General features: G+C 42.2%; 2 protein-coding genes across 13 annotated transcripts; both read right to left on the bottom strand.

Annotated features, from left to right (window-relative positions):
• Positions 1-6,338: 6,338 nt before the first annotated feature.
• On the bottom strand, positions 6,339-33,327 carry LOC140254393 (protein FAM13A-like). 8 transcript variants are annotated; one of them, XM_072340852.1, is made up of 9 exons: positions 33,248-33,327; positions 23,670-23,844; positions 23,258-23,467; positions 21,591-21,774; positions 16,118-16,253; positions 14,708-15,299; positions 10,824-10,992; positions 8,715-9,341; positions 6,339-7,920 (listed from the first exon to the last, which is right to left on the bottom strand). In XM_072340852.1, the coding sequence occupies exons 1-6, from the start codon at positions 33,284-33,286 to the stop codon at positions 15,264-15,266; spliced, it is 780 nt and encodes a 259-aa protein (XP_072196953.1). In that variant the 5' UTR covers positions 33,287-33,327; the 3' UTR covers positions 6,339-7,920; positions 8,715-9,341; positions 10,824-10,992; positions 14,708-15,263. The 8 variants fall into 8 exon arrangements, with proteins under 8 accessions (XP_072196953.1, XP_072196954.1, XP_072196952.1 ...); XM_072340853.1 differs by having other exon boundaries at positions 8,697-9,341; XM_072340851.1 differs by adding an exon at positions 11,638-11,781 and having other exon boundaries at positions 6,339-9,341.
• A 6,196-nt stretch (positions 33,328-39,523) lies between these two features.
• SLC16A9 (solute carrier family 16 member 9) lies at positions 39,524-57,087 on the bottom strand. 5 transcript variants are annotated; one of them, XM_072340109.1, is made up of 8 exons: positions 56,968-57,087; positions 53,415-53,474; positions 52,819-52,936; positions 51,926-52,154; positions 44,319-44,462; positions 43,372-43,467; positions 40,756-41,664; positions 39,524-40,452 (listed from the first exon to the last, which is right to left on the bottom strand). In XM_072340109.1, exons 4-8 carry the CDS (start codon positions 52,119-52,121, stop codon positions 40,274-40,276), a joined length of 1,524 nt encoding a protein of 507 aa, XP_072196210.1. In that variant the 5' UTR covers positions 52,122-52,154; positions 52,819-52,936; positions 53,415-53,474; positions 56,968-57,087; the 3' UTR covers positions 39,524-40,273. The 5 variants fall into 5 exon arrangements, with proteins under 5 accessions (XP_072196210.1, XP_072196209.1, XP_072196208.1 ...); XM_072340108.1 differs by having other exon boundaries at positions 56,898-57,030; XM_072340107.1 differs by lacking the exon at positions 52,819-52,936.
• Positions 57,088-72,089: the final 15,002 nt, after the last annotated feature.

A 72,089-nucleotide genomic window follows, 5' to 3' on the forward strand; every position in this document is an offset into this window, starting at 1 on the left:
AGAGGGGGAAAGATAAGCAGGGCGGGGGGGAAAATGTGTCTGGGGGCTGCCACACTGACCAAATGCCACAGTTCTGGGGGTAGGTTCTGTTTACCTCTCTGCCATGATCCCTTGTTGCAGTCTATCCATGTGGGTATGTAAGGTCCTCACTAATACAGCCATTACCTTGCTGTTACTTTTGGGGCAACCCTCAAAGTTTCACAGTTCATGTGTAGATTGCCAGACAGAAGCAACACATCTTAGAAAAAAGCTATGAAAAAGAAAGGCACAAGGAGATGGAAACACTTACATAAACAATAGCTGCTGTTCATCTCCTTCCAGTATTTACAGACTGCAATAAACTCTAAACAATTACTATTTGCTTTTATTATTATTATTTTGGAGCCTTTTGTGTTGTTTTTGTTCCAGACAAATGGTCAGTTGCTTTGTTTCCCCCCATTAAACCACAACCTACAGACTCTAGAAACACTGTATTCTAACAGTCACAGGACTTCAGCTTGGGCCCTTAAACCAGACTAAAAAAAAGCAAGTTCGTATATGTTGTCCTGCAAATTATAGGTGGGTAGATGTCCAGGAGAAAGTTACCAGGGTTACAGGGATAAGGAAGAGAAATAAGTCAAGAAGTGCTTGTAGACTGAGAATGGGAGTTCTATAATACAGAACACTGCACTGTCTTTAAAAAAAATCAATACATTCAAAGATTTGTTACTTTCTACAGTGCAATTGTATTAAGGATTACTCCTTTTTAACCAGATTTTATTATATGGAGTAAAGAAGCATTTGCTGCTCTATACAAACAAGTAGTTCAAAACAGCTATACTCATATCCAAACCACAACACCACACACCAACTCAAACATACACCCACACAATATACACCTTCTATTGCCCCCTCAAACAGAACCACACTAACACCAGCACAACAAAACACCACATGAAACAAACCTACCTGGATACTCTGCAGCTCCTGACCCAGGGAGGAGACTTCACTCTACAGTGCTGCACCACACCAGATGAAACATGCTCCACTCCTGCAGGCATCACCTCTCCCAACTCCATTCCTCCTGCACACCCTCAGCCTGAACAAGAAAACCCACATACCATCACCCTCAAACAAAAAGGAATGGGCCTCTGACACCAAGGGACAGCATGCACCAGCCAAGAACACAACAACACAACTCACCTCCCTCCACAGAGGCTCTGCAGTCACACCAGATGCCTGCTCTGTCCTTAAAACTGCTGGAAGAGCTCCTCAAATCGCTTCTAAAGGGCCACCAGGGTGCACAGGCTGACCTTCTCACCCTTTCTGAACACTGCAGGGACTCGGGCTGTCCTTTGGTCCTCAGACACCCTTCCTGTAGAAAAGAACAGAAAGAACAGGATAGGGAGCTCTTCAGTACTCACTTCTGCCAGTTCCTTCAGCACACACAGGCATGTCCAATTAGGGTCTGGGAATATGCAGGCCTCCTTTTTGCCTAAATCACCTTTGACCAGCTCCACCACGCTTGAGACAAACTCCTCCTTCCTCAAAGCCTCTCTCGTCTCACGCCCCCAAGGAGCAGTCACAGCAGCCACCGGAGGGCGTTGGGCACCTCCGCCTGCTTACATCCCGTTTCACCAGCTGGTCCCCATCGCAGCAGGCCCACGCATTCCCTCATCTCTACTTTGCCTTTGGCAAACTTGACAACTTCTGTTAAGTTTCCATTAACTTCTGTAACCAAAACCCCCGGTGATGTTACCCACCATTACTGCCTCTTGAGCCTCACCCGCCGGCTCTCCTAGGTCTTCCTTCATCCGGAGGCACGGCACGGGGAGTTCTGGTTCTCTCCACGGTCCCTTACCCTGAAAACAACACAGCCATCCCAAACGCGTTCCGGTCGGGCAAGCTGTCCCGACGCGTCTCCGGGATGGGAACGACATCGCGCTCCTGAACTTACAAATAAGGGGCGGCGAGTGGAATAGGTGGTCCCACCCTGCTCGCTCCCACCGCTGGAAAGCGGAAGGGGCCGAAGAACCCGAAAAACCCTTCTCCGGTGGTTCGGCCGCGGCCCCCAGCTTACCTAGCTGCTCTCAGATGCTCACCGCTCCCACCGTCTCGCCGGTTCGGGCTGACGACGGGCTCCGCTGCAGCCTTCGCTCAGCCTGAAGCAGAACAAAGCTTGCTTCAGCAGCCCCTTGCGTTGCTTCCTATTCCCAGCAGCACCGAGAACGGAGGAATACGGCCCCACTCCGTTCGCTCCTACCGGAGAGATCGGGAGGACCTGACGGCGCCGCTAAAAAGCCCTGAGGGGCTGAGAGCGCCCCGAGGCTGCGCTAGGACTCGGGGAACAGAGCGGCAGCCCCCTCCGAAAACGCGACGGCAGCGGGACGGCGATGATACCCCGCCTCCGAGAAGCCGGGGGAGCCCGGCGAGAGCCCCGCGTCGGCCCCGAACGGAGCGCGGCGGAAGCCCGGCGTCCTCCCGCTGCGGGCGGACGGCACCGAACGGCTCCCGGAGCTCGCCGCCTCCACGGTCCCAGTACTACCTGATCGGCTCACCGGTCCGGGCTGATCTTCATCGGGAGACGACTCACTGCAACCTGAAACAAAACAGCACAACACGCAGAGAACGTGGCATAGAATCCCAAGGTCCCGTATTAAAAGCAGCCCCCCGCGGTACTTACCAGCCCCAACTGCACTACGACCGGACACAGCAGCAGAACCCGCTCCAGCTCCCTCAACTGATGAATCCCAGAAGCTCCTCTCGTGGCTCCCGACGGCTTCTGGAGGAGCTCAAGAGGCGTAGGGGGCGGAACATCCCCGGGCTGCCGACGAGCAGCAGCTGCGCCCGGGTGGCCGCGGCCCCGCGGCACCTGACAATCGTGGCCTCGTTAGCGCCGGCCGGGGGCCCTGACAGCTGAATCATCCTTCCAAAGCCTTAACGGTTTCGAGCGGCCCCTGCTGTGTGCTGTTTCTGCTTCCACTTCCCTCTCCCTTTGTTCAAAAACAAAACAAAACAAAACAAACAAACAAACAAACAAAAAAAAACAAACCAAAAACAAACAAACAACAACAATAACAAAAGTTTGTTACACATGTACAATAATTGTACCTGATGGAGAAAACATGACTGAAGGCAGCAGTGAAAACATGGGAGCAATGATGTGACTGATTCCCCAGTGGGTTAATGATGCACTCGAGAAAATTGCTGACGTGAAATCTGAAGCATAGCTATACAAATGGTTCTGTATGGTGTTGCTTGGGATTGTGCTCACATGTCACTTAAGGTAGAAATGCTTTTGGTGAGATTTCAGTTATCTCCAGATATGGACACGGGTACTCTGTAAAGACTTCAGTGATGAAAATTCCCTTTACATAGCAGTTTTGTTCTTAATTTTAAATCCTGACAGTTGTACTACATTCATTTACATTTCTTATGATGGTAGAACTGTGAATGTTTGTATCACATGCTGTTATGGATATATCGGTCACAGCCATCAGTGGCATCAGACAGGAAAAGAAGAGAGATCTGAAAATGCAGAGTGAGGTGAGAGGTCCTTCTGAGGGTGTGCAATAAGTTGCAGCGTTCTCCGGGAGAAGAAGCGGTTTGGTGATGGCTCCTCTCACAGCCAAGCAAAATCCTTACATTTACTTAAATGCTGTAAGGGAAGTGTTCTGGGAGACAAGGAGAGTCATAGCGCACAGCTTATAACTATTAGTGTGAGCTGTTGCTACATTCTGTTTCTTTGAGTGAGCACTTCGCCGGACTCTCTGAAAATGCCTGACGTCTCTTATCTGATCACCTGATGAGTTCAAGATAGGAGGAACTGAGCTTTGAGTTACTATCAGCTTTATGCAAAGGATGAGCTGAAGAATCTCTCTGACTCTGAAGGTGGAATGAGAATGCCTTGCAGGATATGTGGCTGTTAAATACTCTTAAGAGCTATAGCCCAAAACCTCCTTTAAACTTGGCCCAGGTGGCCAAGAAGGCCAATGGAATCCTGGCTTGGATCAGGAACGGTGTGGTGAGCAGGACTAGGAAAGTAATCCCACCCTTGTACTCAGAATTGGTGAGACCTCACCTAGATTAATGTGTTCGGTTTTGACACCTCAAAGGACGGGCATTTTAAACCTAAATTTGATCGTGCTAGCGGTCGTTCTGTGTTTCATTCATTTGAAGAGGTAATATTTCTACAGTACAGAGCTGCTTTAAGTGAGCTCTGTGGACTGGATCCCTGGTTGTCGCATGTCACTGACATTTTGCAGGTTGAAATGTTCCAACCTAAGGGTGGTATTTGGTGAAAAAATGAGTTACATCTCAAGTGATCAGCCCCACAGTTAGGTTGGATGGGAATGTGAAGTGTTTAAATCTGCTTTGAAGAGCAGTTCATTGGGCTGTGTAAATATTTGGTCTTTTCAAAGGCTGGAGACTAAGTCACAGGGGACTCAAATTTCTTGTTTCTGTGCATTAAGCCAGTAGTTGACCTGCTTCAAAATTCAAACCTCTTCATCCCAAATGTATATACTGCTGACTATTCTGCTCTTTCATAATGCAATGCAAGGCAGAAGAGTCGTATTGTAGATTTCTGTCTGGAACATAAGTTGCCTAAAATAGCGATCATAAATTTTAGAAAAACCTTGTCCTTCAATTCTCTCAGAACTTGACTAGTGGGATCATTGCAAAACAGTGATAGAGAGGCAATAAATATCGATACCTACTTGGCTTCTCATACTTGAGACATTCAGATGCATCTTAGCAAGGCAGATGCTGGAAGCCCATTTGAAATTAATATTTCTCTAAACAAAAGACTTCAAATGCGTTGTTTATTCCTCACCAGTTTTGTGCATGGTCCCAAAGAGGGTGTACTTTAATGAGTGTCTGTCAATTTTTTGCTTTTACAAACGAAGTAATACTGATGGACTGCATCTGCTCTGTTACTTTCATTCTACCCGACCGACTGAATATTTGGCATTGCTTTCATGCCTCACAGCTGTTTGCTCAGGATAGAGAAGTCTTTTGGCATTTGGCAGAGTGGCATTTGAGAGTAAGGAACTAGGCCTTTTGAGAAAGATCCAGTTTTGTCTTTACCAGGGACACATCAGTTTCTCTTGTCACTGTGAGGCACTAATATTTCAGGTTCTGGGGGGCTGTGAGTTTGTTTGCATGCAGCTTAATGTTGGTATTTACTCCAGAGTTCATGAAAGCATTTATTGTACCCACTGTAGATGGTTTATGGGCTCCTCTGGCTCAGTTCCGTGACTAATGAGGCAGGGGTCCCACGGATCCACACCCCGGGAGAAGGGAAAAAAGAGAAAGGGTAGGGAGATGGGTCTAAAAACAAAACAGCAGCAACAGCCTGAGGAGCATAACTTATTTAGTAAATACAAAATATCACAATGCAAGATAACACAATACAGAGTCACAATGCAGAGAATTGTAGAGGCCAGAAGGGACCACTAGAGATCATCAAGTTCAGCCCCCCTGCAGAGCAGATCTGATACAGAAGGCGATACAATACAACATAATTGGAATTGAAGCTAATAAATCAAATAAAATGAGAGTGTCCAAAACCAAAGGCCTTACATGGCTAGGAAGCACGCTCTGCAGAGATGAGCGGAAGGGGAAAAGGGGATGTCTGTGCACAATTTTATCTTTAACCTCTCGATGGAAAACAGAAACAGAACAGTGAACAATCCTCTGGGATGTGTAGTCCTCCTATTCTTCTGAGACAGGTGTGCCAGGAAGTATTAATGATCCATGGATCTGGAGAATTTAACACCTTAACTCCCAGAATGTTGTCCATCACATTTAAATTCACACGTGTTAGACATGCTATCACAACGAGTTTAGAAATGCACATAACATAAAATTACTGAAACAAGCTGAAGTTCACTTAACTGGTACATTTTTTATTCATCAAGCTCAGGACTTATGTTTGCCAGGTTGTTGTGCCTGATCAGTTCCCAGATAAGATGTTTTAACTGTTCAACTCTGCACTGGACTCACTTGCTCAAGTATTTACTAAGATGTAGGGAAAAAAAATGAGAAGCTTTGCAGCGAGACAGCTTAGCATTTCATTAAGATCTGCAGATCTAATACCACAGATAGTATAAACCATATAAAACAGCTTATTTCTACTGCCCCATAGACAACAGCAGTGTTAGAGCAAAATATAAGAGCTAATTAAAAGTTTTTGCTGAATTATCTTACTGTAGCAGGTAGGAAAAAAGAAAGAAAGAAAAAGTAAAGAACAAACCAAGCCTATTAGCTTTGAACACTGTATCTGCAACAGAAATATATCCACTATCTCAACCTTAACTTTAAATTACAGTACTTTCAAGCTCATAATTTGCTTTAGGATCAGCATTGTCACAACAGAACACATTGAATTAGATAACAGAGTAAATCAGAAGCACAGCGTCAGAAACAATGATTGACCTGCGTCTCTGGGGTTTGGGTTCATTAAACCTGGGCAAACTCAATCTGCTATCCCACGTGCAAGAGTTCCTGTGCAGAAGATCAGGAGCAGGGAAATTATTTCCTCAGGTTTTGAGAACATGAACCTGTGAAAACATGCCTTGAAGTTCCTTTTAACTGTATCTGCTAGTAAAGTTTAATAGGTTATCAAAACCAAACTAATTGAAGGTGTAATACAAAACTACTATGTGTGTAAGTAGCAAAGCAATTGCTTTCTCTGCTGTGATTATGAAAAGTGGAAAAGCATCCAGCCTGATCCTGCTCAGCAGGATGCAGACATTATTTGCTGTCTCAAAATTCCTATACTTCTGCTACCTTTATGCTGTGCTTAGATTACCACAGCCATCAGCATTCTTGCCAATATTTAAGTGACTGAGTTATTGTCACAGATCAGTGCTGCATGCTAGTATGCCGCAAGCAGCAATCCTACCTTCAGCTCCTCAGTATTCCTAGGGGCAGTTTCCTTCCCTATGATTACAAAATGCTCTCCTTGGACTCTTTTAACTCCATCACACGTATTATATAGCCCATTTCTTAGACATTAGCAGCTGCCAGCAGTTTTCCCCACATGGTTTTCCAATAGGTCTCCCATGACAATGACTTTCAGAAGCTGGCCTACTCATTCAGAACCTTCAGACTGCTTAACATGTCCCAATAGTTCTGAACTATGTGATTTCACTGGCCTTAGGGGAACTATACTGTAAAAGAAATAGCATAATTAGCATATAATGAAATCATAGTATACATTGTGTATAACAACAGCATTATAGCATGTAGCATTTTCATTGGTACTTTGTTCTCCAGAACTATTCAAGGAATAGCGTTCTCAAGCAATACGTTATTAATACAAACATAAAACACAAACCTTCTATGCTACCAAGGGAATTAAAACAGAATGAAACTAAACACAGCACTTACAGCTTCTAAGAACAAACAAAAAAACCTCAATGCAAATAGTTTGGCAATTCCCAGAAATATAATCCACCAAAAACTAGAAACCAGGAAACAGATTTGTGGTCTTGTGATTTCAAAGAAACAGAAATGTTACAGTACAAGAGGCTTTGAAAAGATTCTAGGGAGCATCACTTATGTCCAGCTCCTTTTCAAGCTTGCAGTCGGTACTCGATGTTTTCAGAACTGAAGCAAGATAGGCCTGTAGTAAAGAAGGAGCTTAAGTATTAGTGTTTTTCAGCAACAGCATTTCTGAAGACCAAGCAGTGGATGTGAGCACAGAGAGGCTGTGGGTGCTGCATTTCAGCAGTGGTGACAGCGGGTCACATCTACTGGTGCAGATTTGTAGGCGTATGGCATGCAGGCTCTTGTTCGTAGCTGGTGAAAATTCATAGCTTCTGGTGGTGATTGCGCTGAAAAAGAGTGCTTTGCAGCTGACAATTTTCTGTTTCAAACAATGTTATTGTGTTCTTTGTATCCGTTGTAATTTCCACTGAGATAAATGGGAGTGACCTGTGTATATATAAGGATCATGTAGCAGTGTCTAGAACTATTATTTTGCTATGAATGGAAAAGCTGCAGAAGGGTGAGCTGAGGACACAACTCCCAACTTCAATTAAATTATTAATGAGTTGATACCAAAGAAGGAAGTAATTCTTCTCTTTTCCACTACAGCTTTTTTTTCTTCCTCTCAGTTAATATGAGAACCATACTGAGGAGCACACAGGGACAGCAGCAGCCCTTCAACTGCAAATTACCATATCCTATTTTGAAGAGTTTCTTTCCTTTTCCAGAGTGCCTGCAGAAATGCCAAGCTTCCCAAAAGAGACAGCTTTGTAACAATACCAAAAAAAAAACCTGCTGTGCTCTTCTGCACGTAAAGATTTGATATTTTTTTCTTTTATCTTAACTTCATAAAGAGGGACAATTTCATAGGCCTGGTTTTGCTACATATATTAGAAGCAAATTTTTACAAGACTGACACTGACATGGATCTAGACTTAGATTTCATCTGCCTGTGCTCTCTCTGGTTAGAAGCCACAGCAACATTGCTACCAAATCCGTATAAGGAATAAGCAACAAGGGAAAAAAGAAGTCAGCAGTGCTGCTGCCTGTTACTCACTGCACACATATCCAGACAGAAATTTTCTTTTAGCCTACAAACCCTCCTGCAACTGCAAATTTGCTAGAGGTATTTTTATTCTACAGCTTACAAGAATAGAAGAATGTTTTCTCTATAACACACAAATGACTCAGGGCAGACAAAAAGAAAGGAACACAGAGCTCACTGATTATCTAGAACATACCAGCTTGCTGTTCCGTCAGCAGCAGCTTTCATGAGTTGCTCAACTTCTTACACGGTCTGTGACTATTGATTGCAAAAGATAATGATGCACATACAGCTTGTGTGCATTGTTCTATAGTCCATTTAATATTAATCTCAAACACAGTTTTATCTTTCTCTTCCCCCTACAACCCAGCCACCATTCTGTTTAAGCATAGAAAGAGTTATGGAATATAATTACAAAATATAATTACAAAATTGCAAAACCATGACATATGATTAGCAAAATAGCTAAGAATTTGCTTAGATGAAACTTCAAAGACATGAAAGGAAGAGCTGAAAGAAAAGTAAAGCAGCCAAGGAAATACTTTGTTCATCTATCCATAATTCCTTGCAATTAAGTGGCAGTTTGCTTGCTATACTTTCCTCGTGAAAATATGCAAAAGGCAAACATTTTTAGAAGCATTCTATAGCTTTGAGTTACAGTGTGCTGCATATAACCAAACTCAGCTGACTGTTTAGTATTGCGGCATAGCCCTCTTGTATAGAATGGTCAAAAAGATCAGGTAGCTCCTAGCATCACGAGTTGGATTTGATCTCCTTCCAACTTAGGATATTCTGCGACTCTGTGAAAGCCATCCGCATAATCCTGTGATTTGAAAAAATAAACATAAAAAAGCATTTAAAAGCTAACAACTTAAATCATATAAAAGAAAGTTCTAAAATCATAGTTTCTTCCCTTGTTCCTCTGATCTTTGGCACAACTTTTTGAAGATCCTAAAACTATCACTGCGGGTTCCTTTTTCTTTTATTCCCCATTTTTATTTTAGTTATCTGTTTATTTTCGTAATAGTACTAGATCTCTTAATTCCAGCGTATAACGATGGGAAAAAAATAATACACAAAAATCCTAAAGAATCTAGGATATCATTCGTTCTCCTCTACTTGTACCCCCAATACTTAACTTCCGTAGCTCAGCTCTGTCACAGTTCATCCTGGCTTGGCCTGGTTCCATGACGAAGAGGCAAATCCATGAGCTCCCAAAACAAGGATGCTGGCAGAGGGCTCTCCGAAAGCAATTGAAACCTGAGCTCCTAACTCTGCTTTTGTGTGCAGCCAGCCACACCAACAACTCCCAGACGAAGCTCCAGTCACGTACTGGAAGCAATGCTGCCTCGTGCTGCAGCAGCCTCTCATCAAGTATTTCCCTGGTCTCCTACAGTTTACAAAAAACATGCATTACTGAGCAGCACCCTTTAACACAGTCATCCCACAGCACAGTCTTGCCACTTGTGAGAACAGTGTAAGGCATACAGTATTAAGGACTCTATCCAGTAAGGAAAGGTATGCTCATCTGAGGCCCCATGGGAACAGAGCTACACCAAATTTAAGGGGCTGGAAGGTGAAAATTCAAAGGTCAGAAAAAAGGTTGTTGACAGAACCTTGGCTTCAAGTGTCTAAATTGTCATAGCCGTGCAAGTCAACTCACACGGGCAAAGCCAAACTGCAGTAATGTTTGTTTAAATTAAAAGAAGGCCTCAGAAATGACTAGAAATGCATCTAGCAAAAAAGCACATAAGGAGATGATGTGTTTGTTCTTACCATAACTTTCTGAAACGTCCAGTTTTCTCTAACATTCCTACAGCTAGTCACTACTTTTTTCCTTTTTCTCTCACCTTTTTCCATACATCTTTTCCATTTTTTTCTCCAAGAAAATGAAGATCTATCAGTGAATCCGGTCAACTCAAACTGAATTTTTCTAGCCTTGACCCCTGGGAAACGGGAGCAGCACGTATCTGAGCCAAACACTTCATCTGTTTTTTTTTTTATATTTTAAGCTCAGCTGCATTTGTGTCTGTCATGGTTTTGTGATCATCAGTATTCCACATCATCACATCCTTGTAAGCACATTTCACCCCTTTTCTTTTTCATAGCAAAATAAAAAGGTCCCCAGTATTTAGTTTGATAGCTCTGGAAACTATTTAACAGCAATGCTGACTCATGAATACACATTCCTATTTTCACTTGATGCAAAGAAATTAAATACCACAGAGACTGCTCTACAACAAAAATCCAAATAAGCTGGGAGAGAGTGAAACTGCACTAGGCCATAACACACTGATACACTTACAAGATTCAGCCAAGCTTTTCTTCTTTCAACCGTGATAAGTGCTGGCATATTCTTCTGGCAAACTGATGTTAAGTACTTCAGCATGTCTGCATACTTGCTAGGGTAGACGAAAAACTCATTACAGAAGAAAACAGAGGTCTAAGAATTCAGGGCGGATGGGAGGGAGCCACTGCAATCAGAAAACAGTTATTAAATTGAATGCTGCATAGCAGAAAGCCCAACTTCCCTATGAAAACTACAGAAAAATGAGAAACAGGACCTTTTTTCTTCTTTCCTAACAGCAGATATTTTAATGTTTTTATTTTACATTTCTTGCCTGCTTCTCTGAAAACATCTCCCTTTCCCAACCCTAACATAATATAAACTGAAAAGCCACAAAGAGTTTTAAAGAAATGTCAGTGGCTATAATAATAGCATATAATAATAGCAAGACAAGTAAAAGAGCGAAATGTTTTGATGCTTGCATATCACAAGTCTTTCAATAGGAATACTTCTAATGTCCCAAGGCAGGAGTTTCCTATCAAAGACTTCACTCCGGATGTTTTCTCAGAGCATCCCGATCATCAGCCTATATGGAACAAATCAAGTTGCTCATGTTCACCAAAGAAAATGATCACAAAAGCAATAACAGACTTTATCAATGGTCTTGCTGAGTTTAAGAAGGCTTCGTGAACATAAAATCAAAAAGGGTTGCGTTTCACAGCGGTTTGGAGGTGAGTTCGTACCCTTCCTTCATGCTTCTCTGACATTGGTAATTATCTGAGGAAGGAACAGGATGGTCTGCTGACATGTTATAAAAATAGAAATTTAATACTTTTAAGATAGATGCTCAGGACACGTTAGAGGGTCATGTTCAAATCAAATACAGCTCAGGAGCCAAGGGAGAACAATGCTGACACCAAGTGGAAGAGAACGTTGCTGCAAACTTGAGATGGATCTCAGAGCCACAAGTCTTCCACTGAGGTGTAAAAAACGTCAGATGAAGGCCACATAGATCCTCTGAAGGTAGAACTTAGTGTTATCCTAACATGTACACTAGATTAATTATGACTCTCTCCCCTCTGTTGTAGCTGGCCTTAATAAGCAACACAACCACCTGCCACTCTAAACACATCAGACACTTCTCCCCTTTGTGAACTGCAAATAACACTCCTCAATCTGTAATCAACATACGACCTGCGAGTCTGGCTGTGGTAGGAGCTTTCAAGCTGCTCTGCTCACAGCAAAACTGAAAACAGGCATTCACAGACTGAGAAGTAACAAAAGTGAGTCTCCACTACTGCTTAGTTTGTTTCTGTACAGCGTATCGCCTCACAGTGTTTTTCCAATCTGGTAAAGGCATCTGTCATCAATCAATTTTAGAAAGATCTTTCCCACTCACATTTTTTATGCCATCACTGAATGGCTGATGGTGATCAGCGTCATCAGCTTGTGCAATCACTTGAGCACTATTTCTGAATTACTCATTTCATTAAAGAATCGTAGGACATCAATTTAACCAGGTTCCCTCTTCATGTTCAAGTCACTTCGTGAAGTAAAACACAGCTGAGAGTGTGCTTCAAAGCTTACAGAGCACGCCTCCTGCCTCCCCTATTCTTTCCAAGCACAACTTTCATCAGCCAAAGGAAAATACAAGTAACATTGTCTAGATGTCACAGGGAGCAGGGAGGTAGTGGCAAAATCCACAGATTCATAGGAAGGATTTAAGTGTGACAGCATTCATACAGTAAGGCAGGAGAAAGTCCCAACAATGCTGGAGCAAACATTAAATGTGTCACATTGACTGGATCAGTGGATCTCATCATTTGCTAAAAACAGATCAGGCATATTTGTCATTTCAGAGTTACAGACCTCCAGCATAAAGGCAGGCCTGCTGAAGACCTCAGACACAGCTCAGAAATAACATCACACATCACCAGACCACATCCCTTGTGCTCTTCACCCATCAATGGAAAGGCTTTGCTGTTGAAAACCTAGAATGAGTAATGAATATTCCAGCCACCTCCAGTTTGTTAGGCTTTTAAAGTCACAACTGCCTAATATGGTGCTCTTTATCAAATCCTTATGTCTGCAGTCAGTAAATTATTCTTCTCTGTTTATCCAGAAGAAGAAGAAAAAAATACATTTTCACAATATATTACCCATAATCTTTGTGGAGATCCAAGTCCAGCTCTGATTCTCAATGTGCGGCATTTTTAATCCAGTCTTCTGGTTTGGATGGCTCCCAAACACAAACTTAAAACTTAATGTTTAACGAGCCCATGCTTTTAAAGAATTTACAAAGGTCAGGAAAAATACTTTTTTGTGTGTGTGTGGAATGGGAAGTAATACAAAGAAACCTTTCCATAACATAACAGCAAAGCCTACAGAAGCACTGACAAATCTCTTGGCAGTTCAAGTGCTACACGCAGGACTCGTTATGCTCATGTCTAAACTCAACTAAAAGTTATCTTTGCAAAGCAAAGATATGTGAAAGAAAACAATCCGGATCTGTACCAGTTTAAAGTTAGGAAATAATGCTAAACCCACAAATATGAATCAGGACTATGAGAGTCTACCCATGAAAAATTACACTGACTGGACCCTTTAGTCTAACCTGGAAGCCTGAGTTTCATATATCATAAGATCACATTTGCTTCATTTTTGAAAGGTTTCAACTAATTTCAAAAGCATTATCATGAGATTAGCAAAGGAAAACATCATTTAAATTGCTGCTTAAATTGAGGACAGTCCATTCATCAGACTGCAAATCCTTTTTTACGGCAACTTCAAATGAAAGTGAAGCACCAATTTTTTCTTTCTTTCTTTTTTAAACAAATCGGTTGATGTGGAAACACTCCCCTCTTTGAAGAATGCTGAAAACCTGACACTAACAAAACTCCCTAAGCCACAAAGAGCCATCTCAATAAAACCATAATTCAAATAGATGAAGTCTCCATAAAATATTTAGGTGCAGTAGGCCGACCAACTCAAACCACACTGTACAGTTTCAGAAATCCATTCTGAGGTGTCTGCGGTCTTTCTGAAGGGATGCAATAGTGTTTAGCTCCCCTCTCCCAGCCACTGGCTCTGCAATCCCTTTTCAGTAGGGCTCCACTATTGCAGAGAATAACTACAGAGTCTCTGCAGCCTTGCTGATAAAAAGAGAAGCATACATAAAGGACATGGGAAGAAGAGAAAACAAGAAATGACAGTTATTTCCTCAGGGCGTTAGCTTTTCTTCTGACTGAAGGACGGGATGCAGTGGTATGCACACACCCCAAAAGTTGTGCTTCTGTTTGCTTAATTCAGGAAGGATTTATCTATCATGCTTCAGTACAGAGATAGGAAAAAGCACTCTAGAACTTGATAAAAAATAAAATAAAAGTCCAGTCATTTCTTAATACAGAACATAAGATTTGAAAACGATGATGACAAAGAGCATGACAAATCACTACTGGAAAAGTTTGATTTATAATTCAATTAGCTTCTATGGTGTAATCTTCTACAAAAAGCACATCCCAACAACAATAAAAAGATCCCTCATATTAAATAGCTGAAAATGCAAACACCAGTGTAATTGCTTCAAGTTGCTTCAAGAGAAACAGCCAATAAAAGCAAGTTTCATTTCCAGGAAGCAACAAGGGATCTGAGCCACATTTGCCATTTCACTTTTTGCTTGCTTTGCTGGAACTGGTTCATGCACATTGAATATGTTTACTTTGTAAACCTAACTTTGATGTTTCTCGTTTAGTGGACTTTCAGCAATTCAGCAATATATTATGAAAGATGGAGGGTACCTATCCAATATGCTGGATTTCCTGCCAGAAATTACAAAAAGAAGATCAACCACAGAATTCTGAATTCCCTCCTCACCACAGATGGGATTTCTTTCATAAGCTTACCTCAGAGCAGGAGTGTGCCTCACGGCTATGCTTCGTCTGGGCTTTTATTAAGGAACTTGAAAGGATTTTTCCAGAAAAATTCTTTCCCACATCACCACAAGCCCAGACAGACTGTGACATTTTGCAGAAATACAGGGAGTGAAGCTCCTTCTAAAACAAAGTCATTGAAATAGAATGCCAAGTCTCTTGGCTTTTCCAATACCTTTCCAATTTCCTCTTGCTACTGTAAGAACACATAGTTACTGTGAGCAGAAGCAGATACAGTTGGATGATCTTGCACACTCATTTGAGTACGTGTTCCAGGGATTCTCAAAGGAGAGTTGACATAGGAGAGTATAGTGGAAGGTAGAAGTGTGTGCTTCGATGCTGTCTGCATGAATTGACTAGGGTTTTAGATCTGGAATCATTTCATAAACATCCTTGCACTTGTGTCTTCTGTTCTCTGTACTTACGATTATACAGAATTTTTCAGGATTTTTTTGTTTTTAAATATGGAGAGGTTTTCCAAGAACGACAGTCTCAGTATTCTCCTTGCAGAACATGCTCTGCATATGAATCATGACTTAGCATTATAGAAGTCTGCCGATTTTTCCTTAACACAGACAATTAAGAAAGAAGCCAGAAAGAAAGGAGTCAAAAACATGAGAGTCACGAGCTTCAATTACATACAAGTTAAATCTATTCAATAATACTCTACATGATCTGTTACCCTTCCAATCATCTAGGAGTGACCTGCAAGGATGCGTGGTAACTTCAGGATGTAGTCTGAGACCGCGGGCCTTACTACTACATGCCCCTCAAGTCATTTCCTAATAAAAACCAATTTCTAATTAAGCGGTAATGACACATAACATCACAAACTGAAAACAAAACTTACATTGACCCTCTCCCTAGAGCAACATTAGTCTATCAAGGTTCTTCCACCAGGAGATTTTTGATCAATGAGGCTAACAAGAAATTCAAGCGCTAGCATTCTTTCAAAGAAGAACATGTCACCCAAAGAGAATCTGAGACAAATTCAGCAACATATGGAAAGATGAAATGGCTTTCACCCTTCCGTATTTGCTCCCCTGAATCACCAACATACAGCAACACAATATAAAGAGTTTCAGTAGAGAAAAAAATCAGTGGCTTTAATCTAATGAAGTTCTGCATTGAGATATTTAACATGGAAGAAGTTGGAACTCTATTCTTGTCTCTGTTCTTATACAATTACATCAGTATTTTTTTTCAAAAATCAGAATTTTAACTTCTGGTTCCCCTCTAGCTTATGCTGAATACTTATAGTACCGGCAAGTAGCTGTGGTCAGTACTTAAACTACATATAAAGTAATTTCTTTCCACTCGTAGCTTACAACTCAGTGAAGCACTTCTGATTCCTTGCTGAATCAGTTCATGTAACTTTCTTACCTGGAGGCCGTCTGCTTGTCTTGCTGAGAAACAAGGGTTCACATCGACAAAAAGCATCTCATAGTGCTGAAGCAAATACAGCAGGAGGCCATTGTAAAGTCTTTGTTCTTCACAAGCCAATGGACTGACAGGAATCCTAAGGGCAGAACAGATAGATAAAGTTTCAGAGCTCTGAGATCAGGGTCTAATGATAAGTCATGAACGGAGCACCCCTAATGCCCCGAACAATTCAGAGTGCAGCCTGTTAGACAGTTGGATAAAACAAGTGTTCCAGCCCCCTTCCTAATACATGATTGCTGGGACAGGAGTCATCTTCATCTGGTGGGGGTCACGATACCGCAAAGCTCACAGTGACGGAGTCTCAGTGTGCTACAACTACTCACATCACATCAAATCTTTGACGCAGCAGAACAAGATAGCTAGAGCCTGACAGTTTCTCAGCTGTGAAGTTCATAATATCAAGGATGAAGAGGACAAAAAAAGAAGCCACAAAAATCTGCCACTACTCAAAGGTACAAGGGCTGAAAGAGCTGTTTTGCTGTTTCAGCTTCTGAAGGTGAATTTTGATGACTTAAATATTAAAAGAACAGCCTGTGTGTGTGTGTGTGGGGGGGGGGGGGGGGGGGAAATAATAATTCTAATATAGTGTTTCAATAGAATAATAGAATAATTTGTGATTTCATAGACTTTGGTCACATGAAGCAGAATTTCCAGGTGCTCCCAATAACAGATTGTCCATAATGGATTTTTTTGTTATTATTAAACAAGCAGTAGTTAAACTTGTTCTATCCATGCAAGTAAACTAAATTGGAATCATTTAATTTAAATCTGGGGATTCATTATGTGACATTGTAATCTCATTCCCTTAAGGGACTGCGTATTCCCATAGTGAGCTATCTGGAGGCTTGGGGAACATTACATATAAATTTGTTGCCCGATCCAACTTCCCTGTTTATGCTGCAACAACTCAATTCTACACAGCATGATATTAATATTTAAACAAGAAATTCATAAACTAAGGAGACTAAGGAAGAGAAATACACACACCAGTCTTCCGCTTGCCAAATTAGTACCTTTGCTATTCATTTGCAATTTTGAAGTACAAATATATGCACAGGGTCCAGTTCAAGCAGTTTCATTCACATATAATTTTTGTAAATCTACAGTTGTTTCTGTAAGAGTTTGGGCTCCTTTTAAAGGAGAATGTATTAAGCAGAGTTATAGGCAGATATAACTTAGATGTACTGGACAAACCACCTCGATCATCACTTCTTCCTTCAGGACTGGCTAACAATTCTCCCTCTTGGATTCCTCTTTTTCTCAAAACTTGTCCATTTCTCACATGACAAAGCAAAGCAAAAAGAAAAATCTTTTTAAGGCTGGTTAGCAGAGCACACAGGAACCCCAACCAAACTCTTTTCTCCATTAGCATGGAATACTCCACAAGCCGTCCAAAGACAAACAGCTCTCTCCATATTTAGTGGGGCTCACGTTCACATAGTACTTCTGAGTGCTCCATTCTCAAGTCAGCATCAGACAAACCAAAGCTATACTCAGAATGTGATGCTACAGCTGACTCCAAATATCAGACATCTGCAGATATTCACAGGTGGCAACACATGAGGATTCCAAATATAGAAAGAACATTTTTAGCTTTCTCTGCAGCCACATTCCACATTCAGTTTCAATTAGTTCTGCAAAACAAGCACTTCCTGCCACTTCAGACACTTCTGCTTCTAGCAGAAACCAATCATCAGGCTGACAATAGAGAAGCTGCGTTCACACCACACTGGCCAGGAATACGTTCTTAGGAAGGGCATAGCTACTGAAGTACATTCTGCACTTCACCTCAAAAACTCTTTTGTAGTACAAATCCAACAACAAAAAAACCCAAAACACTAAAAATAAGAAATAGAACTTGATCATCAGGAATCAACTAGTGTTTTCCTTGAGAAAACCTAAGCCTTTTAAAGTTGCTTTGCCACAAAGCACAAGCTAGAAAATTCATACACGCTTTGCCTTGGTTTTGTTCAGGAGACCTGCCAAGGTTCCTTGCTGGCAGAAGCTTATTTGTAAGACTTGCTGTAAATTTACAGAAAGAATGAGTCAAAGTGAGTAGATGCAAACAGATAGTTGGCTAGCACCCTTATGCACGCATCCAAGAACTGCTAACTGCAGTTAGCAGAAATCTCTTTACCAAGACAAGGCATAGCAAAGTGCACACAAAAAATCTATGTAACATAGGTCAAATCTCTGATAAAAGAAAAGGAGTATTCTCTCAGCACTTGTGCAGGCAAACAGGGCGTGAAGCAGCTCACAAGAAGCATGAATAGCAATAGAAGTGAATAGTTCAGAGGATGAGCAATAAGAATTCTCCAGTGGGTCCCAGCAAAGAAAATCTAGGGAGTAACCAGCATAACTCTTGACCTATGAGCTATGTTTTTGGCTCCCTCACCTACAAGGAGGTGAGGACATGACAGCAGCATCATGCAGATGTTAACACTGAAATTTCAAAAAGCAAGAAACACGTGCCAGGGTAAAAATCTAAGAGAACAGTGCCACAGGAAAAGGAGATCAAAGCTGGTTTATGAAGACTAAAGTAAAATTAGAGCATTTTACTCCGTTATAGTTTTTTTCTGATATATACCTACTTTTTTATTGACACTTTTGGTCCTATCACACAGAACAGGCACAAGAAGTGTATGTGCCACTAATATAGTAGCAGAACAATTCCAGTATGAAGATATTTTCAGTCAAATATTCAAAATATGCAGGGTTAAGGTAAAGGGTTGCAACAGATTAAAAACAGAGAAGTGACATTTAATACCCAGTTTTCATATGGTGACTTTTTTTAGCCTTTAAAATTAAAGGTAATAAGTTCTCTGTGATCCTGTAACTAGACTTCCAAAGTAACACTTGTGCTAAAGCATATAATTTCTATGTCGAGATTAACGTACTTAATAACTGTTCAGTATACGCAGTTTAGTTTAGTAAGGAATAATTAGCAACAAGTTTTATGTTCCAATTTTGTGTCCCAACGTCCACAGCTACTCCACGGTCCAACTGTGGAAATACCAAACTCTGACACCTTAGCAAAGCATATGGGATCTGCTGAGTCCTGACCTGAAACACTGATTGAGTACTTGGGCAAAGGACTCAGGCCACCCTGAGAGCACAGGTGAAAATAATTCAGCTGTATGGCTGGAATGGGTGGATCCTGACTGCACCTCTCTTAGACTTCATATAAGGTCTGACTGCCAGTGGGAAAGGGTTTGTTCCTGGAGATCCCTCCTTGGTGGAGCTTTCCCCCTGCAGATCTGGAATCTTCTGATATGGGTAAGCAATTGTTTTCCCCTGCCTTATAGCACTTTTCTATCTTATCCGTCCCCCCATCATACCGATCTGCCCAATTGCTACAGTGATCTATGAATGTGAGAGGTCTCAACAATAAAATTGTCAATATATTGAGACAGATAATAATCAGAGATTGAATTTATGCTTGAACATCAACAGAATAAAAATTAAAGCAGAATGGTTTAATAAACAACCCAAAGTAAAAGCAGGAAGACATAACTGTACCAGAAATGCAGAGTACCAGTATGCGTGAAGAACAGTGAACACATGAAATGAATTAACGTTACAACTGTAGTTAGCGTTACATGCAGAAAGTTATTTCCAACAATAGCATGGGGTATACGTTTCTGTAGATTAGATTTAAAATCATATTTTCTACTACTATCTGAAGCAGAACTCTACTCAAACTATGGCAAGGAGTACTCAATGTGTCTTACTTTCCTGTTAATCTTGGGTGCCAAATGTTTAACAATGTTGCAGCTAATTGTGTAAAGTCTTGCTCTGAGAGACATAATGGAAATGCATGGCTTTATTCCCCGTACCATGCTTGACTACCTAGAAATTCATCTTGTACAGGGAAACGCAGCAGTTTATTCTGAATCTTGGAGGCCTCGGGCCACTCAGTGGGAAGCAGTCCAGCAATCTTACTGAAAGAAAACTCCAGCTGCAAGGCTCTACTCCCCACCCAATTACCAGAAAGGTGATTTTTTCATAATTCTAGAAGGTTGTTCTCAAGGACAGCAGCAGTTACACACTTCACAAAAAAGAAAATGACCTACTGGTTTCCCTCTCCCAGAGCTGGCGAGATCAGAATGACTATAAAAACATTCACATTCACATTCATTGGGCAGATATACTTCTATTTACGGTAGCTGTGCTGTCTTGACAAATCACTCTGGCAGGGAAGCTCGAAGCTGATCATTTCTAAGGCTTCTCACACAGATCACTGCCACAAACATTTAGTTTAGCACTAAGTGAACTCTAAAAAAAACCAAAAACCCAAACAAATGGGCATGCTTGGAACTGGCTTGAGAAACTCCCAGAATAGACTAGGATGCTTAAAAACTGGAGGGGCTCATCACTTAAAAAGGGAACCTGCTTAGTTCTTCTGCAGAGATACAGAAATCAGTGGGCATACATTCAAAGAATTTGGGAAGAGAGTAATAAGGCATTATTACATGTACGTGCACATAAGCTCAGTGGGATGGTAAAGGTGCCTTAAGACACAAGTGTGACAGTCAGTGCAATCCTTGTTGAGTTAGCGTGGGGGTGAGGTCTGGATTTTTGATGAAGGTTTTTTAGCATCAACCTTTTTTTACCTACTGTAAGTATCGTGCAACTAACCCAGACACTGGGAGCAAAACTCATTTGCCTACACTTATTAACTACTTTCAGTACACAGGTCTTAAGGGGTTTTGCTGTACAACTGCTTTGTTCCACAGTTGAATATCCTCCATGGTGAAGCCTGCTTTCATAAGAGTGAATGCTATAAGCCTTGTCACAGTACACTCTCCTAGATAAGTCTATCCAGCTGTTTTTTTAAAGTTCCTTTTATTAACGTCACCTGCAAGGGCTATGAACTGTTACACAGTTTATAAACTCACAGAGCAGAGAAACAGACATTGACCCACTGAAACAAAGGTGTACAAACTTTGAGACAAGTATAAACACTTCATCACTTTCCTGCATCAATGTGAAGGATAGGATGATGTGCTGATATTTCTGTTTCTCTGGAAAACCCAGTACTGTCAGACCATTCCAGGCCGCTGCTTCTCACCACCTTGACTGGCCTGACATATGCTCTCCTACCTTTCTTTTTTAGCATCCAGTTAAGTGTCTGGCCTCTACTATTCCAAATGCAGCTTCAGCACCTACTGCTTGCATTTTAGTGGCACCGATATATCCAAAACTCTCTCTGCAAAGGATACAATGAATTACTTTTGCATCTTGGAGAGGCTCCCTTTGCTGATGTTACACTAGCCCATAATATTCTGCATAGACATTTAACTTTCAAAATGCTGCACTTCCTATTGGAGATACTGTTACTACAAAAAGCTTCATTTTCTAGTGTGATCACGTAGCACTGTTTAAAATGGGTGAATAGACACAGAGTACTTACTTGAAAAGAGCAGGTCCAAACACAATGGCCAAATTTTCCAGAGTCATGCAATTCACTGCACTGTATGTTGCTACCTTTAACAGGAAGGCAGACAGGAACTGGAGAAGGTTTTGATGTGCTTTGGGAAGGCAGCTAATTAACTGTCTCAGATTCTTTATGCATTCTGTTGTGTCAATTCTGTGCTCTGTATTTAAAAATAAAGAGGTTATTACACAGATATTCCTGGTAACAAACAATCTCACCAGAGACACTGAAATATATTCTTTACTCTTAGTATGTATTCCAAATGACACATTTCTACACTAAGTTTTGATAACTATTTTCATAGATTTTCCAGATTACAAGTTTTATAAGCGCTCTTCATGCTATTTTTCCTGCTAGGGCAGAAGAAGCCAGTACTTGCTGCTTTTTTTTGGTAGAGCTGGTAACAGGCAGTAATAATGTATATGAACACTTAAGGCTACCTTTAAGGACATTATAAGATTATTGGCCTTGATTTTCCCCAGAGATCTTGCACATTTGCCTCTCATTAAGAGGTGTAAGAAACTGTACCCCTTCAGCCCCAAATCACCTCAGTTTCCTGACTAATTCATAGCTCTCCATCTCAAAATATTTTTGCTCTATAAAAACACAACTGCAGTTACACAAGAGACGCTCAGAAAAACTAAGTTGTGGATGCTTAGCGTTTCATTGATTCTCATTCTTCAAAGGAGTGTTACAAGGCAAAAATCATCTCTGTTTGATCAGCAATTCAGAATTAGTGTGATAAAGTCTCCTGGTATTAGAACTGAAATGGCGATGCTGCTCAGCAACTGGCAGCTGATGCTCAAATTTGCCACAGATCTCCAGGATGCATCTGTGTAGCTTCAATATTGTGAACAGCAAATCACATCCTTTAGGGCAATTCTAACCCTAGAAAATACATTCCATAAAGATTAAGACCAATGTTGCTCAACACATTAATGAAAAGGGGTTGGAATGGAGGAGGAGAAAAGAAAGAACAGCAAGATTATTCAGGCTAGTCAAAGCAAGGTGACTGCAAGAATCTGCAGAAACCAAAAGGTCTTTCAGCACAGTCTTTTGGAGTTGATGAAAGTGATTTTGTGTACTTCTTTTTGTCATCATTTTTAGTTGGATTCTTGTTTGTTTTCTTTTTTATAAGCATTTACATAACTTGGAATTCAGCAGATGAAGTTTGAACAAGAGCAACGTGCAGTAAAACACACTTATTTGTACAGAAATGCTTGAATTAGTTATCACTGGGAAGCACTTGTTGTAATTGCCTGAAAGCATTTGCTATCATCCATGGTAGAGTTGTATTTGATTGTACACTATTAAGAACTATCAATGTGAAAAGGGAACTAGACAGCACTGCTGTAAGCAACTCCTTCTGGCTTTGCAATTGAAATACTTCACACCATTCCATGCCACTTGGTGCTGCTAGACAGTAAGAAAACTGGTAAAAAGTACTAAATCAGAACATGGAATAAAACGGCTGCTGCGCGAGGAAACGTGAAATAAAGAAGATTTAGCTTTGGAAAGAGAGATGCGAGGCAGTAGAAATATAAATGTAATACTATGGTGATTAGATTCAAAAATGGCATCTCAGCAAGTAGTAATGCACTGAGCATTTCAGAGAAGGAAGTTTAGAAGTGACCACTCTGTACCTTGGAAAGTTTTTAGCATGCCAGTACAGATGTTGTCTGGAAGAACAGCCACTGGCAGCTCATTTAGAAACAGTTTCAGAAGGCTGGCCACAGAATCAACGTCTCCATGATTAATGAGGTCTACATTTTCTCCCTGATTGTACTTCTGCTTCAGCTCCTTGATTTTATTCACTGAGCCACTGATTCGAAATATACCAACACGCTGCAGACCTGCTCAAGAAGAAATATGAAGCAGTATACAATAGTTGTATATCATACCTGTGTGGTGTGAACTGCACCTTAAAAAGTTCTTCTAAAAAACAGAATAATAAAAATAGATGACAAAAGCGCTGAGTATTTACAGCTTAAATGTACAGTTTACAGAAAAAAATAGCAGTTTTCAGAGAGCAGAGAAAGCAAAATGTGGACTTACCAAATACTTCTAGATACTCCACCATCTGTGTGACAAGAAAGGGGACTCCACACTGTGTTGCATTCTTTGTGAGAACTTCTAGAGGAACACCGAATGTTCTACTTTCCCTGCTGAACTGTGGATCTGGTGAGACTTTACTTGTCATGTGCCTGACTTGAATAGAAGATAATGATCTCTGGGGAATAAAAACAGGCAAGATAGAAGGAGTAGTTAATTTTCACCAATTTAAGGTTGAAGAGTCTAACATTTTAGTTACAATTATTGTGCTCATTAGAATGAGAATAGAATATACAGAGCTGGAAGGGACCCACAAAAGACCATCTGAAATCATGCTCCATTTCTGAGGGTGTCATCCAAAAGCCCCTTGATCTCTGATGATCACTGGCAGCCTGGGGCCCTGATCATGTCTGGAATCCTTTTCCATGCTCATCAGCCTCTTGTGTAAAACTTCTCCCTGATATTCAACCTTTTTCTCTTCTGTCACAGCTTCATGCCATTCCCTCACCTCAGGTCCTGTTTCTGTCACAAGGGAGCAGCACTACCCCTCTGCTCCCTTTGAGGAACAGCAGCTGTCATGATTTCTTCCCTCAGCTCTTATACCCTGGGCTGAGCAAACAGACAGACTCAGTCGCTCTTCATGCATCTTGCCTTACAGATCCTTAATCTTCACAGCCCTCCTTTGGAAGCTTTCTAATAGTCTCATATCCCTCTGACACTGCAGCACATAGTGCTCAAGATGAAACTGCACCAACTCGCACTAGAGGCTCTTTGCACAAGTTTTACCTCCACTGCACCTTCCTAACATTCTAGATTGTTAATATCTTCCTTCTTTAGAGCTGAGATGGGTCCTGTCCAGATCATGACCAAAAGTCAGACATTAACAGCCTCCCAAACCTTCAGAACACAAGGTGTGTGATCACGGAGCCTGGCCTTTCACTTGGCACAGTCTCAGCCTGTCACCTTGAACTTGTTTTTTTTTTCCCCTTTCTCTCTATCTAGGACAGGGAGGTGCTGCTGAACCAGTTCCTTGCAGCAAGGAAGAAGGCTGACTGGTGCAGGGCACAGCTTTATCAGTTCACCCAGACTGTTCACCAAGATGGAGGTGGGGAGGGAATAAAAAAATAAATCATGGGAATTAAAGCAGCAGCCACAGCACCACCCAGGCAAAGGGTTCCCACTGCTGCTTGCCAGTTTGTTCACTTTTCTTTTTGCACACTGCTAGCTGCAATATAAAAAACCTTTGGGAGGTTCCAGTGGCCCTGCCCACAGGGCACAGCTGAGCCACTCAGCAGCACTGTTGGAACCACAGGGTAACAGACCCCAGGTGTTTGAAAACAGTTTTATCTACCAAAAGGCCTATTTTATAATGCACAAAAGTCATGAAAGTAGCCTGCTCTGACAGCAGCTCACAGCTTAAAGACTTTTTGTTAATTTGATGGGGGTTTTTTACTAGCTCTCATGTTTTCAAATGCAGGTAACAGATCTACTGTTTCCAAAACTGGACCATCTGACCTCGGACAGAGATTCCCGTAAACACATTAACCATAAAAATCCAGATACAGGTGGTGTTTGAGGAGCCCTAGAGAGCAGCAGCATGGAGCTGCTCAGCCCCATGGAGCCAGATACTCAGCTAATGCTTGCTGTGGTTTTCACACCAAGACATGCCTATAACTGCACATAGACACAAACTAATGCTACAGCCCAGCAAGAGGTCCAGCCAAGGAGGCTTAAAACCCAGAGGGCTATGAGCAGTGGCTGTAGGTCTCCTGGAGGTCCTAGCAGCAGGGCCTTCACCACAACCGGCTGATGAGAAGCACAGCATGGCACAACAGCAGCCATTCTGAGCTCCATGAGCCTCCCATTGCTTCTGTATTCAAATCCAGGTGGCCACAAGTCACAAGCTTAACCTGAAGCCCTGAAAGCGACACATGTTGTTTATGTCAGAACACTCCTGAGCATTGCCATGACCACACCAGCTTCCCTGACAATCAAACCTTCTGCTTTGGAAACTGGGTTTCTGTGTAATGCAGACGCAGCATTACCTCAGCTACCAAAACACACAAAGCCAGGAGCCTCCAGCACCAGCTGTTCCACTCCCTCCTGTTCTCTTGCTCCTAAGCAATGCAAACTTAACCCCTACATTCAGTATATCAAATCCAAACATGCAACTTTGAAGAAACTCTAGCTAATGGAAACCCATATTCTCAGAACACACACTGACACTCTCTCAGCCACACACACCTGAGGAGAAAGCACATGGTGTTTGTCGCAGTACCCAACCAAACCCACAGTTCACCACAGACACCTGCTGTCAGCACACTTCTCTGTCTGCAGACTGATCTCTGAATTTCACAGAAAAAATACAAGCAGGAATCAACCAGTATCAGCCCTAGCAAAGAGGAAAATTCCCCCACTCCCTTACTCTCCTTCCCTCCTCATTTCCATCCCCCTGAGTTTTGCCTTATGAAGTCCACAGAGGTGTTCAAGGCCAGGTTGTATGGGGATCTGGGCAGCCTGGTCTAGAATTAAATGTGGAGGTCAGTGGTCCTGTCTGTGACGGAGGGGTTGGAACTTGATGATCCTTGTCAGGATGTGACATTATCCACTAAGCTGCATCTTGTTCTCATTTTTCTGTCATGCAGGCTATGCTTAATCACACAGGAAAGGACTCATTTATTAAATGTTTTACATAGCACAGCGAAAGCAGAATTCTAAACCCAGAACATCCAGACTTACATGCTGGTATCAGTTCTGCATCAGGAAGATTCAAACAAGCACCCACATTTCATTTTAAAGGGGGAGTCTACTTATTTTTAATGGTGCCATCGCAACACCTTCTTAAATGTTGTTATTACTGTGTTGACAGAAGGAAAAAGGAAAGACTTTCATGCAGATTTGTGGCTGAACTGCTACAGAAAAAGCAGCTTATAAAATGCACACCTTCAAGTTCTGGCTTGTGGCACTGTTGACTTGGCTCTGTTCAGCTCTGTTGCCATGGCAAATGCACACAAACGCTGAAAAAACTAAACCTTATTCTGCTCTTTCAGTACATAATAAGCAAGGTTAGAACATGATGTTAATGCTAAAGAGTTAATGATCACTGCAGAAATAATGAGATGAAAAAGCATAGAAAAATTAACATACTGTACACTTTTTTTCTGCATAAGGTGTGAGGTGTTAAAGTCTCTATTTTAAAAATATCAATGATATTTTACTCCAAATGCCTCCCTCTTCAGATACAACAGCTGGGTTGAGAAAAGAAGAGAATCATTTTCAGGGAACAAGAGAAGACATGAGAGAGACTCACAAAACCAGACGTAAGTCCACTTACACAAACTGAAAGGGAGGCACTTGCTCCCATATTAGCCTGCAGGAGAATAGCAGTATTTCAGCTGTGCTGCTCAGAAGATACCATCACCTTTCTTCCCATTATAAATCTGTGCAGTGCAGCCAAGACAAGCTGCATCCATCGGGCTGTTCCTCTGTAATCAACTTATCACAGCATAATTGCTAAGTATCATCTTCATCAGCAGTTTCGCCCCGAGCGTGTCCCAGGTAGAAGTTAACTCCTAGCAGAGGAGAATTCTTTGTGGCCAACGCTTCCCTCCAGGGTCATATTGCAAAAGTTCACGGATGTATTACCATCAAGAGATGTCTCCATGGCACCTAACACACAACGGCACAGCTTCCTGAAAGCCCATAAGCCATGTGTTTGATATTTAGTTTTGAGCAGCTTTTCCAAAGCAAATTTGCAAATATTCCTATTTCCTGCTGTCCTCTCTGTCTGCCAGCAGCAGTAAAATATTCTGAGGTGGCCCACAGCATATGCATATTATAGATATACATTTATACAACACCTGCACAAACATTTTGGTAAGCATATGAGCAAGGATCCATCCAATCTTTGAAATAAAGACTAAACAGATGCTGTTAAGACCAACATACTCTATTGTAACTCCTTCAGATATAAATTCAATCTTATGAAATAAGCTGAAAGAAAGCAGGTGATGTTGCAATTAAAAGTAACTGGGATAGATTCTTAACAGAAATTCCATCAATTTGGTTATCAGGTACGCAGAAAACAAACAACAGAACACACAAAACGATAGATAAAGGAACTTCCTTTGTAGGGTGCTACAGAAAGGAATTACTCCATCAGAACACAAGATTAGTGGTTTAGCACAGAAGGAATGTCCCTCTTCCTTAGTAGAGGGAATATCACTTTAAAATCATACAGATTTTTAGCTCACTTACACAAAATCCAGTGTTGCTCTCTGGAAATGCTTCATTTAAGGCTTTCTTGCCCTATGATCAGAGGTTTTCCAGCCCAGCTGGAGTGAAACAACAGGACACACAGGTGAGGACCCAGCTTTCACATTAGGGCATATCCACTACCACCATTACACCCAGGTGTGGCAAGGACAAGGCCAAATCTGTGGTAAGCAGGGTTCAATATTCTCATTGCTGTCTCGGCATGCTCCAAATCTGGGTTTTTCAGCATTTGGAGAATCACACATTTACCTTGCTTTGCAACAGGAGAGGCTAGCAGATTTAGTCACCCCAATGGGCATTTAATCTCTTTGCTCCACAGTGCACATGCTATTCCACAGCTCCCCCAAAGTCCATTTGGTGTCAGTGTCCCAGTGCAGGGTGTGAGGGCACAGCCGGTTCTGCATACAGCAGCTGTGACAAGGTGGCTGCTTGGAACAAGGTGTGTCACATTTCCTTTTGTTCAAAGTCCCTCCTGTTATTTTCTGTCAGGACACTGGGATGGAAGAGAGGAGTATGCAAGCACAGTGCTGCTATTGCCTTCTCCTCCTGCCAGGCAGATGTTGTATAGGAGCTAGCAGGCAGTAACAGCTAGGCTTTGCTCCAGCACTAGAAAAGCAGGCCTTGAACATGCTTTGGGACAGTGAAGGACATGGGCCCTTTCTCCATGTCTTTGTGAAGGGAAAAACTCAGAAGACATCTGCAGGGGAAACAGTTGAGTAGATTACAGCCCCACACCATTTCAGCTCCCTCTTGCCCTTTGTGCCATCCTGGACTGCTCACAAAGCCATCGCCCCAGAGACCCCTCTCATGCTCTGTACATGGGCTGAACAAGGGGCTGATGTCATTTTTCCAGCAGTGCAGCCTTCCCCAGAACAGTGAGAGAGGGAACCCCACCATTGCCACCTCCTGGTGTCCAGCCAGCTGAGCAGCATCTCATCACCACTGACAAACTCCACCTGGGCCCATCACCACAGCTGTCTGAGAGGCCCTAAACCTGCCTGCACACCTCCAGCACTGCTGCTCTATGAAATGACCAACTTCACAGCTAAGCTTCTTCAAAGCTTTTGCTCCTTCAGGCAGTAGGCAGGTTGGTAGTGTCATAGCCTTGGCTGGTAGTGCCAAGCAGCACATGTCCTGCCTGCAGCTGACAGTCATTCTGTGCCTCACTTTCAAGCACAAATGTGAAAGGGCAACTGAGATGGGTGAGACTGCAGCTCTGCAACCAGAAGTAGCAGTGAGAGGGTTCACTCCCATCCTCACAGACTGCATCGGATGAACTGCAGAGACACAGTACTGGCTGCAAGAACAGATGGCCCTGGAGCAGGGCAAACAAATACAGCTCTTGGATGTTTACCTCCAAGAAAAGGAATCACACAAAAAGACTGATTAAAAAAAGACAACAAAATGCACTGGTCCTGTAATACCCCATGGTGTGACTAGTCATATCTGTCACAGCAGTGTGGCTATCCAGTGCTTATATCTGAGAGATTACAGTGGTATTTTGGTGCCCTGCATCTCCATTGGGACAGACAAAAGCACAAAGCAGTCAGAGCCAGCAGCTCCCCAGCTAACAGTGCCTGCAGGCTGGTAGCTGTTTGCTGTCCACACAGAAACAAAAACCCTGAGTCCAAAACCCCTAATCCATTGCTCCCTGCCACACAGAGCATTTCTAACCCCTCATATCTCTATATTTCATATGATGTGTCACAGCTGACGTATTGCTTCCCCCTGCTTCAGCTGAACACATAAACTCTAAGCACATACCTTTTAAAGCAACAAATTCCCTTCCTAAGCAGCAAGCACAAGTTTTTTGTATTGGATCATCACAGCAGTAGCAGTGAAGACAAGGCAGCAGTGACTGCAATCAGCCACTTGCCCTCTACTGCACCATTAACTGCAATTGTCCAAGAATTTGTTTTCAAAACCTGCCTGCCGGCTCCAAAACCAAAATGCAGTAAGCGAGGTTTACCTAAAACTGAGATATTTCAGCTCACCAGACAGGCTGCAGCAGCTAGAGGGCACACGAGGCATGCTGCAGAGGTGGTCCCACAACCCTCACTGCAGACACAGTAAGGAAACCTGAGGCCTGGTCAGAATTTTCCTTTCATACAAAGTAACACAGTTCAAAGGGATGATTTCTTGCTCCGCTGTTGTTGTATGAAGAGCAGAAGGGCCACAGACACGGCAAAAGAAACTTATTTCAGTCCGGACCCTTGTTCTGATCAAAGTGAATTCCTGTAAGGCTTCTGCTGTCTGAGTGCAATGCACTCTGAGCAGCCACCCTGACTTCAAGGGCTGCATGTCAATTAAAACCAAAAGTCTTAGTTTCCTAACACCCCGCTGACCCTGGGAAGGCTTGTGAGAAAAGACAGTGCCTTGGCCTGGGTGGTGCAAGGAGGCTGGGGGAGCACTAGGGGTTGGTTTTGTACTCTTTTCACTGCAGTGTGACCTCCAGCTCCAGAAGGGCTGCTTCTGAGGTCTGCTGATGTCTTGAAAAGAGAGGAAAAGTGTACAACAAGAAACATGAAAGGGAAGTTATAAAAACTTCCTCTTCTTCCTTAGAAAACTTATTATTATTATTTTAAATAGAAGCATTGGAAACAAGTTTCCCTGTGGGAGAGGGCAGAGGTAGCTGTGGTAAGCACACTGTCAGCAGCAGTGGAAAAACAAAACACAAACAATAGCAGCAAGAAAAAATGATTAACTGAGGCTTCATGGTTCAGTTAGAGTTTTGCTGCAAAACTACAAGCAGCCTGTTCTGCTGATCCTGAAAGCTCAGTTTCACGAGTCTCATAGCATGCAGTCAGATAGGAAAGAAAGCCTTTCTTGGTGGGAAAGAGCCGTCACAGCCATAGCACACACCCCACAGAGAGGCCGTGGTGGGGATGCAGTGTGGGCAGCCCTGCCATGCTGCCTGCCCTGGGTCTGGTCCAGCTGGAGAGGCTGCAGTGGCTCTGGGTTAGAAACAAACTCTGGGGAAGGCAGCTTTGCTGATGCCAGCTGAAGAGTTGCTTGCAAACCACAGATCCTTGATGCTCGAGATCAGAGGAGAACTGTAGGGTTCAAAAATAAACATAAAGTTTGATCTAAAGCAAAGAAATTCAATGCAACTGCAACTGTTAGCCAGCTCTTCTATGACACAATCCTCATGAGCTACTGAAAACTTCACAGCAGCTTTATCTAAGGACACATGGAAATACAATGCCAATGAAAAACCAGCACTCATTTAAAGCACCGTTTCACACCAAAATGCTGAGTTTTGGTCATACTGCTTGTCTTCTGGTATCTAGCTCATGTCATCTTAAAACAGAATTTGCTGTCTCTTGCTTTTATTTGTGTTGCTGCCTTGTCATATGTAGTGTTTAGGTCTTTTACACTGTTTTTCACAAGGAAAACTGCAGTAAAGAAGAACCATTTCAGTGTGTGAGAAGGTCAGAGAACAGCCTAAATGCAAATTAAGCAGCTCTTGAAAACAGCACAAAATTTATTCCACCTGTACTAAACACTCCAGACCCTCCGTGACTGCTCTGCTGGAGACACAATATTATGCTGTTGCTACAGGAAGATTATGAACTGTGTGGTAACCAGAACAGTGGACATTTACAATTTCACATAATCGACCTCTAAGTCATTTCAGCTGCTTTAACAATCTTTTCATTTCCATATCTCAAAACAAATGCCAGTTGGAAAAGCCCACTGGGCAGCATCTCAGAGGATCTCACAGTGAAAGATGCTGCTTTTTGCAGTTGCCAGCAGGCCAGTCAGCACATACACCCGAGCAGTACCCTGCAGCTGTGAGACCCACGGTAACACTGCCTCTTGCCCATCCCACTGCTGGGTCCTTGGGGCAGTGCAGCATAAAAAGGGCTGGGCAGATCGCTTGGGAGCTGAGGGTGGCAGAGAAGGCACGGTGAGATGAGACAGCAGAAGAAGCTGATGGTGTAAACAGGACATACAGGACTCCAACACACTGTTCTGCTGTAGTCAGAACCATTTTGAAAGGCACAGTTTGTTTTGGGTGGGGAGCTTAGGGAAAAGTCACTTGCATAAGCAGGGATGCAGTTGCACCGACTTTGTAATTCATATAGCTTTCTAAAGATAGGATAAAACACCATGACAGGCACACAAACCCATGCCAGCACCCATCAGAGCATGCTGACCTCTTACAGCTGACAGCTTCAGAAAGTAAAACTGGAAACACTGATAGACCCCCTGATTTGTCTGAACAGAAGGAAAACACAGACAGAATTCTGTTATCCATTCCCTGGCTCAAAATCTTCAAAACTGTCCAGTTCAGGAATGTTATTTTTTTCCCCCTCTCTACGGAATCTTTCAGGAACAGCGTGAACCCTTGCTAAATGCACTATGATGCAACAGTTGCACCATCTGGGGCTTGACAGTTCTTGTGTGCTTACCCCATATAAAATTATCCTTGAATTATCACAGAAAACATTCAGGGCCAGATACGCACAGAGAAGTTTCCAGCAGATGAACCCATCTTACTGGCTCCCACAGCAGGTTTCATTGACACCACAGACACACAGCAGTCGTCTATTTTATTCCAATTAATTATAAACCACTTGAAGCCGAAAAATGAGTAAGTTATAAAACACATCTTGCATTTTAAAGGCAAGTAGACGGAGCTGATGGTGAAACTCTACCAGATCTTTCAAATAGGAATTGGAGTGACAATCAGTACTGATGGGCAGAAGGAGAAAAATGCATGCATTTGGTAATGACTGGCTGGAAATGAGGCATGAAAAACAAAATGGTATTTCCATTTTAATCACTACCGTATAAAGGTACGATACTTTTCTCCATAATTTAGCTGCCAAAAGTCATAGTGCAGACTTAAAAGGATGGTTGCCACACATCCCCCATCACAACATTTTGACTACCAGGCATGTCTACTCACCAAACCCAATGATCAGAAAGGAGTTGTTGCTGTCCTGACAAGAAAGAAGCTCTCCCCTCTTGCACTGCTTTTCATTTATTTGTGGAGAGAGTATACAGGCCACAATCCCTCTTACCAGGCAACTTCAACAGCTGCCAGCAATGTTCCCCTCCTCCCCCCCCCCCCAATTTTATTTCTGCTCACAGTTGACCAGGTGGTCTCCTTGGGAGGTGGATGCCCGGGGGACAAAGGCAAGTACATTTTCATGGCCAGGCTAGACGTGTGCAAGGAAACTGCCTCTTTCTCCATCAGCCAGACACGTACCAGTCCAGTGCTGTGCCTGAGCAAATATCTCCTGAGTCACAGCAAGGCTATTATTTATTACTATAGACGCAGCACTACATTAACCCACCTGGCAAGTTTGCAGTTGCTTTCCTCTATCTGCACCCATCTCTGGCAGAGAATATGTCGGTGCCCTGCAGTGGCTCAGCAGAGACTGTTTCCAGGCAGCTGAATTACAGGCATGTGGAGAACTGTCCAACAAAGCAGCAGGAGGCACGCGTTAGGAATGCTTGATTGCTTACCCCAGTTCCCCTGCACCCTCTTCCCCTGTTTAAACTCTCCAGCATGTTTTCTTTTAAAGGCTCTAGAAAATCATCAGCTGTAGAAAAAGGCAGACTTGCTTGGCAGTTCTGCAGAACTACAAGTACCATGTGGCAGGTCAAATGCTGACAGTGCCCTTCTCCACTTGGGGAGAAATGGTATGAAGGTGAGTCGGAGCCTGCCTCTCTCTGCTTCCTGTTTTCAATTGCATTTTCTTCCTCTAATCTCCACCTGGCACTCAAACCTCTCAAATTTCTTAATGCTGTTCCAGGGAAAACAAGTCAGAATTCAAAATTCAGTATTGCTTCATTATCTAAAGGCACCGTCTTGCTCTTGCTGCTAAAGAGCACAAGCATCAGGAAAACCAGCTGTGGGTGATGGAGGAAGAAGAGCTCTTTTCAAGACTTACAAATTATTTAAAACTCGTCTAAGTTCAAAATGCATATGAATAAGGCTGATAACTGAGCTCTATATCCAGGGAATTAATTGGGTGAAAGTAAATCTCAAACTTTTGACACAGATGGTAAATTTGAGAGGAAGCTGAGGATAATATTTCTTACCAGTAAAGGTTCTGTGCAGTAAAACTTGAGCACAGAAGCAATGGCTTACCACTGCTCCCTATTATACTTCACATGTCAGTATATATAACATCTCTTACTGGAAAAGACACAAAGAAATACTCAATGGAAAGAAAACCATCCTCTCCCCCCAGGCAAATACTCAACCTGCTTCTTGGTGCAGTCCACACACACAAAAAAAGAAGTGATGGGAATAGGGGCTTAGTGTGAAATGCTGTGTTTGTAAATGAGGACAACCTTCTCTTCTTCCCAAACAGATTTCTCTGCCTTTTTCTCTCCACTCTGAATTTCCTAAGCTGTCTTTTTCACTTCAAAGTGAGTGTTAGCTTACAGCACTAGAAGTTAATATTCTGCACCCGAGTACAGAAAGCGTCTCAATAACATTTGGCCTCTGCTGCAGCTATGGTATTTTCCTGCGCAGTTAAGGGCACCTGGGGATATTCTGCTGAGGCACTACAGCAATATTTGAATGAAGCTGACTGACAGGCAATTACTGAACATGCTTTCGAATGTAATCAGAAAATGATAACTAAGGGGAATTTTCATTCAGTTTGGCTGATCCCAGGTTTGCCTCACCAGGAAACAAAAATCTGAAAAATGAAACTTGAAGCAAAACAAAATACTCATAATTATGGCTTGTTCCCTATCTGTTCATTTTCATATCATATTTGAATCACTGGACTAGCTTTAGCTAGAGCTGTTAAGGACCAGCACAGCTCCTGCAGGAACTCCTGGAAGAAACATTTGCACAGACCAACCCGTGAGGCTCCATTTAGAACCTGGTCACCACTTTCCATTGCTGATAGGAAACCTGACTTCCACCTTCAGCTCTAGACAGCTCATGGACTATGAACATCTATGTGGACTAATCATCTCTGGTACGATATGCTGCCATTTCACATAAGTAATAGTTCCAGCACAATATTATCTCTCTGAAGAAATCTTTGAAGAGCTGCAAAGAAACAAAATAGTCCTTGCCTGCCCTCTGCATCTAACTTGAACAATATCTGAAGTGAGAACTGAAAAAAACAGCAGGAATATGGTAAGAGGAGACTTCAGCATCATGAGTGTCACCCAACACATGTGGAAGCCAAGCAGAGGCAGGTTTTTATCTGTATTTCTCCAGTAGCATATTGATTCCTTTGGTCTTACTGAATCAGTAAAAATCAGTATAATTTCAAATGAATTCACCTGTACACTCATTCTGTCTTCCGCAGCCCAGCGATTCTTGTTCTTGAGCAAAATCAGAAAGAATTCAGAAAAGGTGGAAGACCCTCTAAAATAACATCATCCCTCTATGAAACTCACATGGCAGCAGCAGCTCCACTAGCCCTCCCAGTTCCAGGCAATTACTGAAAACAGTTTCTTCATCTTGAGTCCATCATATTCAAATTAAAACCTCCAGTTCCCAAGGCAATAAGGTACATGGTGTGTTCAGTTCCCTCTTCTCTATCTCTCTCTCCCCATTTTCAGTAGTCAAAAGAGCCGTCCATACATCCCAATGACTGTTTAATTCTATTTTCTACAATAACAGTGCCTAAGGATACACCAGGCAGTCAAGCCTACTCTTGTAAATTTTGTGTCCCTTATTCTATGACAACACCTTCACATAATCCTGTTTCATTTGGAGCAACTATTAAATCATACAGGCTTGTTATTTTATTTTATTTTTTTTAAGGAACACTTGCCCTCATACGCGGTATTTACTGTAATTCAGAACATATCAGATGATTTCAGTTACTCTGGTTTGCAAGGACAGCTTCCTAAGTTACTGAAAGCAGAGAGGCAGCCACTGTAACCCAGGGACATTTTAACTAAACAGCAAAGTCATTTAATTCCAACAGCAGACAGCACGGCCCAATGCAACTTGATATGCATGTCATGTTATCAAATTTTAAAGCCATAACCACAAAAAGAAAAAAAAAAAGCACAAAATGTAGATATGATCTCTAAATGTAGAGTTGGTTCGAGCACCGGCCATTTACAAGACAGGTGGGTAGGCATTCATCTTGCTCCTCAGCAATATCCCCAAGTCATTGCTGTTAATCACAGAAAACATGTTTACTTTTCAATATGAACTATGACACCAAGGAAAGTGGAAAGAGTTTAGTCAGGTGATTTTCAGCCTGTAATGAGAGAGACAGGGGAGTGGTGGGGGGTGGGAAACACATTGATTTGAACTATAAGAAAACATTTTAGTAAGTTTAACTATGACAAAGTAAAGCTCAGCTTGGAGTCCAAGATAGCCGGACATGATGTATGCTGCACAACCATAACAGTTTCCAAAGGATTTACTCCAAGCTCAGTCCAACCTTCAAGCTGGCATGCCATTGTGTACCAAGCTAGCAGTTATGCATGAACCCATACTTTAAAAACAACTAGCTAATCTCAGCTACAGAAAGAAGCATTTCCAAGGAGTTTCTGAATGGGTTTACCCATGACAATGCACTGAAGAGGCGCAATAGCTCAAGAAGCAAAGCATGCAAGTGTGCTTCCTTGAAGACTGGAGTGAGCAGACTGGAGGCACAAGTGCTAAGTCTTATGTGCCAAGCATACTGCTTTCCTGTCTCTCACCTTACATACAGACCACATTCAACGCAGCAGATCCAAATGAAAAGATCTGTGGTGAGACCCTAAAGCCAAATCACTTGTTCTGTCTTCACTTGTCTTTATTAAACATGTTCAAGATCCCCATTCATTCATTAAATGAAGTCCTGAGCATCTGTAGGCAGAAAACTTGGGAGATCTGCATTCATGCCAGTCATACTTGGTTTTAGTTCTGTAGCAGAGAGCCTTCTGGTAAGAAGGCTGGCAAGCCTTTAACTTGGCTCTTCAGCATAATTCAGCAAAACATCAAGGAAACTGTCCTTGAATTCAAGAAATTCTATTTCATACTAGACAGGAGCTTTTGCCTGTCCCTTTGAGATATCTGTCCAATTTCTGTATCACTTACTCTTTGCCAGTTTTAATCTGATCAGCATCAGACTCAGCCCAACATATTCACCAGATTTGCCCTTCCAAAGGGCCTTGTGTGAAATATCTTTCAAGAAAAAATACTGCAATGTCAGTATAATACTGCACAACACGTCTCAGCCAATTTTCATAGCGTATGATCTGTAGGCCTTACTCAGCACATTGTTCAGTGACAGTACGCAATACTGGAATCCAGTAACAGCACGATGTAGACAAATTAACAGCTACAAAAGGAATGCAATCATTTTTTGCAGCTAACCATAAAAGCTATCAATTAAGCAAGGCACACAATAGACTATAAATCTAACAGAACTTAGCTGTTTCATTTGACTTGGGTTTTAGTAACTACAATACGTTTTCTTAAGATCTGCAAATAAGGAGATAAATATTCTATTCGTGATCGATGCCACAGTAATTAATTTAGGCAATAAGCAATACTTTTATTTTACAACGAAGAATAATTATCAAAGCATTGAAATTTTTCTGTCCCACATCTGTTTGTCAACAGTGGTAAGATTCAAGAAGATGCAGAAATTAATTCTGCACTGCAGAACTGTATGTTTGCCTACCTCTAAGAGCCTGACATCAGCACTGAAGACCAAGCAATCAAACAAGGGAGGCAGACAATCGTGTTGTACCTCTCCTGCAACCTTCAAAAACAATCAAACAAAACAACAGCAAATAAACTCCATCCTGTATGAACCTATTGCTCAATGTGAATGAAGCCTTCCAGACAGAAGTAAACGCTTTCAGACAAAACTCAAGCATCCCTGAAAATCTTTCATGAAAAGAACCTGCCCCTCCCCCATTCAAAACTAGAGAAGTAAAAGTGAAAGCTGAAACATTAAGTCCTTGCTCTTGTTTATCAGTTAGTATGGACACAGTGCTCAACCATCTGGTTAGGATTAGCAGTCCTAACACATTGACTGCGGTGGCAATATAAGGTCATTCCACAGCCTGGGTTCTTTCATCATGTACTGGTAGGGTTATATCAGGAAACTGTCACAGATCACCAGCCAGATTTCCAAACACATCAAGCTGCCTAATTATAGACACTATTTCCATTGCAGAAGAGTAATACATGTTGCCCAAACATTAACATTAATTGTAACAGGCTTTTTCCAAAAATTGATAAACAATGTAATACCAGTTTCATATTTAACATATTCAGAATGTACTGCTAGCAGGAAGTGAAATACTTTTCAGGTATTAACATTCAGGTATTAACACACATTCTGAGCACATAGTGTCTCTGAGATGCATAGAGTGGTACTACCTCCACATCAGTGCAGTGAAAGCAGACTACAGGTACAAATCCACTTCAAATTTGCAGGGCTCCAATTTGGAATCAGAGTTGCATTTCTGCATATAATAAGCACTCGATATTTTGTTGTCCACGTGCATCGTATAAGAAATCTAAGAAATAAAGAAGTCCTTACACCCAGTTGACACATGGAGGAAAGAACAGAAGGCCAAATTTCCACACTGTTATTTTTGTCAGACTTTAATACAAACAGAAATAAGAGTCTCAGAAAGCTAGCAGAAAGTTTCTGAGGGCAACCTGCTTTTTTCCACCTTGGGCCACAAAAGAGAACTTCATCTGCTCTTATATCTGCCTCGCTTAAATGATATGTAACTCTTGCATAATTAGCTCTGAAAAAACAGTAACTCTGTTCATAGTACTTTGACAAGAAAGGCTGCTCATTACGTGCATTTCTTTTTATCTTAAGGATTACTTGTGAGCCAGAATCACAGCACACATTTGAAGAACATAATATGGCAGAGAAGTGCATACGCATCTGCAGAGAGCAGAACATAAATCAGAAAAGTCTAAAAATATCCAGTTCATTCAAGGCTTCTCAACATGTTCCAGTAAACTTCAAGCCTACAACAAGAAGCCAAAGCACACAGGACATGCCACTGGTGGATAGGAGATTGCTGTGACTATGATGTAAGAACAATAAGACAAGTCCACAGTGTGGAAGAAGCAACAGAAGCTGCTGCACAAGGCACTGAAAGCTGAGCAGGCCCAGCTGAGCCTTCCTGCCTTGCTCAGGAAAAGCCTCCAACTAACACAGCAACCCCAAAGCCACACCAACCCAGGGTTAAGCGAAATGCAACACAGGCATACAGAGCTGGACTGCAGTGAGAGAACTTCAGGGCAGTGGTTCCAGGAGCTCATTCAGGGCCTGCCTGGCATTCCAGTGTTTCAATTCTCACCCCTGCATTGATTCCTTTTGCTTGCTTCTCTCCTTGCTATATCCATTTGGAAAATAACAGAGCAAAAACGACATTGGTACCACATTTTTTCCTTCATCAGGCCAAACCTGCTTTGTTGAAAGCTCTCAGACTCATCACAGGCTCTCTTCAGCAGGCCCAACCAACTAAAGTGCAGCTGTGCAACAAGAGGTGCTTCTGATACTGCCAGACTGCAGCCACTTGCTTAGAAACACTCACCTGCGGGCTTCTGTGAATGTACCTCCAACTTCAACCTAAAGACTTTCAACTTGCATAACCAAGTCGGCATTTCTTTACATGGTTTCAAAAAAATCATCTTTTATTCCTTGGTTTAAAAGATTTTGGTACAACAGTATTATAAACAAAGTTCACCGAAAGTGCAATAATTATAAACATAGTCCTCAGTCGCAGTGGTATTAAGAATCTTTACTTTCGTCATAAAGTTCATTAATGCAACAGAAGGCTGGTGTTGTTCCTCCTCCCTCATTGGCACTTCATTGTAATTCAGAGAAACTTTAAGTCAGAAAGTTAATCTAAACATGATGTTACAAGCACCTTGTCATTGCACTGTATTCTCATAAGGCAAATTTTAGTTTCATGAAGTCTGATTGTGCAACTCGGAGACCTATAAAAGGTGACAGAAATACCTGTCTTCTCCCATAAGAAATAGGCCTTCATTTTTGCTTCAATGTCTTCAACCCTCCACACTCTCTATCCCTTAAAAGAAACCAAAACAAACAACAACAACAAAAAAACAGTACAGCCAATAATACAGCACAATATATCCATTACAGGCTGCAAGGAAGTTACAGTAGACAAAGGCAGAAAACACAGTGCACAGTAGACAAAATAAGACCGATCTTAAAAAAGGGGGGGGGGGGGGGAATGGATAAAAAAGGAAAAGAAAAAAAAAATAGCTGAACATAAACCAGCAATAGAATTTTTCTAGTGGATAAGGATTTTTGGACTTCATAAATAAGTGAAAAATTACTAAAATCCTTTGCTACATAATATATAAAAAAGGCATAGTGTTTTCCAGTCGTCACCTAAGCACTAGATGCAACTTTGTAGGAGTAAGTATTTGGAGGCAGCTTTGAGCTCTGATTGGTACAGGCATTCCAGCAGGGTAATGCTGCCAACAGCAGAAGAAATCCTCCCAGTAAAACACAAAAGCCACTGAAATAGAATGCGGTGTCATACTCCTGCGTCCAGTCATAAAACCAACCTGAGGGTGAAAACAAAAGAGAAGAGCATCAGTGAGGAGTCAAACAGAACACAGCACCGCAAGTCCAAGGAAAATCATGGGGATAAAACAAAAGGTTAAATCTAATGCACGCTATGGTCAATTACGCGTGAAACGTACTTTTAAGCAAAGCCAAAGATAGAACAAAATCTGGAGAGACAGGCTTTAATTTTTATGATTTTTATATCATCTTTCTATTGTTTTTAGGACAAAGCAGAAGTACCCACATGCAAATGGGGTTTTGATAATCTCATGTTAATCTTAAAATATCTAACTTGATCTTACCTACAATTGGTGGTCCGAGGCTGTTTCCAAGTCCAGCAAAGAACATCAGTATCCCATAAGCATGAGTCAGTTTCTCAATTCCCACAGTCTTTGTTGTTACATATGGAAAAATTGACCAATTCCCAGTCAGAAAACCCAGAATCCCAGAAAGTAATGCTAACGAAAAGTAACTTCTGGCAAATGGAATTGCAAGCAAGGCTGCTCCCATCATTAGTAAGGTAAGTACGTATAGATACAATGTGTTAATCCACTTAAAATCTGCCAGTATTCCTAAAATAAGTTTGCCAACAGCAGTCATAATGCCTATAATGGAAACAAGGGGCATATGATAGTCCTCTTCACTGATGTTTGCACTTCTTGCTATATCTTCCATGAGGAGAGAAGGAGGAAATCCACCAATATCAAAAAGCAAGATGGCAAAAAAGAGAGCTGAAAATACTCTGTTCTTAAAAAGAACCACAGTTTCCTCCCAGTAGTTCAAATAGAGCTGCCATTTTCTTTTGGCTAGTTGCTTGCAGAAGTTTGTCTGCTCCACGACTTTCTTTTTATAAGTGTCTTTCTCATTTACATTCGTTGAGCTTAATACATTCTTATTTAAATTGTGATCTTGTTTGTAGTCAGGCACATTGTTTGCGCATTTCTCATCAACGTAGCCCTTTTCAAGGATGCTTATATTTTCTTCAACAGTCTTTTCTTTTTCACGGTAAACAAAGTATTGATCTGGGACTTTGTCTATACATGCTTTTTCAGGTGGAGGGCGTTCAGATGACTCCAGTGGTCTCATTAGGCTGCCACATGCTAATATATTTAGAGATAGAGCACCAACTATTAGCAGGCAACCATCCAGTCCGTACAGCTCAATAAGCTCTCTTTGCAGTGCTGCATATATAAAGAGTCCAACACTTGAGCCTATAAAACAAGAATAACATAGCTGAGAACTTTGTTCACAACTAAAAAACTTAACGTTCCTGTGACAGTGTATTTTGTAGCTGTTGAAATGAAGAACTCATTCGAGCTCCTCTATTCTCAATCTAACAAACTGGTGAGTTATCTTCCCTGTTTAACTCAGTTTCTTGATTGAATACGCTCAAAATGTTTTCCAAAACACCGGAAAATTAATGATGATTAACACCAGCAGACACTTTTAGAAACAAGTTGACTCCACACAGTATCTGATGAAAAACATAATATCCTTCTGCCATGCACACGCATACACATATCCCTTTAGGTACCATGTTCGGTAACACTTGGAATCAGTTCTGTAAGTATTTCACACATGATCATTTTCTCCTTTCCCCTCGCTGCTGCCACCCGCCTCCTCTAAGGCAGGATGAGACCAGTGGTTCACCAAGAGCCCTTCTACAAACACCAGATAGGCCGTCTGGTGTTTAAGGAGAGTAGCTCAGAGTCTACAGGCAAATTGACTCCAAAGGCACTTCTGAGGCCCTGCAGGTCCAAACACGTGTTTGAGAAATCTGACTACTCAGAAAAAAAGTATTGAAGGGTAATTACAATGAGCACAAGCATTTTATGCAATCCTACCAATGTAAAGTATACACTCACGGCTGAAGATTGATTATACAATGAATCTATGAATCTATGAATATCCACTCACAAATACAGAGCACTGATTTTTCAAGCCGATTTAAAGACAAACTTTAAAATGATTTTCTGAAGAATCTCTAAGTTTTACAAAAGCAATCCATACACTCCAGTGCATGAACTAACCAACATCAATATTCAGTACGATCAAGTCACACAGCCAACTGCCTGCAAACCCAATAAAGCCACTAAATTTTTTTTCCAGGGGACAATACAGTTGTGGTTCCACTTTATTACATCAGTGCAAGTCAACTGTATATAACCTGCAATATTAACGGCACTGACCAGGCCCTCTCTTAACTAACCACTGCTTGAGAAAAAGGATCAAAGGAAAGACAGAATACAACACAGAAAGGCTGGTGTGGAACAGTACGCTTCTTTAACTATTTCTACTTGGTTCATTAAGTTAATTTCTCTCAGTGCAAAGTACAACAACACACAACCTAAAGACTGAGAGAGGCTGCTCAGCAGCCTTCAAAGGATTTCCCTTGTATTATCAGAGGTTCATTCTTCTAAGATCCTTTTCACATGCATGGATAAAAGTAGGGATGAGCTTTTGGAATCTTTCAGACATTCATTTTCCTTTTATACTGAAAAGGAAAAAAAAAAAAACAACAACAAACCAAAAACCGAAGCCCAAACTTTAACTCTGGTTGTTAGGAAATAGCTGATGTGAGATTCTGTTAATCCAGTATTTCTATTACGCATCTCCATTCTCTTTTAATCATAATCTTGTGTAAACACAAAGAGAGAGAAGAGAGCTGTGCAGAAAGTTTCCCCTGGTATTACTCATGGCACGCAGCCCAAGCTACTCATAATCTACTTTCATTTTGGTACATCTCCTTTTCTCATCTATATAGACAATCCACACCATACAACTGCGGATGTAGTTACCGATGCTTTGACTTCAGGAAGAAACTGAGACAAATATAACACTCTGTTTTTCTACTGCCACAATAATGTTAGCTGTGTTAGCACTGAAAAGTTAGAGAGAATGACAACTGAAAATCGTACCTGTTGAAATCAGACCAAGTGCAAGGCCTCTGCGCTTGTCAAAATACTGGCAAGTGATGGTAACCGTTGCAGTATACAAAAGGCCGCATCCAAGCCCTGCAAAGAAAGAGTAATAAGGCATACAGTGTATTCAGGGAAATGTGTACCCCAGACACAGAGATACCTTTAAGCCTGGCTCAGCACCCATCACAATGACAGTGACATCAGGCTGCCAGCACTGTCGTAACCATCTCTCCCTACAGCTGGTCCCAGTTCCCAAATTGGCATGAAGCTAGTTCAGTTTTTGCAGTTTACCAGCTCACATTTTATGCTATGTGAAAGCAGATAAATGGCTGGCCTGAGCCAACAGTACAGCTTTGTCTGCATGGCACTGTACCATAGCCAGGACACCCTACTGGGTCCAGCTGGCCAGTAATGCGTCTAGATTCTTGACACAGTTAATTGCCAATTTGATAACCACCCACAGCAGCCCTCCACAGCAAAAAGACAGCCCTCCCCCCCTGCCAGGAGAACAGCACTTTCATGCCTTTAGCGGAGCACCTTAGGTTCAATCCAGTTATGTGGAGAATTACACCGCTCCTTAATAATCTCTAATTTAGCAAGTTAGAATGAGTACATGACAAAATTCCTTAAGGGATTTTATTCTTTTAAGATTGGTGCTTCCTGCCCACAGAAGACCCGCTTGAATATACCCCTCCCTCAGGATAAATGAGTCTTTCCATCTCTTGTAACCATGTTAACAGAGAACAAACTTCTTTTAAATCCTGAAGAACATATGCATTGCCTTTGTCTTCCACTGCCTGGGTGACCCACCCCAAAGTAAGGTAATCCATGGTATCTCAAGTCCCAGACTACAGCTGCCTCTGTGAATCAGCTACTTCTTTTAGATTACTAAACCAAGACTTCATAAGCGCTAAGTCTCTATATGAAAGGGAGCTGTTCCTTACCAACAACAATCCCATATGAAAGATAGAGAAAGTATATGTTAGGCGCAAAACTGCTCATCATCAGGCCACCAGCCACCATAAAGCCACTGAAGATTGCTACTGGCCTTGCTCCAAAGGATGATACGCATATGCTGCACACAGGACCTAGGTGAAAAGCAGGAAAAACAGTCTTGTGAATAGCAGCAACAGTTTTAATAGAAACAAACAACGATGTTTCATAGAAGAGCATTGGTAGTCGTCTTGCCATAAGACAAAAGGTATAAAACTGAAATGGAAAACATCTGATTACAGTCACAGAAACAATGTCACCTGGTGCTTAGACAGAGGAAACATCTGCTGATGTAGCAGATAAAGGCCAGTGGTGCTCCTAATGATTTTCAAGGGAATATCTGCCAGTCAGTATTTTAATGAATAACTGTTCATTGCCTATCCTGGCTATTATTGTAAAACTGCGGAAAACAGAAGTCACTTATTTAGAATGTCCAGAGCAATGTTCACGGAGTTTGGAAGAGGTTTCTCTTCCTCTTTGCCCCCCAGTATTTCCTGGTTGGTTGGTTTTTCAAAACAAGAAGAAAGTTCAGGCAACAGCCATACTCTGCCTCTACTGAATCAGTTCTTCCCTCACAAAAGTTGTAGAACAAGCACTTAATTTTCTGTTGCGTGGCCTTTTAACATGCAAGCTCGGTGTCCCGCATAAATAAGTAACCAGCATAGGACTTGGCTCACAAAAAACAAATTCTCTTCTGAAACCCCCCCAGTTCCAAACATTCATAGACATATCTCAGACCCACAATGCTAAATCTGTCAGCCACAACATTAGAAGTGTGATACACACTCGAATGACACTATTCAAAGAACAAAACAAAACAACCCCCCTCGCCATCTTTGCATCATGTTCACATTGATACAAAAGCTCTCCACAGTCAATAGAATCTGCGAAAGCAGTAATTTCAGAGTCTGCTGTTTTTCAGGGTGGTTCTCTGACTCACACAGAACTACTATTCCCAGCAGATGGCAGCTCAGCCAAGACATGATATAAGGTGAACAACAACACTTGGAGCTGATGACGGTGCTTGCCTAGGTTTACAGACAGGAGCTAGCAGCTGGGAATGCAGACAAGGTGTTTGCTTGGTTACCAGCCATGGGACAAGGAGTTCTGGCAGGCAGGAGCACAGATTCATTAGCAGGTGAAATGGCCCTCAGATGGAAAAGCTAGTCAGAACTTCTGCCCTGTGTGAGAGCTGTTTGTTTAGGGAACTTAAAGAGAACACAGTTTGAACTGAGGCTGAACTAGGCAAAGAATCAGAGTTAAAGAAGAAAGGAGAAAAACTTCTTGGGAAGCTGTTTATGTGCATTCTGAAAACAATGAAAAATGAAGATATAAGCACTTGCTGCTTCTCAAGAACCAGCACGCTGTGGGAATGAAAGTCAGCCAGAATAACTCAGGCAGAGCAACTTGCCAAGAAGAAAAGCTCAGTGTTAGATCGATGCTGATTCCTACAATTACTTATGAGAACTGGCAAATTAAGATTGGCATGTTTCTTAAAACTGCAAGGGTTATAATAAATAAAGGATTGAATCTGCACTGCATTAAAAAAGACAGAAAACTTCCTCACTGAAAAAAGGTTAGGCAGTGATAACATCATTCAATTAAGCAGAAGATTTTGCACACTTTCTATTCTTTATTTCTTACCCACTGCCCTGCTGAAACAATCTTTCCCTTATGCATCCTTTCTATATTGTGACGTGTTCTTCTTTCAGCACTCTGCCCAGCCTGCAGCTCTGATAGATTGTACTCGTTGCTAGCAAGGGATTCAAAGTAAAATGCGACCTTCTGGAACCCAGCCAGAGGAAAAAGAGGGGTGGGGGGCAGAGACAGAACTGAGGAATACATCTGCATACTGTGACAAGGGCACTCTTCTCTGGGTCATCACCAGAAGCAGCTCTGACAGGGCCCAAGGAGATGTTCTTCCATCTTCTCCCCATTACAAAAAATAATCCCGAAGGAGAATAGAATGTACAAAGAGATCTTTTTGCACTGACATGGAAAACAACCTGCACAAAGCTAAATAACCCGTTCCAGTAAGTTCAGAATTAATATGTCGTCTCACACAGCAAGAGATCTGGCATCTCGGCAATGGCTCTGTTTATAAGAAGGAGCAGCAGAATAACTATTAAAACAGTTATAGATCTCCAGGACAAGAAGAAAAACAGATCCATCTTCCCCTCCAAAACAGGCCTTACTTTCTCACTCCCATTATTATACTGCTAGAAAATAAGTCGCAAAAGAAAACACCCCCGAGAGCAAGCATCTTTGTTTCATTTTCCTGCCTCTCCACAGTTCTTACCTCTGTTTCCCAGAGAGCTTGCACTTTTTTCAATAGGCAAAGTACGTTTGGTTATTACCATGGTATTTGCACAGGAGTTTACTGTACACAAACATGTCATTCTCTACAAGTAATTCAAGCACAAAAGGTTCAAAGCAGTTAAATCTGGTCAAGCATCCAACTTTCTCAGAGTGGGACTGAGATTTGCTCTGTGAACTCCTGCCCTGTGGATTTCGTTCAAAGTGGATGCTTGTATTCTCAAGAATGCAAGAGTCAATGTACAATCACACAGCAAACAGCTCTACAAGCAGCATAAATGCGGTTGGACTTGATGATCTTCGAGGTCTTTTCCAACCTGAGTAATTCTATGATTCTAAAGGTTTTTATTTAGTCAAATGTTTTAGAAAGATCCTTATACTGCTAATACATTTTCCACCATGAAGTGAGCAACAGAAAACAGTCCCAGTGGCAATCCTCAGTAGGAAGCACAGACAGTGTTTTGTAGGCCAGGATTTTCTTCAGTTTGCTAAGCAGCTCCAGGGGTTAGAACCAGTATTGGAATAATATTTGAAGACATGGCTCACAGTATACCTCTTTTACAAATAAAACCTCAGAGCTTTCTTTACTTCCGAGTAAAGTCTATCACAAAGAAACCAGCCCACTTCACCAGAATGGCAGCTAAATTTAGGAAGAAAACTTTAGTTGCTCTGAAAGACTACAAAGGCAGCACTGGGACAGCCACTGCTGTTTTGCACACAGCCTATCAATGACTGGCTGCCTGGTAATTGTTCTATATGCAGCAGAGTGGTCCAGATGCTCCCTAGTAAAAACTGGAAGAAGTAGCAGAAAAGACAGGTGCTCTCCTTATGGAAAATGATCAAAGGGACAGAACTCCTGAGAAGAATCAAGCATATGTTGATATTTTCATTAGAATTTTCTAAATAAATAAAAGATTTTACCCTCAGTGAAACCTGGATATGACAGTGATTCCTTCATGAGATGTGAAAATAAGCCATCTGCTGCTAGCAAGATCTTCACAACTGCTGTGATCTTCCGACCTCTGTAGACACACTCCTTCCAAACAGATGCTTCCGTCTGCAGTTCCACTACAGAGCTGTTTTCTTTCATGGCATCAAGAGCTAACACTCTCTTCCTCAGTGTTCTCACACAGAGATAAAAAAATACTGCAAACAAACATGTTCTTCCTCCACCCTCTCATATCTATGGACCTCCCTCCCTCACATCACAGCTACTAAACAAACAATACCAGACAACAGTTCTTTTTCTTATCGCCTGCATTAATCTGACCCACCCTACCTGCTGGTATCTGCACTAGATCAGTTGAAAGAAGCAATGCTCGTAGGCTGTAACTAAAATCCACTGGATGTAACACAAGAATAATTATTGCATATTAGAAGCACTGCTAAAATCCAGTGAAAACAAACACAACCATGGGAGCTACCCATGTGCAAGGTTTTTGTCTGAAAGTCTGTAGATGGTCTTGTACGGAGTTGTACAAATATTGCTTGACAATACAAAAGCTCACAGTTTTTTTAGATATTTAACACTAAATACCTCAGGCCAGCAGAAACACTCCATTAATTTATCAAGACATGCTTTTCAAGAAAATCTTCCTTTTGTTCTTAATCCATTAATAAAGAAGGGTGGGAATGGGAGACATATTGTTGGCTTACCATAAACAGCTGTGTTGCCAATTACGGGTGCCAAGGTCTTTGTCTGTTTTGCTTTTAACAAGTATAACATGGATCTAATTTAATTTCAGGCTCCAAATGGATGTAAAATTGAGAGCACTTGGTGCAAGAGAAACAATCTTCAAGAACATTATACATATCTTCCTCTGGCCTGCTTTACCAAGCAAAACATAAGTGCTTTGAATTTCTTCCTACACAACAACCCCTACATCATCCCTGGAGCCATCTCCTACATCTATGATAGCCTATCAGTGTTATGCTATCTCATGTTGTCAATGTCTCACCACTGCCCTTAACAATGACACGGATGTATTTTCTTTTTTTAATGCATAATTGTTCAATACATGGAAAGGTCACTTCACAGAAAGTTCTAACTTGAGTCATCCCACAAGGAAGCAATCAGTCAGGTCCCTGTCCTACTTTCTTTTCCAGCTGATGAGCTCTTCAGCTCAGGGCTGGATGCTGGCCTTAGCCACACAGCCTGTGCTCCAAGGGGACAGAAACTGAACACCAGGGTACCGGGGAATTTGTCTCAATAAACAAGGTGCTGTACTAGGTTTCTATGTCTCGGTCTAAGTTTAGCTCTCACACAAGCACAGTAAACACTGTAGAAAGGATACTGACAAAGCAAATGTGACAGCACTCACTCAACATCATCCACTTCTTTAAAAAATGTTCAAAACTACATTTATAGACAGGACAGAAACTTGCCAGCTATCTTTCACATAAGGACACACTCCTGTTATCAGTTAAATTACAGTATCAACCTAGACATACCTCCTACTGTCACAGAGGTTAATCAATGTGTTTTTCAGTGCTGTTAATGAGAAAAAATAATAAAACAAAAAGCAGCATAAGACTTTTATCAATGACGAAAAAGAGACTGCATCAAAGCATACAGGCTTAAAAGAAAAAATAACTACATTGCAGTCTCCAAACACAAACCACGCTTATTGTGGACACTTCAAATATAGCATTTTTAAAGATAAACTCGCTAATCAGCTGAAAGTTAAAACTAAACAACCTCTATGATAAGATTACATACTTTCAGGGTAGCAATTAACTACTGAGAAGAGTTACAAGAGATGGAGAATGCACTAAACAAACACTTTCTGATAACTTAGAAAAAAAAATCAATTAGTCTGACCATCTACTTCACATAGGCTACATCACACAATGGTCCTGTACATCTGGCCTGTAATACTAGAACCTGCAATGGCAGAACTGATAACACAAAAACAAGCTCACTTTTTCTATACTTATGAAAAGGTTCCATCACTGCCGTGTGTTATACCACTGCTTTTGCACTAAAAACACGTCTTCTTTGCACTAGTGACCGGGTCTTTTCTGCTATGAACACCGCAGGAAAAACTATTTCTGTAAGAGACTGAATGTTCCACAAACAAGAATGAAAATGCTCCTTGTACCAATCTAGAAGGCTAATCTACCGAAGCCCTTGGAATTTTAACATGATAAGAGATCGAGACATTACTACACATAAAAAAGGATTAAATAACGGTATCTTTTTATGGTCTTTGTGTTGCAATTCCTGCCCTTAAATGACCTGATCTTTAATCAAAACACATTTAGAGAATTATAGGCTTTAAGGTCACTTTTTACGCAACAGGAAAGCACTCTGGTGAGCTTTACAGTGAGTGACACCAATGCATCCTTCTTACACTGCAAGGAAAGAGGAACAGATCGCCCACAGAGAGCAACAGAAGATATGATGGGTGCACAGACTCAAGAACATCATCGATTTCACTATTTAGAGTCCTTGCTAAACCTCCTTCATAAAGCCATTATTTGTAATAAAGAGCTTTTATCGTCAGCGCCAGAAGTTACTCCCTCAAGACAGAAGCTTTCATATAAAAGAATAGTAGGATTTTTCCCCTATTTCCTGCTACAAATGCCAAATCTACTAGACAACATCATCATTACTGTGTTTATATTAGTCCCACAGAGAAACTTTTAAATATTTGGATTTAAAGGGTACTGGGGGACTTTTCCAGAAGTACAGGAGAATACTAGCACATCACAGAACTGTAAACTGTCAAAAGCATTCTAGTTTTCAGTAGAGGTTAGGATACTCACAGTGCCCTCCAATAAGTTCATGTCAAGTAGAGTTATCATTAAGGTCAGATCGCAGCTTGACAAGACAGCAGGATCTTCCATTTAGCGTAGAGCAGGAAACATAACTTTTGTTTTCAGCCAACTCTGATAACTTCAATGCAATTAAAATATTTCTTTGTACTTTTCCTTGAGCTAAAAACTACAAATTACTATTAAGCTTTCAAATCCCAAACTGAAAGAATAAAATCATGCTGACAGGCTGTCAAAACTTCAAGCAATTTAATCATGCCATATCAAAGCAATTTATAACAGCACCTTTTTCCTGCACCATTCAGTCACAGAAGTTTCTATTTGCCTAAAAGCACATTACTGACAACTGATCACAGAGGCAAGGCAGAGGGAACTAAGAAAGCTGGAAATTAGCAGGGTGTTGCCATGTGAAGAAAGGGACTGAGGTTCTCATTAGAGGAGTGAGCCAAAGTGTTCTGGTCTCTAGAGGGCTTTTTCCTCCCTCCTCCTCTTGCAATCCCCTTTTGCTTAGTTTTCCTCCAGTAACTATCTTGCTTAGCCTTATTTTCTCTAACTTCATTCTCTCACTCAAGTTTATTCAGGCTTTAATCGTTTCATAATAAGAGTTAATGCCCTTAGAACAGAAAAATAATAATCTATAGCAGAAGAATAGACTCTATCATACACCCTGAGACTGAATACAGTTGTGTGGTGATCCATCTGCCTTCGCCTATTTCTGTTCTGCCTGGTGATACAAATCCCTAACACAAATGCAGCAACAGTATTCGGCCTTTTAGAGTTGTATAAAGCGGAGGCTTTTATTCAGTTCTTTATCATGATCTGAATGTCAGCTCTCTTTTCAGGAGAGATTTCCTCAAAATCCTGAACTAGATTACAGCCATTAAGTTACTTGAATGCTTTTGCCCATAGCAGTATTTCTGCTGATGGGCCATTCTTGTCCAGATTCAGCAAAAAAGGTAATAGCTCCCCTGACAAACCTTTTTTCACCTCAAACGAAAAGCAAGAGAGCCCAGAATGACTTTAATTGGTGAATTTATTCCTAGAGATGAAAAACAAGTAACTGGTTTATTAACTGACCTTTTTTCCGAAGCACTTGAGACATTTCAGACTAGCAGTTTGCCCTGATTTCAAAGATACTAATGCAAATGTTAGCTCAAGTCCCATCAACAAAATTACCATCCTGCTTTTCAAGTATAGTTTGGTATTTCTTAATTATTCAAATACAACCATTTTGAATTGTACGTGGTTAATACTTCTTTTGCTATTTTACCACTGTTTTGCTTTATTTCAAGTGGAAGTATAAATGCAATGTTCTTACCTATCTTGACCTGAAACAAAAATACACTATCCCTCATGCTCTGTCATCATTTATAGCCGTGTTTAATATAATTCCAGAAGCACACACAGATGAAAGCATCTGTTAGAAAGGTAATGTTTCCATTTAAGATACTGCAACAACACTTACTGGCAAGCAATCCGATTCCATTTGCAAGTGATCCAACCCAAGCAGTCTTGCCTTTCCCTTCTCCAAAAGCATCCAGCCATTCTAAATACAAGACTCCCACCGCCAGCGGTGATCCGTAACACAAGAACTGAGCAAAGAAGGAAACGATGACAATCACCCAGCCCCAGCCACCATCGGGTGGTTTCTGAAACACCATCTTGTCAGATGAGCATAGATGGACACGTAGACCCTGTGCAAACAAAAAACAACAGAGAGACAAAACAGAGCATTAGAAATTAGGCTTGTTAATATGTTGGCAGTGAGATACTGCCAACCAAACGTCAAGAAATATAATACAAAGCAGCAGACAGGCAATGAAGACGAGTTGCTATTTGGTATTTCTAACCCTTCATCATCATGTATTGTTCTTGTGGTACAGCGTGAGTCGTATGTTAGTATGTCACACATCCGTCAGCACTGCATTGCAGAAATGGATCACATTTCATTTTCTGAGTGTTACGGAGGCTTTGTGAAGAGCTCAGGCACCAATATACGGCACAGTGCAGCAAAAGAAACACTTGGCCACTAGCAGTTAGGCCCTTGGTTATCCTAAGCAAGTACACAGGCCCAAAGGAATAGAAAGACTACAAGTATAACATAAGTCCAATAAATAATTTAGGTCTGAAAACAAAAAAATCACAAGCATAAAAGTATTAGTTCAAGGCACTGCAAAACCCACCATCTGTGCATCTCAACCTTAACTAAATAACCATCCTCACCTTCTTAAGACTAGTTCCTGAATGTAGAGACCGGTGCCTCTAACTTGCAGCAAAGGATTTGTAAGTTTCCAGGCTAAATTGCTTTGGAGTTTGCATGACTCCAACGATATGTGAGTTCCCATGCATGCAACTAACCTGCCCTCCCTCTCTTTAGGGAGCAATCTGCTGAACTGATGATCACAAAACCCATGTCCTGTTCCTGGCTCTCTCACTAACCAGATGTGTGATTCTCAACCATTTTATTTTCTTTACCCTGTAAGACAGAGACAGATAAGATCTTACCCTGTTTCCTTCAGGACATTTTCACACCACAGCTTAAGCATTAAGAGTGCTGCAGAAACGGTTCTGCTCTGGGAGACCCCAAGGGAAGGGGGGACAAAACAACAAAATAAGCAGGTCTTGTTTGCTTGTGAAGAGATGCCAGTTCTTGACCAGTACTTGAACGCTTTTCAGTGAAAGAGGGGGGGGGGGGGGGGAGGGGGGAGGAACATGACTGCGTTATGAAAGTGAGGATCTAAATGAGTAGACAGTAACAGAAGTCCCGTTCAAGCTACCCATATTCTTCATGATCAGTTTTTAAGGATTCATGTGGAAAACTCACAAAAAAAACCCAAAAAACAGCAGTATAAAGTTGCGAAGAATAAATACTATAGAGTGAGACACAGAAAGAGGTGGTCCGATCTAATTCAAAGGCACAACACTTAAATATTACATAGGGGGTTGATACTTACAGATGACAACACACAAGTCCTTCAGCCCCCTACAAATGTAGCTTCCTGTGGCAACTCTACCTGCAGAAAAACAGCAAGTTTTCAGTCCAAGTATCACTGCAACAGTGGAAACTGTATCTTTACAGAGGAACATCAGAAGAATTCAAGTTACAGAGTTACCTCAGTGGAGAAATACTGATTCCCCCCCCAAATTAATCAGCAGCTGACAGCAGCCTTGAGCATCAAGTAACAATAATATGACCTACTAACATAAAATAAGCTTTGACATTCGAGGTCTTTGGGAAAAGATTTATGGTTTTTAACCAGAATAACAGTCCTTCATGATACAGCACTTCCAGTTACAATCACCACGAAGTTTTCTTTCAGATACAAATCTAAATTCCAATTTACTCCTTCAAACATTTGGCAACTGTTCCTTGCATTGGATACCAGGGCAACAGTTGCCTGAAATCACAAGATACCTTAAGGTATCGACGCACTAAAAAGCTGCTTATAGGTATCTTCCTATGTGTGCCTATTATCTACAACAAGGCATATTTTCTTGGCATAAAGTTCTCCCATGGTGAAGGTGTTAGATAAGAACCCTGTACAAAGAGCCCGTCTCCTGGAGCTTTCTGCTACGGTACATGGTTAAAGGTACCCCAGTAAAGTCATTATCACGATCATGAATATCAAGGTACCTTTTATTGCTATGTTATTTAATACTTCCCTGCAAATGGCAAGTTGGAATACAAAATAATTTAGCGCAGCCCTGCTGAAAAGGCCTTGGGGTACTGAAGGATGGTGAGCTGGTCATGAGCCAGCAAGGTGCCCTTGCAGCCCAGAAAGCCAACCATATGCTGGGCTGCATCCAAAGCAGTGTGGCCAGCAGTGTGAGGGAGGTGATACTGCTCCTCTACTCCGCGTTGGTGAGACCTCAGTTAGAGCACTGCATCCAGATGTGGAGTCCTCAGTACAAGAGAGACACAGAGCTGTTGGAGCACATTCAGAGGAGGGCCACAAACATGATCCAAGGGATAGAACGCATCTACTACAAGGACAGGCTAAGAGCTGGGGCTGTGCAGCCTGGAGAAGAGAAGGCTCTGAGGAGACCTGATAGAGATCTTTCAGTATGTAAAGGGGGGCTATAACAAAGTAGGGGGCAGGCTCTTTAGCAAGATTTGTTGTGACAGGACAGAGGAAATGGGTTCAAACTAAAAGAGTGGAGACTTAGATTAGAGATGAGATAAGGAAGGTTTTTTACAATAAGGGTGGTGAAGTACTGGAACAAGTAGCCCAAAGAGGTGGTGGATACCCCATCCCTGGAGACATTCAACCTGAGCAACCTGATCTAGCTGTAGATGTCCCTGTTCACTGCAGAGGAGTTGAATTGGATGACCTTTAAAGGTCACTTTCAACTCAAACGATTCTATGATTAAAATTCAGTAGGATGGCCAAGAGCTGACAGTAGGAGCTAAAGTGTTGTTACTCCCAACACTGCCTAGATGGGCATCCAATCTGTGCATCTGCCTGAGAGGGACCCAATGTGCCCCTCGCTGTTTTCTGTCTCTGGGCAGGAGGACACAGACTGTACTACACCATTAAAAATAAAACAGCAGATGCTCAATTAGAAGAGAGAGTAATGGACATTGAACACCTGTTAACACCAGAATTTAGATGGGAACCGAGAAGAACCGAGGATGTTGTTTTGGATTGCAGGAAACTTAAGTCACTTCAAAATAACAGAAATGGAGAAATAAAGCAAAAACAGTTAAACAGTAACTGGAAGTGTGGCTAGAAAAAGCTTTTCAATGAGTTGTACTCACAAAGAGCAAGAATCGGAGGAAGAGTTTTCTGATAAAGGCGTTCAACAATAGCAAGAAAAGGAAAATAAACCCTAGAGAACAAACTGAAGGACAGTTAAAACACAGCTTAGTGGCGTCACACTGTATCTGCTTTACGTTGCATAGCTGGCTTCCTCACAACACCAAACTCTTTTTGAAGAGGTGTTAAAATTCAGCTTAAAGATGACAGGTGAGCACTGATGTGCAAAAACAGATTTAAGCAGTACGATTGCTATTGAAACTCTGACCTTCAGCACAGAAGCGAGGATCAATCTGTGGCAAAGGGAATCTTGAGAAAAAACAGTAGCAAAAGGATTGTTTTCAGACTGTTATTTGAACAACTGGAAGCTCATTAAGCGTGCTGCTTTCCCTGAGCAGCATATGGCTGTAAGGAAGGCTGAGGTCAGCAGAACCTGTGTGATTAACAGCTCGTCCAGTCTGGCAACGCATTGGTACAAACGAAGACAGAAGCAGGCAGAATGATAGCATCCCTCATGTTGAAGCGGATTCGATTTCAGGTAGATTTATGAGACTTCTTTTTCAGTCACAGATGCTATGGCCAGGACAGGCATTGCATTAAATGCACCGAAAGAGGCTTGTCTGTACTTTGACAACGTCAGACTTTAACTGATGTTTGAACTATAGAAGCTCCCCATGCTTTAATACTTGTCTATAAGTACTTCCACCCTGAATACCTAAGGGTCCCTCTCAGTTCTCAGCATTCAGGTATACATATCTATCATACTCCGCTTTCCCTTTGGCAGCTCACACAGAAGGCTCCTTAACGTAAACATTTCCTTCCATTTCTGCCCAAGCAGGACAACGGGGCTTAAAACAAAACACCGGAACAAAACTTCCTGACAATGTAATAACTTTTTTCCCATTGCGCTCAGTAAGTTCACACAAAGAAGCGTCCGTCAGGGCAGCACACGGCCCAGCCAGCTCTGTACAGATCCGTCAGCTCAGCACAACCAGTCCTACCTGTTCTCAGCCCCACCACCCCAAAGGACACGGAAACCGCCCCCCCCCCCCCAGCTGCAGTACAACCAGCTGTCAGAGAGCAGACGGAGGTAAAGCCAGCGCTGCCGCAAGCCACCAGCCAGCCTCAATGGGAAGATGAGCGCGCCTCGCCGTACGCATCGCTACCTGCGAGGGCTGTCGTGGCGCCCGTTCCCTCTCCAGCCCGCGTCCCTCGGCCGCCTCTGCGGGACGGACGCGCTTTTATGGCCCCGGCTCGCCTGGCCCCTTCCCACGCCCCCGGGCCAGCCCGCTCGCCGGGCTAAGGGCCAAGTTACGCGCGGTGCTTTCCGCCTGGGCCCGCACAGCGGACGAGGAGCGACAAGAAGGCATCCTCGACGCGATCCTCGCGAGCAGGGAGACGAGCGCACGCCGAGGGCGCTCCGCGACAGGCACCGAGGCCCCCGCCCGCCCGGGGGCACCTGCCGCGGACACCGCCGGGTGCACGCAGAGGGGGCCAGCGGGCGTCGGCACGTCGCCGGGCACCTGCGAGGGACAGCGCGACGGCGGGGCCGAAGAGCCGTCCGGAGCTGAGCGCTGCGGGGAGCCCCGCGTTGCCCCGTCCCAGCGGCGTGCGACGTTGGTCGCCCCGCTCGAGTCCCCCCACGCCCCCGCCCGGCTCCCCGACGAGGCCCCGCCTCACCCCGGCCCGGCGGCGCCTCCACGCGGGGTTCCCCGGCCCGGCCCAGGCCCCGGGCGCCGTTCTCGGTTACCTGCGCGGCGGGGGCAGGGGGCAGGAGCCGCCCCCGGGAGCGCCGGGGCAGCCCCGCATCCCCAGCGCGGCGGGGCGGGGCGCGGCCGGTGCCAGCCCGAACCGGTTGTAACTTGGCTGGGGGAGGAGCCGCCGGGGGCCGCCACCGCCTCCTCCCGCGGCCCCGGGACGGAGGGGGGCTGCTCGGCGGGCCCCGAGCGACCCCTTCGGGCGAGCCGCCCCGCTTGCCTCCGCCGCGGCCCTCCGCGTTCCGGGCGGCCCCCGGCCCCGCCGCCTCCTCCCGCCGGGGAGAGGCGGACCCCAGCCCGGCGGGCGGCGGCCGCGCGCGACAAATCTCGCTGCCTTCCCCATTTTTATTGACGTGTCTATGGCGAAGCCCCGCTGGCTCTACCGCTGCCTCTCTCGCTTTTAACGGGACCGGGCGCACACAGCAGCATCCCCGCGGCAGAAGGGGATCGCGGCCGCGGCGCTGGGTGACCGCGAGGGCTGCCTTGCGGCATCACGGCCGGCCCCGAGCTCCCCTAGTTCGGCACGCTGCGGCTTTCCACCCGCTGCAGCGACACCCGCTGCAGAAGCTGTTCGACACCGCAGCCTGCTCATCCCGTGTGACAGACGTGCCGTGCCGCTGCCCCGCCTGGCCGGCTCTGGCCACCGCATCAGCTGTAGCTGCAGCTGGGAATACAAATATTCCCACGGACGATTGGCTGCTGACATTCTGAAGCAATTTAAAACGTTTACAGCCCCTGCAGTAGTGACAGGCATGGCGGAACTCCTCTTTGGTATCAGCAGTCCAGCCTGAGTCCTCCTCCATGCACTATTTGTAAAGGTCTGTGAACTTCAACGGGTTTTTAAAGTGCTTTAATCTACCTCAGAGTGAGAGAAAATAAGGAAACGCTGGCAGAAGGAGGGACAGATGTATGATATGAAGCCCAGCCTCACTTCTGAGGCAGAGCTGTAGTGCAAAAGGCTCTGTGTACTTCACACCAGAAAGAGCAGCCAAGTGGGCAAACAGGAAAAAAACCACCACCCCATAATGCAAGAATAGGAACCATCAGGGCTCTAAAACACTAGTCACGGAGGAAACTATATGGGGTTTAACCTAAAGAGAAGGCAGAGCAGAACGACACATAACACTCTCCCAGAAAATAAAACAAGTCACTGCAAAGAAAAAGGAACAAACTCTTTTGCTAGCCATAACCAAGAGGTCAGTGGGCCTTGGCTCCATCAGTGCATTTTGCATTACATATTAGGAAAAGTAAGGCTAGTGTGGTACTGGCAGAGGTTTCTCTGGGAGAGCGTGGCATTTCACAAACACACGCACTGGGTTGCCTAAGCGAGAAGTGACTGAAGACAGCTGCCCAGCCAGCACGGTCTCCATTTACTTTAGTCATTCCTTGGGCTCCATGGCAGCTGAAGTGGAAAGGCCACTCGAAATCTTACTGTAGCCACACGAGGAGCAGCTGGAAAATAACAATTCTGAAATGACCATTCAAGTCCTGCTGTTTCCTATACGTAACAGAAGACTAACAACTGTGAGAAAACTCATTTTTTCCATACAAGCATACAGACGCCCAAGTTCCCATTCCCATCACAGCACTCGACAGAAGTGTTTTGCTTTTTGAATTCTGCAGAAGCTTAGAAAACAATGCTGCAGGCTAAAATTAAACACAGAACATTTCGCTCTACCAAAATTGGTTATAAGCATCAGGGGAAAAAAAAGGACGAGGAAGAATATTTGTGCGTTCTCAAGTAGATCTGCACAGAAGAAGCCAAGTTAGTTGTGGCTTATCTACACAGGAACATTCAAAAGAGTTGTGCATCAGTCACAGCATACATTAAAATAACCTGGCTCTTTCTGCAGAGGAAGTGGTCCAAGGCATTTGCAAACCAAGCAAGCAGCTTTGGACCTAAATGAGAAACCTCACTTGAGAAACAAAATGCACTTTAAATGAGTGCATATTGATCCTAGTTGCTTTACCTTAACCTCTTCGGATGCTTACCTATCAAAAAGTCCTCTGCTTTAAATTTAACTGCTTTTCATACGAACAATCCAGTCAAGAACATATCATAACTGTGAGAGGGCAGCATTGCTGGTAAAAAACAGACCCATGAAAATGAGCCATAGAGAGCCAAAGAGTCCCTCCTTCACATCTGCTTCATCCTTGGTTTTGCAACAAGCAACGCAGCTCCCACCAATTCCAGGTTTTTGCTCACAGCCTACAGTGTTTTGGCAACTGCCATTTGACTTTGTTCTCAAATCAGAGATTAAACCCATTTCTTCACATCATAAACCCTCCCTAAACGGTGTTCAAAGGCAAGCAAATTGTAACAGTGCCACATCTTCCATAGTTAAGGCTTTTGTCCCACACATCACCAGAATTCTCAATCTCCTACGCCAAAATAGAAAACAAAGGGTAGTACAAATAATGCCTATAGCAGCCCTCCCCAGCCTCTAGGGTTTAGGAATCCAAAGGGCAATGATACTCGTGAAACATGGCCAGACATGAGACCAACACTTAGTTAAAAAATTACCTTATTTTGGTCTAGCATGATCTCAGGATGTATAATTGTAGGTCACTCGCAGCTGTTTGGGTGTACAGACAGATGATCTGCTCTGCAGGTGGTGCGGCAATGGCAGCTCCTGAGGGCATAGAGAAGTTTAGAATGCATCCATGCTCCCTGGAAAGAGTACTTGCCAGGCACTGAATGCAGCCGGTGAGCTGAATAACCCCAATGAATTACTTCCTCAGTTTAAAGTGGTGGTTTTCTTTGTTGTTGTTTTATTATTAGAAGGTGCATAATCTGCTATAGAGGAAAACCTCAAAACACAGAATAATTCTACATCATAGATCTACTGCTATCCTGTAACCTGCGGTCCAGACTGGGAAGCACCCTTTTGTACACTTGCAGTCTTTACAAGATCTGTGTAGAAGAGACTCTGGAACAACAGATTCAAACTAATAAGTTCGAAGTTCATCATCTGCTTGGGCGTTTTAACTTACTTGTAGAAAACAAATTAATGATTGAAGGGAGAAAAGGTGAGGAAAGCAATCAGTAGTTTAATTTACGTGGGTATATTAAACATCTGTGTAGTCACAGAGTCTAAAGGACAGTCATATGTTATAATATAACCCTTCATGTGAGAGGAAGAAAAAAACAAAGCAGTTGGAGCACATTCAACAGAATTTTTACACCTTTAAGATTTCTGTGAAAGGGAGCAAGATGGCTTAAACTGCCAAGAACTCCGATTCGCCCCCAGACACCCATAGGGTGCTGCAATAGCCCCTAATGCCATCGGGTCTGTGCTGACAGGGAACTCAGCACACAGAGCAAAGAGCCAGGTCCAGCAGCAGAACTACCTCATCTGCCTGTCTAACAGACAGTGTGCTTCAAAATGCTGATGAATAAAGTGATGGGGCTGTGGAAAGATTATAGGAAAGCGCTGCCTGAGAAAAACCATTTTATCTTGTTCCTCATTTAAATATTTTTGCTATGCAGTGCATTCAACTACTGTAGTCCCAAGGACTGTCCTCTGAAGATTTCACAATTACATTGGCTCAGTAAGATTTTTGTAATAAACAAGGGAACTAAGATAACTTCTCTACAGCATAATTTTACTAATCCACCCTATGTATGTTCATTCTCTGCGCTGATAAATGAACTGTCATGTTTTATGTATTAGAACATTAAGAAAAAAAAAATCACAGTAACTTAAGACATTAAATACATATATATATATATACATGTATATATATATATGTATATATCTCTCAACAAATTATCAATCCACCTTTGCAGAAACCAGCATTCACAAGGCAATAAAATATATTTCCCATTTCTAAACATTGCATCTTCCTGACCTGTTGTACGTACATGAATAGGGCATACGAACAGTTTACTTACCTATAAGAAGGTGGGCTGGCTTACACGACATCTACTTTTTTGTTTTCCATCACAAATAGCAGACCTCATCCACTGCTGAAAGTAAAAATGTGTTAGACAGGAAATAAAAGAGAACAGGGTCTTTACTACTTCTGAAAAGCAGCACTGACTTTACAAAGCAAGTACCAGAACATCCCATCTAGTGACATGCTACAAATCCAGGGCTGCAATAATCAGAGCCATGACAGAGGGCATGATGAGGTAGCAAAAATGCATTAGAGAAGGTCCTTTAAGAAAACAATGACACCTTTGTTACACAGAACTATCTCCAGCATCTGCCTGTCAAGCACATGACATGGAGAGTGCTGTTACCAACCACATCACATGCCTGATGATTTCCCAGTGGGACTCAGTGTACTATCTGTGTCAATTGATTGCTCTAGAAACACTCAGGTCCTCTCCAGGGGGTAGCTGTTAGTCATTGTTAAGACTATTTAGAATCTTAGAATGGCTTGGGTTGGACGAGACCTTGAAGATCATCCAGTTCCAAACCCCCTGCCATGGGCAGGGTTGCCACCTACCCAGTGAGGCTGCCCGGAGCCCCATCCTGGGCTTGAACACCTGCAGGTGTTCATTCACAGCTTCTCTGGGTAGCCTGCGCCTGCATCCTCTGGGTAAAGAATTTCATCCTAACATCTAATGCAAGTTTTCCCTCTCACAGTTTAAAGGCATTCTCCCTTGTCCTATCACTATTCAACCATACAAAAAATCAGCCCTCCTCCTGTTTATATGCTCCCTTCAAGTACTGGAAGGCAACAGTGAGGTCTCCACGGAGCCATCTATTCTCCAAGCTAAACAAGCCCAACTCCCTCAAACTTTATTCCTAAGAGAGGTGCTTCAGCCCCAAGCATCTTTGTGGCCCTCCTCTGGACCCACTCCAACAGCTCTAGAGCTTTCTTATGCTGAGGGCCCCAGGCCTAGAGGTAATACTCCAGATGCAGCCTCACTAAGGCAGAGTAGAGGAGGACAGTCACCTCCCTTACTCTTCTGGCCACCCCTCTTTTGATGCAGCCTCTGTCAGAACAGTTCAAGGCGAAGACTTCAGCTCCAGAGCAGAAATAATGACCACCTCAGCATACTGCAAAGGAAGTATTTTTGTTAAGGTAGTCATAAGGGAGTCATAGCACGAATACTGAAGGTAGCCCCTCAGAAATAGTGTTCACTTAATTCTTAATGAAAAGTCATCTACTTGCCACTACCACACGCTGAAATGTAATGGCATCCATCGATCAGGGCAGGAAGGAGCATGATGCATTTGTCTCTCTGCAGACTGTACACACACTCTTTTCACCTTGCTAGAGTATAAAGTTAATAGAGTTGTTAGCTTTTTCCCCACTTAGTTAACTGCACTAAAATACTGAGGAAGGCATTTATATTCTGTCAATAAAATTGAGAGGTTAATAGGAGCAGTATGAAACAGCTAGTGACCTAAATTCATCTCAATGCAATCTCATGATTTCAGTGTTGTCTTTTCTTTTTGTTTTCCTGCCAGTTAAGTTGTAGCTTTATTTCCTATATTGCTCTTAGCCTCATTTTGGGTTGTCAAAGGCTGAGGCAGAGATTTCAAATGACACTGCATTTTTGCAGTCATGCTCATCATTTGTTACATAGCTCATTCTAAAGCAAGTTACAGTATATCCCTAAATACCTGTGAAGTATTCCCAGAGACCTGTGTATTGTAACTTTGTATTGCCAGCATAAACCCAGTGGAAGGATGAACAGGAAAGGAAGATTCCACAATGGAAGAGATTTATTTTAAGCCTACGTTAAGCTGCCACCAGGCTTGTCTAAATATAGATTTGTCTACAGCAAACACCCTTAGTCTGCACATTTAGTGCAGACACGCAGAGTTCCTCAGGAACAGCAAGGAAGCTTTGCGTTCACAGCCAGGCCCAAGATAACTCTCAATCACAAGTGATGTCCAGTGAAAGTTTGTAAGCCTGTTTTTGTATGTAGGGAGGAAAAATAACCAAGAAAAGCTTACCTCTACTGTTGGCTTTGTGCTGTTGTCGTCTGAGCTTTGGGAAGCTCCATGAAGACTCTCATGATGAGCAGCATGACCACAAAGGGGCTCCATCTCTCAGGACCAGTTCTTCAAGTCAGCACAGTTTGCAAAGGACAGGTAGGTGGCATCTGTGCAGAAACGTTCCTTGAGCTTCTGCAGTGGCTTGCAAGCCCCCAGGCAGGAGGCAGCTTGTGCTGGACATGCATGGGTCCAGGCTCTGCCGTCAGAAATCCTGTCACCTCTGCCTGGGGTTCCCGCTGACTCCTGCCTCCTGTCCTCCACTTGCTAATACTTGCTTTAGCTCTGGCTTGCTAATCCTTGAATTCAGCTAAATATTCAACTATACTGAAATCATCTATATCAAGTACCAGCAAGCTAGCCACATCTGTAAGGAGCTTGGGCAATTTAATATCAACAAATTAGCTTAAAAGTTATTTGCTCTGACAACTATGATGTAAACATAACTGGTTCCACCACAGTACTCTCATACTCTCTCCAAGCTTGCATTAATTGTACAGCAGTGACTGCAAAGAGAATTGGAAACCTCTGTGTGTTTCCTTGATCAGAGCTGATCATTTTATTCATAGAATAGCTTCCTTAGTAGAAAAAGTGCAAATGTGAACAAGGATGCTTACACTGAAACAGCCCAGAGACTCCTTTGTACTTGCTGTAAACCAGGCATAAATGTGTAACTATATTTATGACAAACTTCATTTGACTTCTCAGCTTTGCTACCTGACTTGATTTCCAGGCTGTAATTCAGCAGACTAGCAGACCTGCCAAGATCTGTGAGTACTGTGCTGTTGCGCTGACTCAGAGCCAGAGCTGTGCAGTGTCAGCACCTGGGCTGGTTCCAGACCTCAGTGTAACGTCAGCATTCACCTCTGAGGTACATCACCTACCAATGAAATCATGTAACAAGATCTTTAAAACCTTTACAGTCTGGTTTGAGGCAGAATATTTTAACTTGTCCAGCAAGTAGCGAAACCAGACAATGTAGTAGAAACCCAAACTGTCACTAGCATGTATGATTGCTACATACTCATTTCTACCCTGAAAACAAGCTGAGGAAGGTTTTTGCTTTGCAGCAGCTACCAATGCAACATGTTCACAGAACAAGTTCTGACCAAACCTGAACAGTACACCTCTCTCACAAATAACGTTCCTTATACAACATTACCTGGCTGGTACACCTGAAGGCTTATGGAGCATCTGCTGCCTCTGCAAATCAAGCAGCAAATGCAGCAAGAATCACATGGGAGTACCACTATCACTTACATTATCAGCTCTTCAGACTGCATCAGTGCTCAGCAACAGTCATTCATTTTGAGGGAGGAAGGAAAAAATTATTTATAGCACCTAAGTTTTCAAGTTGGTGTTAACTTTTACCCTTATCTCACAAGGGACGATCCTACGTCTTATTGGTACCACAGGCCAAAAAGAGAGATGTGAGCGAAAAGAGAACAGCCCTTCTAACAATATAAAAGGCAGAGTGCATATACTGTGCTTTCATATCCTTTAAACTACAGAATTTCTGCACTCAGAAACAGAGGATGAAACAAGCTGTGGATTATGCATATCAGCAAGGCAAAAGTAAATCGTCTAGCAGTGGATTTCAGACTAGGCAACGTCAAAGCAGAAGCTCCCCACCCTCAAAAGTGAGATTAGGAGGGACAGGCTGAAAGACCAGCTCTCTAATGCCAATCCCAGAAAATCCATTGCCTTTGTATATACATAAGGAGATCTCCAAGTGGCTGATTCAGATGGCATACAGAACACAGAAGTGAAATACGCTCTAGTAAATATAAATGGATTTTGCCCTGGTAATTTCATTTTTGACATACAGCCTAAATTCATTTGGAGGGTTTCTGGCTTTGATCCTCTTATGACAGCAGCTAAGATCTCAAAAGCTTTTGTCCAAAAAGTTACATGTCAGTCATGATTTGATTTTTAAGACACAGAGTGAAGTCTCAACCTTGAATTCACAATGATTCGGTGACATTTTGTTTTTCCCCAAAACAAGAGCACGTATCTAACACACACACACACACACACACACACAGACCACATTCAAAGGAAAGCTTCTTGAAAGGGTTGCACTGTGTCAAATGCACAACAGGAAACAGAGCCCCACCTGGAACTGAACTGCAGAACACATGCTTGTAACAATCATCAGACCGAGGGCTAAGCCACAGTTCTGCAGGGACATGCAACTTAGGGATAATTCAAGCAGGCTTTTAAAGATTACTGAAGCATGAACTGTAATAATTTCCATTTTCCAACAGCCAATATTTATTGGTGCCATAAGTAGTGAGGAATTGCCTCACTGGATGTAAATATTTATGTATTTTGGAAATACTTGAGACACAAAGGAAAGCTTATTTCAAAAATCTCTCCACAGGCTTAGAATGTATTAACACATAGCACCCCCACACAGTTAATGCTCATGAACTCACACATACATCAGTTCTTCCTCTTTTCTTTGCACAGGATAATCATTAAAAGAAGTATCTATGGTTCTAGTTAGCCCAAAAGTTCAATTGGCATTGACTTAATATATAACCAGATTGCATCTTAAATACAGGACCAGAAAATGCCTTTGCTTCATATTGCAGTTTGTTTTACCTTAACTTTCTCCAGTTCAGAGATGGAAATCATCCTTCATGGCTTCCGTAACCCATTTTTGGTGTCCTGCAGTAATTACATAACAGCTTTGGAAAGCAAAGAGGAGCTGTGGGATCCTTGTCTCTGAGTAGAACACTTGGGGAGGGGCTAGGAAAAGAAGTCTTTGCTGACCCATTGCTCTTTGGTGAGACCTCCCCCACATTAGCCCTAAGGCTGGGATGCAAAAGCAGAAGAGAGCATGTCCGGCTTTTATTACTTGTTCTACTTTTGGGAATTGGTTGCGGAGGAAGAAAGTAAATCCTGACAATCATGAGGGCAACTTTAGTGGACAGACAATGAGAAAGCAGCATGCTGGCCCTTTCTGCCCGGTAGGAACCACGTTGCCATGCCTTTCACTGAAATCTGAGGTCTGAACCCTGAAGGAAGCACTCTGTTTAGAAATCACTGTGAATTCTTAAGGAAGGTGTAAAAAAAACTTCAAGGCTAATTTTGAAATCCACTGATCCATTTGGAATTTGCAACCAAACTCAGTTCTCATTTCTGCTTGTCTAAATCCCAAATCATTTTACAATTGTTATTTCATCAGTGTGAAGAAGAGCAGATGACCCACAATATCTAGGTAAGTGGCCATTTCTACTATCAATAAATCCTAGTATTTTGGGAATCAAAGATTCACTGATGTCTGCTCAATTACATCTAAAAAGATTCCTTGCTCTAATACATTTAAATAATATCAGGTAGGTGACAGTGCTGTAAAATAAGCAAAGCACTGCAGACTCTTCTTCCCAGAACAGTTTATTAAGAAGGAATCTGGAAGAGAAAACAGAAGAGTATTGAACTTGTACTGTCAGCAGCCAATGGGACTATTATGAAATGACAGTTAAGTTTGGCAGTTTCAGTATCATTTATAAGAAAAAAATCACTGAAACACAGCTCTGCAGTGGTAAAAGGAAGCTGCCCCAGCAAGCATTGAAGACTGCTAAAAGGCAGTATGGACAAGAGATTCAGATTCCCATGAGAAGCAAATAGCAGAAGAATCAAAGGGGAAAAAAAAAAAAAAAAAAAAAAGGCAAATAAACCTGGTAGTATGTTAAAAATCCCAAAAGAACAAACTTCTAAAGAGGTGAATCCTGTGGCCTGATGGACTCTCAGTCAGGATCAGTTCTATGGATGCATTGTTTATCCAGCACTTCTCAGCTTTTCCTAGCACACTTACAGCAAATTGTCTTACTATCACGAGACGTCCTGACTAACTGAATACTGGGAATCCTTGGGAAATCAGTTTACTTTCACTTTTATTTATCTTTTAAATATGTAACCTGAGAAAAATGAAAATGCCTTGTTTGGCTTAACATGTCCTGAAACTAAGCTGATGTTTCAGAGTTGGAATATTATTCAGACTATTTCAATAGTGAAGTGAAAATAATTAAGGGAAAAAAAAACAAACACCACTGTTAATTCCAGCAAAAAGGTCCATTTCCTGTTCAATCTCCTGGATTCCCCACTCACTGGGTTCTTAACCAGTACAAAGGAACTATCTTCACATTACACCCTGTCCTCCTTTGTTATCCATCTGGCACACTCAAAGCGCAGTCACGTATTACTCACAGCGGTTTGTTTCATTGTCCAGTTAACTTTCTGTAAAATGGATAGATCAGTTAAGCTGTTACACATTAAAACAGAAACTAAAAGGTTAAAAACTTCCTTGCCTGACAGCCTTGTCCTGGAAGCAGCAGTCTGTGTTGCATGTTGGAAGTGTAAAAACCCATGAGGGATTCTTGCTCTCAGCATACGTGGGAGGTGACAGTCACAGAAGCCAATTACTTCCTTTCTGTTTTCCTTGCTCTTTTCCATCCGTACGTCTTCCCTCCTCCCACCCTTTGCAGACAAATATAGGAACAAGCCAGGACCAGACTGACTGTGCAGTGAGGGCTCCAGCTCACATGCTGTCTGGAAAGTAAGTCTCTTTGAAGTTCAACCAGCTGTTTTCTCACCTAAATGGAGTTTGCTTTGATTCTTCCTGGTACCAACATTACTGTATAAGAAAAAAATAATACTGTTCCGTTTATAAGTGTTTCCAGCCAGTGGAGAATTGTCTTTTGGAATTCCAGCTAGCTCTCTCCTATGACAAGAGAAGAAAAGGGTAGCCAAAAGATGTTTGTATACCTGTCCTACTGTACCTCTTAACCAGGACCGTTTATTCTCCTCCAGCTCAGAGCAGCACAATGTTGTCATTCTCCTCTGGTTGTCTGCTGGTGTCACACAACAGTATTAGATGCACCTTTGGATACAAGATTGGGTCCAATGCCCTTTTCCAATCCATAGGTACTTACTTTTACCATCATGACATTTTGATTTGTTCTTATATTTTAGGATCTCTAGGCAACACTGTTCAGTGGCAGAGAGCTTCAGCCCACAGGAAAGGCAGCAAAAATCTGCAATCCCTGTTATTTCAGGTACTGAAGAGACAGAATGATGCTGAGAGCCGGAGCAGTGAACAGTTCCAACCCTTCCAGTACCCAGCCAGGTGGGCTTGCAGCATGCTTGCTGCAGATCCAACAGCTGCAACACAATCTCAGCCCAGCACCTCCTGCACACTCATTTCCTGCTCATCACATGCTTTGCTACAACAGCTGAGGATGGCTCTGGCACTGGTCTCCTAATGGCCTCCGTAACTTTGTATCCTTTGCTGTTCAGAACCACTAGACATGAACTTTTCCCTTGTTGAAGGAACAGAGATGACCACACAACACAGCTGAGACTATCACAGATCACTGTTTTGGTTTCATTAAATTCACATGACAGGTTTTGTCTAAAATATCCGCTTCTCCAGCTTTTACTCTTATTTCTAAATAATCCAATTTATACTCCATATCACTCAAAGGAAAAAGTTTGTCGCAGCAGGCATCACCACCAACTCACTGATTAACAAGAAGACTTTCTTCCTTGCAGGGTTACAGAAGAGGCTGTAGCCAATTCCATCATGAGCCCCCAGGCTGAAAAGCAGCACTCCCCAGTACTTGCATTTAGTGTTTTTGGTTTGTTTTGGTTTTTTTTTGCAATCTGAAGAACTAAAGGCCTTTAATATGCATCTTAAGTCTCCATATGGGAAATGAAGGACTGACTTCAAACTCCTCATGCTTCTGCGCTGATGGACTTGGGTCCACCTCTCACCTTACACCTCAAAAGACATATCATCCTCAAAGCACGTGAACAGCTTGATACTCCTCCTAGCATTCTAAATAGAGCAAGGATTAGGCTTATCAAAACTGCTTACGTTACAATGCAGAGTTTCTTCTCTGCTCTCAGCAGTTTATCAGAATTTTTATTACTTCTTTCCCAGTACAAGCTCCAGAAGAAATAAAAAACAACCATTTAAAGAGGAGATCACGTGGACAAAGGAACCTGAAATCAAACTGATCACATGCATATTCTTCTCACCTCTTCTGGAAGAATTCAAGTTACTCCTTTCAGTTCACACAAATGTCAGAGAAAAGACAAAGGACATGAAGGCAGACAGCAGCAGCACAGCTCATTCACCTGGTTAACACTCTCACTAGGTGTGCCAGCGTTAGGTAGGATATTCACAAGAAGACAGGCAGAACAGATTGCTCAGCATTGGCAGCAGTGGAGAGAACAAAGGCATCTGATGAAACACTCCTTGTGTTGTAGGAACAGAGTAATACAGAAAAGCCAGATCAGCATTTCACTGCAGAAGTACTTAGATGTCCTGCTGCCCAAGAACCTGCAGTCATCATGCTACAGGGATTTTGCTGTATATATTGTCACCAGATTAAATGGAGAACATGCTCTTTATAGTGCCAGTAGGAAGGAGTACAAAGTAAAGCAGCAACTCTTATTCATATGCAGGAACACAGGAATGCAGAGCAGAATGCACATACAGATATGTACCAGAGCAGGACCTGAACAAGGCAAAGACAAGTGGATCCAGCCACGGAGTATGGTGAAGACTTGGACAGTGAGTAGAAGATGAGCAAAGGACAACTGAGAAGTGCTACTGAGGCTAAGATCTAAGCCCAGAAGCTTGACAGTACAGCAAAGAATACAAGAAGTGTGCTTTGCAGGTAAACTGTGCTAAGTTAGTGCATGAATGCATACAAAAAGAAGATGACAAAAACACCTACACAAGCTTCAGAAATACATACCACCATCATTAGATATCTAAGGTATCTAAGGCAACATACTGCAGGTATAAGAACGCTAGGACTGTTCTTAGCATGATGTCACAGTATCACAGAAACGTTTGCTACAATTAACAAAAATATCTGTAAATTTACATTGATCAAAGTAATGCTTTAATAAAGACAAAATAGTAGAAATTATGGTGGATTTTTAAGATAAATCTCCATCAGAATATGGCAGAATATGTCAAAAACAGAACGACTTAGCTGCCCATGTTTGATTACAAGAAAAATCACAAATAACTAAAACAGACTACCAGACACAATAACCTTCAGCTGCACAAAGAAACTGGAAGGTAAGCTCTTCCAATCTACAAAACAGGAAGCAAACCTTTTAATATGTGCAAAGGGACATTTTTCCCCTTCTCTTTCTCTCACACATGGTATCAGAATAGAAAAGTTGTTGTACTGCTGTAAACTGCCTTAGACTCAAAGAATGTACGATGGTGCCCATGTCCCAGATAATCAAAAAGATCCCATAAAGTGTGCAGGCCTACTAAGATCAAAAGTTATTGCTGTGATAAAAAAAAGAAGAGACAAGTCTGAAATGTCACTGGAAGGCAGCTGGATGTCACATATACATATTTAACTGTGAAGGAGGAAGATACTCCAGAATTTTCCTCACAATAATAGCAGAAGAGACAGAGCTACACTCTTCCAAGATAGAAGCAAAGCTGAAGGAATCAAACATGCACGATTGATTATACTTTGAATATCCATCTGATCCAAAGCAAAGAGCATCTCAGGTACAAACTTTATTATACAAATAAGGTAATCCCCAGGTTCTCCACTGAGCCAATTAAGTGAAAATACCAGAAACAGTCCACCTAGAATCAAAGACAGCAAAAACAGACAAGCACATTTCTTTCACTGATTCTTACTTCTCATTCTCTTCGCCCTCCATGATGACAGGCTGACAGATAGAAGGGAATATACATCCACCCCACAGTCTTTCAATACAAGTAAATACAAAAAAATCAAGTGTTTATTGGAAGTCTGCATGAAGGCACAGATGAGCTTGATTACAGACACATTGTAACAATTACAAATATATGTAAACACATTGAGATATACAACAAAGCAGTAATACAGCTAATACAGGAATAAAATCAAAAACAAAACAACAAACTTCTGTATCTGAGGTTCTTTCAATTGTAAGATCTGATTCACACCAATACAGTGTAATGTTTTTAAGTCACCACTTGGATTCACACTCAACAAATCTGCGCTTTGACTGTTGTTATTAACTGCTGTATTTATAAACTGGATCCAAATTCAAACAGGCTTCCTTCCCTAGGACCAGGAAAACAAAGGAATAACCAGCTAGACACCCAGCCAACCTAGAATGAGGCTTCAGAGATGGCTTCAGAGATTCCCTAAAGACATAAAGAACAATCACCAATGTACTGAAATTAAATATAAGCTTCAAAAAAGCTCAAGGACATTACTTCCACTTCTACTTGCATTTGAGGAAATTGCTGAATTTCTGCAGGAAAGGAACAGTCTACATCTGTCAGGTGATTTTTTTCTTCCTCCACAGGAGGCTTAGATTTCATCTGAAACACCTGCCAAAACAAAAGTCAGCAATCACAAACTAAAGTGCCTTGGACAGCTTAGGCTTTACCACTAGAATACAATGCCTTTGTTTACAGATACAGTATTAATTCATAGAGTGAGAAGACTCACCTTTGCAAGCAGAATACTATTTCCAATATTTCTGTGGAAAGAGGAAATCACTTTTTTTTTTTCTTTTTTTTTTTTCTTTTTTTTTTTTTTTTTTTAAATCAGATGCCAGCACCAAGAACTTAAAAAAATAATAATAAAAAAAATCACAACTGCAACACAGCTGTTTGAAAAACGTTGTGGTTCAAGGCCTAGCCAAAGAGTACTCTGAGCAGCAACTTACTGCAGGGACAAACAGTTTTCTCAACCTCAACCACCTGGCCAGCTCTCCACTCCCCATCTACAAAAGCTTTATAACCTTTGGAGCCCAGCTGCAGTGAGGAAAGACTCCTGTCCGGGTAATTTATGCCAAAACAAAAACCTAGCTCAGCTACATTTCTACTGACTTTGCAGCCACATCATCCCAACGTAAAGATGAGGTAGTACTTTTCTTTGGAGCCCGACTAGTTGAACAGGAAAGGAACACGGACTAGTCTCCCTACTGTAGCAGCTGTCTGTTAATGCAGCACCAAACCTCTGCATTTTTCCCCTCTTCTTCAGGGCAAGTTACTAATGCAAGCACAGGAATAGCTGCTTAAAAGAAAAATCATATTATGAGCATACAATCCCACCTGAACTAAGCCTGAATCATAAAGTCCACATTATGGCACACTGAGTGACTTCCTC

This window comes from Excalfactoria chinensis, chromosome 6 (assembly GCF_039878825.1).
Source record: "Excalfactoria chinensis isolate bCotChi1 chromosome 6, bCotChi1.hap2, whole genome shotgun sequence".
Taxonomy (NCBI): domain Eukaryota; kingdom Metazoa; phylum Chordata; class Aves; order Galliformes; family Phasianidae; genus Excalfactoria; species Excalfactoria chinensis.

What these genes read in the sequence shown, in the direction of transcription:
- LOC140254393 (XM_072340852.1), bottom strand. Translation starts at nt 33,286, where the DNA reads ATGGGTGCAGATAGAGGAAAGCAACTGCAAACTTGCCAG. An exon ending in AGCAACTGCAAACTTGCCAG is followed by an intron (nt 23,845 to 33,247) that starts GTGGGTTAATGT and finishes TTTATTCCCCAG; the next exon opens with AGATCATTATCTTCTATTCA. An exon ending in GACAAGCAGACGGCCTCCAG is followed by an intron (nt 15,300 to 16,117) that starts GTAAGAAAGTTA and finishes GTCTGTGTTAAG; the next exon opens with GAAAAATCGGCAGACTTCTA.
- SLC16A9 (XM_072340107.1), bottom strand. Translation starts at nt 52,121, where the DNA reads ATGGTGTTTCAGAAACCACCCGATGGTGGCTGGGGCTGGGTGATTGTC. An exon ending in TGGAATCGGATTGCTTGCCA is followed by an intron (nt 44,463 to 51,925) that starts GTAAGTGTTGTT and finishes CTTTTCACCTAG; the next exon opens with GTCCTGTGTGCAGCATATGC. An exon ending in TTCATATGGGATTGTTGTTG is followed by an intron (nt 43,468 to 44,318) that starts GTAAGGAACAGC and finishes CTTTCTTTGCAG; the next exon opens with GGCTTGGATGCGGCCTTTTG.